We start from the raw sequence: 72,089 nt of genomic DNA on the forward strand, positions 1-72,089 counted from the left end.
ATTCCTTGCCATTTTGAGCAGCCCAGACCTAACAATAGTCTAATTCATGTTTCTGTACCTCTTGCAGAATCTGATACTGATGGAGGGCCTGCTAGGCAAACTTCAGAAAATAGTGCAGAGGACAGTCATACCATTTTGGAAAACGAAAGTGAAGTTATACAAGAGGAGATCTTAGAAGTAGACAATATGCCTTCTGAAGAACTGGACACTGAATGTGATATGAGTGACAAACCTTCCGAGCAAAATTCCTTAGCTGTCTCTTCTGAACCAAAACTGCAGATACTGATTCAGCCCTCACAGAGACTTACATATAACAGTTTGGGACATAGTACACAGGAACCTGTGATCACAACTCATCAGAGAGTCTGCACCCATAATCCCTATGCCTCCTACTCCAGGGGTGACACCCCATCCCAAATTAAGCATAAGGCTGATTACCCTTGGTGGAATGTACCCTTTGAATGCAAAAATATTGTTCAGTTCTTGGGGGGACCCAAGATTTTCAAGAGGGGGAGAGTAGCTCTTACTGTATTTCATTGTAGAAGTAATAGACTGTAGTTTTCCATTACACCACAAGGTGAAGCTCCTTTTCAGGGATATAAAAGACAATTTCAAAAGTGAAAGGGGACACTGAGATACTAGCTGAAGGAGGGAAGACTGAAACATGGTGCTGAAGGTAAAATGGGCCTTGCAGCATGACTGGATTTTCTTTCTAGTGCTTTGGGACAGGGAAGTGAAGTAGCAGATTGTGTCTGTCTTTTGCTGAAATCCTGGATGATGGTATTTTGTGGAATAGGAGAGAAGTCTGAAACCAGTAGTTCCACATCTGCACATGATTCAGCAAGAAAAGGAGTTCCTTTGGGCCTAGTACAGAGAAGTTTCAAAGACACACCCCTGCATGATAGGCTGATGCAAAGTCCCAAAATCTCTAAGCATTCCAAAAAAAAGCAAAGCCAGCACCAACAGAGCATATAAGTTTTCTTTTATTGTGGCCACACCATGAAAAATCATACCAGTTTCTGCAACCAAGCCTTCATCAGTGATAAAATACAAAGCATAAGTCCTCAATACTTATACCATGACTAATTATCATCAATTAGGCAAACATTCATATTTAAAGTAACAAACACCTTTACCTCAAAACCCTATCTATTACATATGGTCATTTAACCCTGGGGAGAATAAACCCCCAAATTTAACAATCCAACCTCTCTCCTTTTTATTTAATGAAGCATGCCATCCCAATTTGTTCATCCTGTCCCCCTAAACCTTATCAATAACCATAAAATAAAATCTGGCATTAGTATGCTTTAGTGTATGTTTATACAAAGCATTTGACATATGCTTAGTGTGAATGTCACTAAGATGTTCAGATATACGTACAACTCCTCAGAACTGACAAGGCAGCTTTGGCTTGAGGGTCATCTGTATCCAAAGAAGTCAGAGCTGGCGCACTCAGAGAAGTCTTTGGATCTAAAGCTAAAGGTATCTTCGGATCTGAGCTGGACAGACCCGGATGATTCAGATCCAGGGACTCTGAAACAACTGGTGGGATCAGAGAAGCAGCAGAGAATGGTGGTGTAACAGATTGATGGGCTCCCTGACCCAAGAGGTAGGACTCGTAAGAACACCCATCTGTATCTACACTGGGAATGAATCTCCTCATCATTCTGTCCACATCTCCTTCAGTTAGAGAATGAGATGAGGCAAGGGATGGTAACCTGAAATGACATCTCTCCAGAAAGGGAAATAGAACCCTAGAAGACACTGGAGCCAATGTTGGAGAATATTTTTTTCATGGTAGTGTCTTTGGATCTGAAGACTTTGGATTTGAAGATTTTTTCATCGGATGCAAAGGAGAGTGGATATGAGCATATTCTGGATCTGGTCTTGTTTTTTCTTTGGCAGTTCCAAGGAAGGAGATGAAGACACAGACAGCCTTGGAGACTTAGTCAAAGTCTCCTTAGTTTTAGTCTTGGGAGATTTTTCCCCAGCAATAGCCTCTCTGAATGAAGATGGAAGCAATCCCTTCAAAATTAGTTTATTTTTTTTAATCAGCTATGGCCCTAGGATAGAAATTTTTGCAGATAGAACAATCATCTTGAAGATGTTGAGGGCCTAAACAATAAACACATAAGGCATGGGCATTTGAGAGTAGTAATTTATGCCCACACTTTTGACATTTCTTGAAGTAGGCAGGCCCTTTGTCAGACATGACAACATACTAGGAAAAAAGGAGAAGAAAATAGAGAAAGATTAATTTTTTTAATGTAATAAAGGGAGAGGTGATGGGAAATATCAACAATGGTATGAAGAACTACACCACTGTGTACTATAGGAAAGAAATGAAACTATCAAGAAAAAGCACTAATCTCATGGCAAGCTCCAGAGCTCAGGCTGATCATGTCTTTTTTTGCAAAAAGTGCCAAATGAGATCTGGGGTACATTTGGGGTTGGTGCATTATGGGTAAGGGAGAAGCTCAAGATCTTTTTGGTAGCCATGAGCTTTAGTAACATCTGAGTCAAATCTGAGGGTCATATCTAAACACAACAGTTGAGGATAGAATGAAAACTGACATCAGATCTGATGTTTCTTGGTGCTGCAGTTTTCCTGCTTTAAATGTTGCTTTTGCCCATACCCAATAGTGACATGGAAAAATGCACTCTGCTCTGGGAGACTATCCTCATGACAAAGAAAACTATAACAAACTCATACAAAATGACAGGGGAATTCAAATTCCAGGAAGACCTCCTTTTCTCTAACTATTGGAGGAAAATACAACCATCTTTGGACGACCACCAGATACAAAATGCAATTAACCTAACACTGAAAAGCATACCCCTTAAAAACTGTTGTACACACAGCTTATGATAAATAACAATGCATATTTCACACCTGCAATACTACACAAATTCAATGCAACAAAATCACCATACTGTCCACACTGCAAGGATCAGATAGCAGATTTAATGCATATATTTTGGAGTTGCAAATGTGTCTATAAACTCTGGAATTCGCTGAAATTGCAATTACAAAAAGTGGGATATCAATCATCAACACTTACATGGGAATTTACCATATTACATATTCACCCATCTAACTTCTCAGTAAAACAAGCAAACTCACTTATAACCATATTCTCATTAATGAAACTATATATAGCCCTCAAATGGATAGACTCTATGAGCATCTCTTGGGAGGGTTTTAAGAAAGTGGCTATTAAACGCCTATTAGCTCACAAAATTGTAATGGATAAAAGAAACAAAAACAGCAGAACTCGAGCAACTTGGGAACAAACCTTTAATATCATACTAGCATAAAACATTATGTGTTATAAGGGAACCTAGCTATATACCCACAAACTCACAACAAAATATGGTATTGCAAACAGTAATGTATGTTGTCTTTATATTGTTTAAACTTGTTTGAGAAAGCATCTTATGTATATAGTGTAAATAGGTTTATTATATGACCTTCATGTTCCTATATTGACTACAATGTATAACTTTGTCTTATGGTCATGTTGTAAATATGAACATTTTTATATCTTTTATAAATGCAAAATGAAAATAAAAGTTATTGAAAAAAATGTTGCTTTTGCACATTTATTAAGACCAAATGACATTCTTATATTATGTGAAAAAGTTTTGACCACTTGTAGTTGTACTGTCAGTTCCTCATCTGATGAACTATACAATTTTAAATCATCTAAAAAAGATGAGAAGTCTTTACACTTTCCTGTTTTCTGGGAGCCAAAGTATAGCCACAATCTAATCTGTTAAGTAGACAGCTTAATGGGTAAGACACAAAAGCAGCGGTGACAGTCACCCTGGAATATCCTTCTTTGAATTTTTATCCCTGGAATAATAATTTGTTATCATGGCTTAACTGCAAAATGGTTTGCCACTGTTTCATGGTTGCTGTAATTTAATCGATCAGCATAGGGGGTATCTTATACATTTTTAAGCACTCTTTATCCAAGAATGTGGGACACTGTCAAAAGTTTTTTATAGTCTATTCATGCCATATTTAGACTCTCTCCCTTTATACAGTTCTCAATAATTACTTTATTTAACAACAAATGATCCTTTGTTCTGTATAACTTTCTTTTATTGCCCTTTTGTTTTAATGCCATGATTGTGTTTTCTTCTAAATGACTATAAACTCTGTCGGCATCAGTTCCCATGTATAGTTTATACACTGGCGGAAGACATGTTATCAGTTTATAGTTTTTAGGATAGTTTGCAGGTTCGCTCTTAAGTAGGAGTATTGTTTTTCCTTTTATTAACCAGGCTGGTGTCTGTTCGGGGTGCTCATATAAATAGTTCTTACTCATGCCTAAATCTTCATGTAAAGATGTTAATACTTTTAGTCAGAAAGCCTGTATATCGGCTATGATGATGCTGTATGCATTACAGAAATAACAAGACTTCTGAAATCTATTTTGTCTCTGATATCTTAAAGTCATATAAGAATGAGAACATTTAGTAACATCATGTATCCTTACAGATACATGCTCTAAGTACTACGTCATATTTGTTAAATAATATGTCATTTAGCTTTTAAAAAAAGAGGAATGAAATGTATGGAATATACTTAAGACTGTACAGAATATATAAAATGTGGGACGACTTAAGTGTACTACCAAGGCGAAAACAGCATAATTCATGTCCACACGTCCATGTCATCAGTGAGTATGCTGACTTTACAAAAATGTCACAGTGCAGTCATACATGCCATATCCTTACCCTACAAAAATGTCACAGTGCAGTCATACATGCCATATCCTTACCCTACAAAAATGTCACAGTGCAGTCATACATGCCATATCCTTACCCTACATATATGTGTGTGTGTGTGTGTGTATATATATATATATATATATATATATATATATATATATATATATATATATATATATATATATATACAGACACACATACACACACCAACTCCAATATCGCCATACCTTGGAGAAAAGGGAATATTCTGAGAAATGACATCTTGGATTTAGTATACTTAGTATATGTAAGACCATTCTTTCAGCCATTCAGTGTCCATAGTTCAGAACTCACTCTAGTGGGTCCCAACATTTCAAATGCTTACCCAAAAACCACACGTATATTGAATGATACACACCCAGAAACATACAATCTTACAAAGAGATACACATATGGACAAACCCACAAACAGACATATACATACATACATACATACAAATAGAAACACAAACACACATGTAAACACACACTCACACATATGCTCGCACAGACACACAGCGACACAGGCACCACATATACACTCACTCATAAACACTATAGTATTTTAAAGAAGACAGCACCTGTATGATTGCCAAACATTTCCTGTTTCTGCTCTGCTTAACCTACAACACTGAAAACATATGGGATTTTCATCCCATCAAAGTTCTGTGATATTACTGCCCCTATGCCTACCTGGGATAATCAGTATGACTTAGAAAAGGGCATGCTGAAATGTGGAGATGCTAAGAGGCTCTCAATACAATATTCCCTTCACATGCTTAAAACTACTATCTGCGTCTAGATTCTACTTTAAATCCAATTTTACTTTTGCCAGTTCTGAAGAAGTCATGCTTTTGATCCAACATGGGGGACACTCTGCTAACCCAAACTCACATTTTTTCTTTGCCGCCTGGAATAGGCAATTGTCTCACTGCATTTATGTTTTCCTGAAGCCTAACCATCCTCCTACCAATTGCATAACCTAAATATTTAATCTCTGTCATGCTTAACCTGCTCCTTGGGGCATTAGCAGTTAACCTGCCCTGTTTCAGGGAGTCTGCTATAGCCTGTACCTTAGCTATACAGGAAATCCTGCACTCTGGGTATATTATATCATTGTTTAAGTAAGGAGAAGCATATTTTACATGAGTTTTTAAGACTCTATCTGCTAATCATTGAAATGTCACAGCAGCACTATGCATCCCAAAACAATGGACTACTGAAACAAGAGTCTCGTGTGTTGAAAATGTTGTCTTTTCCTGGTTTCAGGTATTAGCAGGGTTTGGCAGAATGCCTGCATTATAGCCATAATGTGGTCAGGAATCACGCTGCCCTCAGCTGTTCAGTTCCTAATCCCCAGTTAATGGTAGCTGTCACATTTTGAAATACAGTTCAGTTTCACAAACTCATTAGAGAACCTAATTATTGAATCAGGCCTTGGGACTAACAATATGGAGCTGCTCGCATTTTGACTCCTCTGTAACACCATCTGTTCTATTTCATCTTGCATTGCCTTTGTCTAGGACCATAGTTTCCAGTAAGGTTATAACTTTTTTCTCCTTGGTTTCTCTAAGGATGGCATTGAGTCAGGTTTGTTCTCCCAACCAGTCCTTGAAGCAATTTCTTACAGAAAATCTCATGTCTTGTTTCTGTGCACAGCAGGCATAGAGGTCAGTTTCCTTCTTCATCGTAACTGTCACTTAAGTAAGGCTCTTTTTACACAGATACTTATAAGGGTGGCCATACTGACTGAATCAATGGGTCCCTGAAGCGTCCTCTCATCAGGTAAGACACTTCATTTAATTAACTTTGCTGGAGCAAAACATCAAAAGACTAGCTCTACAACTCTTCCAGACAGTTCATCATATTCCATAGCCATAACATCAATAGTAGCATGCATTTCACTGAATAGAGTTTTCACAGCTACAACAGTGTCTGCATGTTCTCCATGTGTTTGTGTGAGCTTTCTCTGGGTGGTCCATTTTCTTCCAATATCCAAAAGATACACAGCAGACAAAATGGTGAATCTAAGCAGTCCCTAGGAGTACATGCAGCGTAAGAGTAATACAGAAAGAAGTTGTGGAAATCTACTTTTATTCCATATTTGCCTGGTAAACTCTGTGGATAACAGTGACTGTTCATGGAGTCACAACAAGTCACTTATACAACTCAGAAGCATGGATTGATGAATGCCTGCTTTTTTGTTTATTACCAGAATTTGACAACATGTTTTACTATTTGTTGAGATTTCCCAGTTTTAAAGGCAACTTTATTGCATAAAAGTCTTTCTGCACCAGAACAAAATTTTCAAAGTCCTGAAGGTCAGTTTAAAACACCCACTTTCCTTAAAAAACAGGTAAACTAAAAAAGCAAGTAAATATATTTTACTTTTTTCAGTGGCCAACATGTGTTATTTTCCTTTCAGTATATTGACTCTCAGGCTACTTCCGCGGTGGTGCAGCAGTAGCATTGTTGCCTCACAGCAAGAGGTTCTCCCATTCGATTCTTGGCTGGAGTGCGGGGAGTGCCTTCTGTGTGGTGTCTGCATGTCCTCCCCGCCGTTGGGTGGGCATTCGAAAGACATGCGTAAATGGGCGTGCCTTCGTTGAAGGTTGAACGTCGAGCTGGCACCTTGGCGTTCGTGAAAATCTACTGCCAATCATTAGCGGACTGGAGTTCCACTGTGGCGACCCCTAACCGGGAAAAGCCGAAAGACAACAACATACTGATTCTCAGGCTCTCATCACCATTTAAGTAGAAGCTTGAAATCATATAAACAGGATATTCCTGTTTTGTTAGAAGAAATTCTCAGGTTCTAAAACTTCTCAGCTTGTGATTCAGAAAATAACACCAACTGTAACTAACAATGATTTTTTTACTTAAAAATGCATTTTTTACTTTGTCATAGCCATGAAATCAGCCCTGTTCATATTCATGAGAGGTTCTCCAGTAAGCTTAGCTGATAACCTTTCAACCTGTTAGTGCAAGAAATCTGGACAAAGACAGAAAACAAATGGGGGGATAAAGGCCAAAAAGTATGGACATATTTTAAATATTGCTCCTATAAACTTAGAAACTTGCTATAATAGCAGGTTTTGTATTATTATGTATTTTCTGAAGGCTATGAGGTCCGAAATTCAAATGCATGTCATTATTTATTATTATTTAGTGACTTCAATCCTCAGTGATTTGCCAGAAAACCATAAATGTGAGGAACAGGGCAAAAATCCGGATAATCTGCAAACATCTGGACAGTTGAGAGGTATGCCTGGAAGTATTCTAACCCTGCCATTCTGGTCTCATCTTTTCTTATGGATATAATGCTCAAAGGCAAAAAGTATTATTCATGCTCTTCCTCCCTGGTTCTGGCTGGCATCACTGAGGCAATGGACATCATATCTCAGAGGCAGTGGCTTTATTCTGCGGGAGTTGCTTAATGGTGGTCACCTTGGCATTTACACAGTTGTGATTTACATGTACTCCATTCATAAAGGTTTACAACACCCAGCCCAATCAGCAGCAGCGCAAGAGTCCTTTATTTTCAGGTGAGAAAAATTTGGTTCAGTTTGACTTCATGCAGGCAACAAAAGGTAGAAAGTCAGGACTTTTAGGCATGGAACTTGAACTAACAATATGTCCATAACATCCATCAATAGGTCAGATACAAATGCAGCACATTCCATTAGTACATAAAAGTATGAGGTTTTATTAACCACAACCAAAATGCTGAAGCAAACTACACTCAACGTGTAACCGAACTTAGTCACAAAAATACTTATCTTTTTTACAGTACCAGTCCATTTTGTTTTCCTTCAACTTGTTTCCTTGGAGGAAGATGGTGAGATTTCCTCGGAGTACTCCGGAATTCCTGGGACTTCTGCTTGAGGTAAGGGGGGGGGGCATGTACCTCAAAGACCTCCCCTCTAGCATATTTCTGATTAAAAAAACAATTATAATGTGTCTTTAATTGAATATTTTAACCTATAAAACAAGTTTGCTTAAAGTTGAAACATGTCATAACGGAAGAGAACACCAAATCTTCCTTAACCTTTTGCTTAAATTACTGCATCTCGACTGCATTTCGCTTAAAAACAGCTCTGCATATTGTTTTTACTGTACTTGTGTTGAATTTATACAGTTAGCACTTTAAAAAGTTATTTTTGTTTAATTTAATTGTTAGGCTAACACACTCAAGTGCGCTAGCCGTTTTATAGCATTTACTGTTTGTTACTGTATCTTTTTCTCCTTTCTCTGTAAAAAAAAGAAAAAAAAAAATATCCTTGTTTTCCCACTTTTCTGAACTAGAATAGTCCAGTCTTCAGATTTTGCTGATCTCTGGGCTTTGTCTTAGTTCTTGTGCTATCCATATCCTTATTTGGATAAGAGGAAGCTTCTTTGTTCACCAGTGGGAGTGGGGAGCACTGAGCAACCTATTTGTCCCTAGAGGATTGGTTCCAGCCCAGCAACTTGTAGTTTATTGGCCATTTTGGGTCAATTCCTGGTTCTTTTCAACCCCCTGCTATAAAGCCCGCTTTTGCATGCTTTAGCGCGAATTAGCGCAAAGTTGCTCATAGAGCAGCATAGGGCAGCGCCGGTTAATCACGTTTAAACTATTTCTGGCTCCGTAAAGTCTACTCTTCAATTTTTTCCTTAGAACTGCTCTACTTGCAATCTAAACAGCCTATTCTCTAACTGAAAAGCTCAGCACTTGCTCCTAAAGCATTTTTTATACAGGTAAAGCACTCTTAAACAAAAGAAAGTACTTCTTTCACCTAAATTCCCTTGAGTACCCATTTCCCTATAGATCCTTTTTGACTCAGTTACACAGCAATCTTTTTCACTATTCTAGCATGTCAAAGGGTCAGTTGCTGGCATCCTCTCCTGTTCAGCTGGTGAATCTGGGAATCTTGAGGCAATGTTACAATTGCCTCATGTACACAGACAGCCCTCTCCTCCTCCCAACAAACACAAATACATGTGAGAGATGCAACTATATAACCAAACTGGAGGCTGAGCTCTCTCAACTCAGTACTGGCAAGACCAGGCAGGAGGAGAAGGTAACCACGCACACCACAAACCCAGTCTCACATAGAACTATCACAACTGCAAACCAAACACATAAACACACAAAAACATACTCGGAGGTGCTGATTAAAAATCTACCAAAACAACAGAGGCCTCCAAAGCAGACACCCAAGCAACCGCCACCTCAAGACATAGCACATGCAACAAATAGTTCACAAAGTCAGTGTGCTAAACAGTCACAGCCCTTAAGGCCAAACAACATGCCAGACACACTTGTAATAGATGACTCCATAGTCAGACACACTGACATCCCGCTCACCAGACTGAACAAGGATAAGGTCACAGTAAGCTGCCTGTCGGGAGCTAGAATCCGCCACATAACACAAGCACTCAGGTCACTCCACAGCAAGTACAAATATGACTCAGTCATTGTACATGCCGGTGTGAATGACCTGAGACATACCTCCCTGGACTACATGAAAAGAGACATAGAGGAGCTCTCTGATTATGTAGCCCAGGCCGGTATGACCCTGAGCAGCATCTTACCCTCACCAAGAATGATGCCACAGCACAAAGACAAAATTATCAGTTTTAACAATTGGCTTAATTACTGGTGTCATTCAAAGGGGATCCAATGTCTGTCTGCTTGGGATGACATGCTCGACAAGCCACGCTGCTCATGAGGGATGGCTTGCACCTGTCACCCTGGGCTTCCGGATATTGGCCAAGGCTCTTGCCACCCCATAGTGCCTTTTTAGGCAAGGCTCAAATGACAAACCTACCTCCCTAGAAAACACAAGTGGAAAAAAAATAAGGGTAATGCTGCTCAATGCCAGAAGTCTAAACCTCAAGATGCATGCCCTCGAAGCCCTCCTCAGTATGGAGAACATCGATGTCTGTGCAGTGACTGAAACCTGGTTCAAGGCTCCTGAGAGCACCCCAGCACTATCAGGTTTTACCTCATATCATGCTTTCCGGCCCCAAAACTTGGACCGAACCACAAAACGCACGAAGCATCAGAGACCATCCAGGTGCAACTAACCATAGGCAAAACTGCCTTACAATTTGTAGCATGCTACAGACCATCCTCTCAAACTCAGGAAACTCACACAGCCTTCCTGAAGACACTGGAGAGTATGAATGTCTCTCCAAATACCATCATAGTGGGAGACTTCAACTACCCAAACATAGACTGGGAACATTACTCCAGCCCAAACACCCTAGCCCAAAGGTTCCTAGAATTCATAAACTCAAATGTGATGGAACAACTAGTCACCATTCCCACAAGAGGAGACAATATACTAGACCTGATCATCACAAACATGGGGACAAAATGCTCCATACCGGAAGTATATCCCTCATTGGTTAGATCAGACCATAAATTAATCTCACTGGAAATCCACATCCCGCCCCCACCCCCTGCACAAAAGACCACAGTGAAGAACTTTTCAAAAGCCAACTTCACACTTCTTAAGACTGAAGTGGTATCCTTCAAGGTCCCTGGGCCAGTGGAAACCACAACCCACACTGCTGAATCCTTTGCAAATGCCTTCTACGGGCACCTTCAAGAATGCATGGATCATGCAATCCCAAATAAAACCAAGACCCATTCCCCCAAAGGCAGGAGCCCAGTCTGGTGGACCCCAGCCATAAACAAACTTTACAACAGAAGGAGGAAGCTACTACATGACAGAGCAAAATCCCTAAATGGGAAGGCATCTCTGATCAGTACTAGCAAAAAACTATGATCACTCATAACATCATCCAAGGCCAACTTTGAGAGAAAAATCGCAAAAGACACAAAAGACAATCACAAGGCCTTCTTTAGCTATGTTAGAAACCTGGGTGGAAACTCCCAGATATGCTCAGAGTTAGTCCAAAATGACAATAAATACACTGAACCCACTGACATTGCCAACATTCTGGCAGATAGGTTCAGTGCAAATTTCTCCCCCCCCCAAAAGGAGAAATAACTATCCCAGCAGAGTGTAGCCTCCCTAACATCTCAGATGCCCAGGTGAGAGCCGCCCTCTCTAAAGCTAAAAACACAGCATCAATGGGACCGGACGGTGTCCTGGGCTGTGTGCTACATGAACTACAAGAGGAACTAAACCCAAACATAAGGCTGCTGTTTAATCTTAGCCTTACTACAGGATACGTATCCAAAGAGTGGCGTACGGCAACAGTGGTCCCACTTCACAAAGGTGGTGCTTCTACGGACCCTGGAAATTACCGCCCCATAAGCTTGACGAGCCTGGTCTGCAAAGCTATGGAGAGGATCATTATGGAACTCATAAACAAAGACATTGGGGACCGACAGACATTGGATCCTACCCAATTTGGCTTTGTCAAGGGCAGATCCTGCCTTTTGAACTTGGTCGACTTTTTTGAAACCGTCACTAAGACCATTGATGAAGGTAAGGCAGTTCACACAGCCTACCTTGATCTTGCAAAAGCCTTTGACACAATACCACACTCGGGCATCATAGACAAACTCACCAGCTTAAATGTAAACCCATATGTCACGAGATGGGTTGCAAACTGGCTCAAGGACAGAACCCACAGGGTCAGAGTTGCTGGAGCTATGTCAGACACTAAGCCAGTCACAAGCAGTGTCCCACAGGGCTCAGTCCTGGGACCCCTCTTGTTTGGCATTTATTTTTCCGAGGTACAGGCAAACATAGGAGGATTGTGGCTGACAAAGTTCACAGATGACTGCAAACTGGGCGCCATAATTGATACTCCAGCGGACATAAACATTCTTCAGAGAGGACTCATAGAAATGGATAATTGGTGCCAGAGCCATGGCCTTAAGCTTAACGCCAAAAAATGTATAGTCATACCCTTTGGGAAAAACAAGGTACCCACAAATTACCACATAGGTGGTAATCCATTAGTTACGGAAGAGGTAATCAGGGACCTAGGGACCCAGGTTGACAGTAACCTCTCTTTTGGCACTCACATTGCCAAAGTGGTTAGGAAGACCTTCTATATTGCCCACCTTATCATGAAGGGTTTCACATCTAGATCAAGAAAGGTCATTGTGCCCCTGTACTCATCTCTTATTAGGCCAATGATTGAGTACAATGCCCCATTTGAGATGTATCTTACCCGACACCTGCAGCAGTTGGAAAGACCCCAAAAGTTCCTCACCAAGAGTATAAAGGGTCTTAAACATATGTCATATGCTGCCCGACTGAAAAAACTCCAGCTCTATTCAGTCGCATACCACCTACTCAGAGGTGACCTGTGCCTAACGTACAAGGCCATGTCCAATCCGGAATTAATGGACATGCTCCACGTCAAAAAATCCAAATCCATCAGAGCTACGAGAGCAAGAGACTTAAACCTCAACACAGAAATAAATAGGACATGCTGGAGGGACAGATTCATAACCCAGAGGCTCCCTACACTCTGGAACAGAATCCCAATCCATGTTAGGCAGAGCCCCTCACTAACTCTATTCAAGAGAAGTCTTGACGAGTGGATGGGAGATCGTAGGTTTACCCCGGGGGTCATCTCTGTGTCACTACTAGACAGAGGCACAGTAAACTAAACCCTAAATGGGCGTAGTATTCTCATCCTAAGGGGTGGTGAAAGCCACACAAACTCTGGCTAGGCTTATAAATGCCCTAGGGCAGATAGCCTAGTACGAACCTATGAACCTATGAACCTAAATAATATGAATTAAGGGCAAAAAAGCCAAACAAAATCAACATTATTGGCCTGTGAGCTGGAACAGAAAAGGTTGCCAGACAAAACTGCCTCCAACTGATTCTACTACATATATGGAAAATACTGCAATCAGTTCTCAAATGTACTATGTAATGGAAAGAGTTGCAAATGTTTAATAGCATTATGATGTGCTATATTCAGAGCTGTGGTGGCCTGAGCAGCCAGTTTTACTTTTTGATAACTCTGCTATATTTTCACTGTATGCGATTACGTCTTGTGCATTTTACATTGTATTCATTTTACATGCTGCAACACATAATAAAAGCAGCAGGCATAGTTTTTATTAAAATGATTACATTTACCTCAGCTTAATAGAGCTTTTCTTTTTAAAATACTGTAACCTTATTCAGCCTGTTACAGTATTTTTTAGTACATTCATATATACATATAAATACACACACATACATACCCACACATATGATTTTCTGTGGGTAACTCTACTAGGGTACTTTATGTAGCCCAGTGCCAGTCTTGCCGTAGTTATTATATAGGTAAAACCGAGTGTAAATTGAGAGAGAGGGTATATGAATACCTTTACAACATCAGAAAGGGGAAGATCAAAAATGCCCTCACTAAGCATGTGAGGGATAACCCAGGGCATTACTTTTTGTTTAGAGCTATTGATCAAATTGAATATGACATGGGGGGGGGGTCCTTTAAGTGTAGAATTGGAAGTGCGAGAATTATATTGGCAAATAAGAACTAGGGCATACATAAAGCCAGGTTTGAATGATGGTGCTCTATAGCCAGTGTGTTAAAGATGAAAAGTTTACAAAGATGACTACTTGTTACTTTGCACTTACACCATTCTCCACCCCCCCTTCTTATCTTCCTCTTATTTCTTATCTTGTGGTGCTTTGTTTCCATTGACAATTTCCATGCCTCAATGTATAAATGATTTATGAATTTCTACTTAAGTAGTTTAGTGAATGTGTATTTAGGATGTATGTTTTAAGTGTTAAGTTTTTAAAGATATAAGTGGCATTTTATTTAATGCTAAATATATGTGTATGTTTTTAAGAATTAATGAATGAGTATGCCATGTGGCCTTTTAGGTGTGGCATTTAAACTAATTTGTCATGCTTCACCTTTGTTTGAAGAAGTTGAGTGGAATAAAACTTGACAAAAGCGCTAACCTTTTTATACTTGAAAATCCAGTGTCTGCCTTTTTTGTTTGTTTTTTTACCCTTTTAAAGGAACTAAACCCTTACCGAAAGATAAATAATTAACACTGGCATGATAGAGTCAAATTCCAACATATCCCTTATTTCTGGAACAAGATTCCACGACATGTCAAGCAGAGTAGCTCTATTGCCACTGTCAAGGTAAACCTAGATAGTCAGATGCACAGCCATAAATTCATACTCAGTCTATTCTGTTGCTTTCCTTGGGGGGTGGTTTGGCTATGCTTGTAATGGTCTAAAGAATGAGTGCACCTACCTATGAGTCTATTAACTTGATTGCCCAAGGACTACTAATAGTTTAAAATTTTAGTCATACCATCAAAAAGGAAATGCAGTGGCATTTTTATTCTTTGACAATTTACTTACCAACACACACTGGGATACTTTTAGTCACTGTGTAGAAAAAAAATGCAGATTTAATTAACCCTTTGTCAAATTGTCCAAATAGAACACCAAAATTGCTAACACTACAAAAATCTACCCCACAGCAAGCACATTCACAGATACATGGAACTGAGTGGTGTATGTGTATGAGTTTATATATAGTGTTTTATGGCTGAATGGTTGCTTTGTTATGGCAACAGGCATACATATATTACTTTAGTAAGGACATGGGAGATTGGTAACAGTGCTATTCATATAGTAGTTTACACTGTAATTTAAACAAACCAATGAAAGTGTGAATGTACTTTAAAGAAAGGGAAAAGTAAATGTGTTGCATTCCTACAGTACCTTTTCAGATATTTTTTCTTATTTAATATAAACTGGCAGCTTTAGTTGTGCTGTAGTAATAGAAGCATGTATGGGCTACACTAAAAATTGCACTTACAGGCATAGAATGAACTACTAAACCATTTAGTGCATAACATACTGATGGAATTTCTATATAAACAGGGAAAGGGAGTAAATAGAAAAACCAGAGCAAAAACTCCATGAAAGAAAAAGACCACCAGGCTAATGAATCAACACATTTAAAGCAAGTAAATATATTTTACTTTTTTCAGTGGCCAACATGTGTTATTTTCCTTTCAGTATATTGACTCTCAGTTTGGATAACTTTGACTCTAACTGCTTTCCAACTTCTTTCGGGTCCAATGTTTTTAGATCCAGAAGAGTCTCAGAGCCAAAGCTTCAGCATTGAGGGTCGAGGGAGGGTTTGATCCCAAAACTGTTGGAGCAGTCTCCTCCCCTTAGCAGTTCAGTGCTAGATGGTTTGGTGCCGAGATCAGCTTTGGGGTTGATACCCATTGGTTCCGAGGTTTCCCTTATGTCCAAGGACAGGAGGGAACCAAGAAAGATTGCTTCCTCGGCCTTTGAGGCTTTCCAATAGGTCCAGGTCTTGTCAGTGCAGAGGGAAAAGGTGCTTGCTTCAAGATCAGTACTATCCAAACCCCCGCTTGGATCAACTTCTGTTTCTTATCCTTCTGTCAGACAGGGACAGTCGGTCCCACAGGCTTCCCAGGCAACCTGTTATATTAGCTCCCAGACTGATTCTGAACCCCCTGACATTCCCCGTCATACAGTTCATTGGAAGCAGATGTACAAACAGAAGCACTCTTCACCAGAGTCTGTTATTGAAGATAATGACCTGGAGGAGGTGAAGGCTTCCCAAGATCCTCCTCTGAAGATGTCACATTTGACGAGATTCTGGAATTGATGAAACAGATAGGGGGATAGTCCACAGTTAGTCCAATGGGTATAGAAGGACCCTGACATGGCAGAGCTTATCCCCAAAAAGCCAGACAGAATTCTCTTCACCCCTAAAGGCAGGAAATATTGGAGCAAGGGTCCTTTGGTAGATGTCATGGTTGCAAGAACTGTCCAAAGAGAGTTCCTCATCTGTCTTTCTAATAATAGAGACTCTAGGGTGATGGACTAATTTGGGAAATGGATTTAAGCTTCAGTGAACATTGCACTTGGAGTACTGAATTATCAAGCGCATGTCACCAGATTTCAGAGAGAATTGAAGAAGGAAATTTCCAAGTTTCTCTCAGATGTGCTACCAGTGGATGCCAAGAAGACAGTGAATTTCCATCTGTTCACCCTACAGTCTACATCCAGTGCAGCCATACATCTGCTATCAAATGCAGCTGATGGCAGAGCTAGGGCAGCAGGCACTGGTATCTCCATTCATCAGTATGCATGGATGCACCTTTGCGACTGTACAGCAAGCTTCAAGACATCCTTCATCAATGCCCCCTTTGATGGGTCCACTTTGTTTAGATCTAAAGTTAGAGAAACACTCACCAGGAGTTAGCAGGATGATAAGACTGTCTCTGCAGTAGGTATCCACTTCTCTACAGCCCAGAGATCATATTTTAAAAATCAGCGGGCTGGAAAGAGGATGTGGTTCAGGAAAGTACAGAGCCCTTATCAAGAGACTCCTGGTGGTAGACCTACTCATGGCAGAGGAGGAAGTGACAATAATGGGCATTGCCCCAGAGGCAGGGGTATATTGCATAGTCAGGCCTTTTATGGACCATTCTCCAAAAAGCTTTTTCATCATCCCTGGAGATGAGGATGGTTGTCCTTAAATTATAGGCCTTTCAGGACACTCTCCTCACAGGTGTAATTCAGGTACAGACAGACAACATGTTTGCGGTCTGGCACATCAACAAACAGGGAGGAACCTGTTCTTACCCCCTACGCTGTGAAACTATGAGACCGTGGCAATAGGCAATGTCTTCAAACTGTTCTGTTGGACAGTCTGAGCAGATCTGTCCTAATACCTTATGCGAGGTGCTTCAATCAAACAGTGACAAATTTGATCTTCAGTTGCTGGGACCAGCCTTGCTACAGTCTTTTTGCTTCCCATCTAAATCTCAAGTGCAGCAGTTACTTTGCCCTGATTTCTCCACATGGACAATCACCAAAGGATGCTCAGGTCCACAAGTAGCCCCTGATCTCCTTTATGCTTTCCCCCCATTGCCTCTAATGAACACATTTATATAGAAAGCAAGGGTGTGCAAGGACAAGGTGATCCCCATTGCCCCTTTCTAGTCTTGGCAGATATGTTTTCCATTCCTGTGGCCTCTTCTTGTACATTCTCCTTGGAAACTAGATCAGTATCCAGATCTCTTGTCTTACCCATCTGGACTGACTCCCCCAGAAAAGAAAACCTTGAAATGAACTGCTTAGTTCTTCCAGTTCTAACATTAGCTAGAGATGCCAGGCTTTCCTCATTGGTTGTTCAGATCCTATCGGTCTCTTAAAAACATACCACTACTACTGTGTACTGCAGCAAATGGAAAAGGTTTTCTATATGGGCACCATTTGAAGGTCTGGACACCTTTCAGCTCGTGTTCTCTCCATTTTAGAGTTTTTATCAGAACTTTTCCACCATGGGTCTAGCTACTCAACCATCAAAGTGCAGTTGACAGCCATCTCTAGTTTTCACTAGGCCAGAACAATGGTTCTTTGGCCTTGGTGAAGATTTTCAAAGCCTTTTTAAAGGGAACTTTCCTACACCCCCCCCCCTGTCAGAGATCCAGCTCCTCCTTGAGACATTACTATCATGTTGCAAGCACTGACTCAACCGCCATGTGAACTAATAGCATCAGTGGATTTGAAATTCATATCTTGGAAAATAATTTTTCTGGTGGCTTTTACTTCAGCTAAGTGCACATCAGAGATGCCAGCACTTTACTGCAGACCTCCTTATTTGGTTTTTATTAAAGATAGGGTTTCACTGAGAACAAATGCTTCTTTCCTTCTTAAAATGGCATCTGAAGCTAATCTAAATCAGGCCATAAATCTACCAGTCTTTTTTCCACAATTTTTTAAATAAAAGTGAATACCTACGCAGTATGCTGGATGTCCATTGCCAACAGAAGCTTAGGCTTTTTAGGAAGTTTGATCGACATTTTGTAGTATTCTCCAGACAAAACTCGGGCAAGGTGGTGGCTAAGATTACTTTGTCTAGGTGGTTATCTGGTTGTATTACATTTGTGTATAATAAAAAGGGTTTATCCTTACAGTCAAAGCCTAAAGATCATTCCACATGGGCTGTGGCCACGTGTACATCCTTTGGCAGCAAACTTCCTTTTGATGATATCTGTGCAGCTGCTGCTTGGTCAACAATTCATACATTTGTGTTTCAGTATAAATTGGATGAACAATCCAGATCTCATTCATCCTTTGGCTGTGCCATTCTTAGGCATGTCCTTCCTTGATACCACCCAGGACTGTGTGCTTGGGAATCTGTCCCAAAGTTGAACTGGGTGAAAATAGACAACGTTGGATACAAAAGTTCTGTACTTACCATAACAATAGATCCATGTTGTGTGATTTTTGCCTTTTTCAGCATCCCACCTACCAGTCCCCTGCTAGAGTGTCACAAAGAGACTTCGAGAACTGGCTGACCTTGACATTGCCTGCCAGTAAGCATCAGTCTTCCCTCCTTCAACTAGTATCTCAGTCTCCTATTTCACTTTCGAAATTGTCTTTTATATCCCTTAAAAGGAGCTCCACCATGTGTAATGGAAAACTACAGTCTATTCTTCAACAATGAAATACAGTGGGAGCTACAAAAGTAAGACCATTCATCCTGAAAAAAATATACATAGGCTAGTGCACATACATTCGAAGTGCTTTAAATGCTGAAGCAATCCTACAAGAATGCAATTTTAGGCTTTCTTCTGTCACTGGCTTCATCACTGATAGTGTCTTTAAATTGTGTACTCACTTGAGAGCCTCAAGGATTCAAAGTTCCCTGTACTCTTGTTGTCTTCTTCTGTTTGAAAATTAGCTGGTGTAACAGAGTAGAATATGCCGGCTCCTCACCAGGAATTACCGCTACAGGCAGCTCTGTTTCATTAAGACAAACCATATGCTCCCTAAAGGAAGTCTCTCTGTCATCATTTTCTGTAGTGTTCTCATTTTGTGCCGGGAAATCATCTGGTCTGACAGAAACAGTTTACATACATGCATCTCCGTAAATTGCCCTTATACTCTGTTCTCTGCCATGTGAGAAAGAAGTATTTTCCTGTAAAGGAATTATTTTTGTATTATCCATTTCTGTTACATTCTTGTCTTGTTCAGTTTGAAAAAGAAATGGTGTAACAGGAATCGGTAAGTTGCACTCCTTTACAGGAACTAACACTTCAAGATATTTTCTATCATTAGAGAATACATACGTTCCACAACAGGAATTGCATCTATATTAACCATTTGTTTAGGATTCTTCTCCTGTTTTGTTTGAAAATCAGCTGGTGTGTCTGGAATAGGAGGAGTGCATGGCTGTACATAAAGTATTTTTATAGGCTGTTGGTTTTCTTGAGAAAAAGACGTACATTCCTCTTCAGAGATAGTCTCTGTATGTTCTTCTACTTTATAAGAGAATAGCTCCCCTGGAACTTTGGTGCATGCTCTCCTGCATCAGAATTTGTACAAAACATACTAGAACAGAAGCAGAAGCTTCATCCTCTGCTGAAAGTGACTGTATTTGAGCAGATGAGCACAACACTGCTCGGTGAAATTGGTGAAATGACTTTTTAATTCTATAAGTGCTTTAAATGCTTTAACAATCCTAAAAGAATATGATGTAAGTCCTTTTCTGTCGCTACCTTCATTAATAATACAGTCCCCTTAAATTGTGTATGTACTTGAGAATCTGGTGTTTCCAAAACTACTTCAGTCATTATTACATCACTGATAATGGTACGTTCCTGAACAATAGGTGATTGGATATGTGCAGAACGTTTCAAAGCCTTTTTATTTCTTTCTGTTGTGCACTTGCAGTGTTCATTCTTCTGAACAGTGTTTTTCACACACACTGTTTATTCAACACACCATTTAGTCCCTTTCCCTGTTTATAGAGATATCACATGAATATAGTGTGCACTATATGCTGTAGTTCATTTTACTCCTGTAGACAGAAGGTTTAGTTCAGCACATGCATGTATTACTACAGTACAGCTAAAGGTACCCCTTTGTATTAAATGAGAACAAATATCTGAAAAGGCACTGTAGGCATACAGCAGATTTACTTTTCCATTTCTGTAAAGTGCTTTCACACTTATAGAGATTTGTTTAAATTACAATGTAAACTACTATATAAGTAGTTCTGTTACTGATCTCCCATGTGCTTAATAAAGTAATATATGTCTGTAGTCACAACAAAGCAAGTCCACTCATCTTTAAAACAATATATACAGACTCGCACACATACATTCAAAGTGCTTTAAATGCTGAAGCAATCTTACCAGAATGAAATTTAGGCTTTCCATGGCAGTAGTCACAGCTCACCTGAGACATCTAGGATTCCAGGTGTTTTCATACCTAGATGATTGGCTCCTTATCGCCACCACCAGGCATCAGCTGATTCAGGCAAGGGAGTACACTCTGTCACTCTGCAATCATCTAGGCATTACAGTCAACTCAGAAAGTCTGCCTTGTCGCCATCACAGCATATCGTTTTTATCGGGGCAGAGCTAGATACCTCAACCACCACTCTAAGACTACCAGTGGAAAGAGTCTTTCTTTTTTGTCAGCAGGTCAGCACATTGGTATCAAAAGACAGAGCACCAGCTTCAGAAGTTCTGAAAGTATTGGGTATGATGGCAGCAGCAATCCTAGCCATACCATTAACAAATGCATATGCAGATTCTTCATTGGCTGTTGTTCACTCAATGGTCTTACCAGGAACTATCCATGGACCACACAATATTGATTACAAGCTCTTGCAAGAAAGACCTCCAGTGGTGGTTGATGTCTCTTCATGTCACCATAGGACGCCCCTTTGTTCTACCCCTTCCAGTAGCCGTTGTGACCATGGACACTTCCCTGATAGGGTGGGGTGGGGGGCATTTTCAGGGAAAGACTGCCCAAGGCACATGGACTGATCAGAAGTCACATTTGCATATCAATATCCTGGAGATAAGAGCAGTACTTTTGGCATTGCAGTACTTCCAGGACTCTCTTCCTCTAGGAACGATTGCGATTCAGACAGACAATATATCAGTAGTCTGGTATTTGAACAAACAAGGGGGAACCAGATCTTTCCCCCTTTGCTGAGAGACCCTCTGAGTTTGGCAGTGGGTGTTTCCTCCCTGCACTTTCTGTTGGCAACGCACATCCCAAGGAGATCCAATGTGATAGCAGACAAACTAAGCAGGGCAAACTTGTTGCCACACAAGTGGTTCCTCAAGAAAGAGATTGCGAACAAGATTTTCCGTAAATGGGGCCAGCCTTGCTGTGACCTTTTTGCCAGTCACATCAACACAAAATGCAGAAGCTACTTTGCCCTGATTCCTCCTCTGGGAGAAGCCCCAAGGGATGCACTCATACACGATTGGCTCCCTGGTCTCCTCTATGCATTTCCACCAATACCATTGATACCCAATGGTCTACAGAAAGCAAAATCCCTGGGAAGGACCATCATTCTTATAGCCCCTCATTTACCTTGGCAGATTTGGTTCCCATTCCTTCAGCCTCATCTTTTGGAGCATCCCTGGATTCTGGACCCAGTTCCAGACCTCCTGACATACCTGTCAGGGGACCTTCATCCCTCTCTGCAGTCATTGAAGCTGACAGCTTGGCTGCTCCAGTTCCCCTCATAGCCAGGCTTCATACCCTTTCCAATGAGACAAAACAGATCCTTTTGTCTTCTCATAAGCCCTCCACTAGAAAATTATATCTTAGTAAGTGGAGGAGATTTTCCATACGGGCCTCTAAAAATAATATTGATACTTACCAACCCCCCATGACATCCAAACTAGAATTCTTGACTATGATCTTTAACAAAGGAGCGGCAGCAGCAACAGTTCAGGTTCAGTTGGCTGCTATTTCTAATTTTCGTGTTGGGGTTGACAGTTTAAATATCATGTCCCACAAGTTATCCAAAGCTTTTCTCAAGGGGACATTCCATATGAGACCACCTGTGAAAACTCCCTATTCTCCATGGAATTTAAATTGTATGCTTTCACATATAATTCTCCCTCTGTTTGAACCAGCATCATCTTGTGACTTCAAATATTTGCCTTGGAAAACCATTTTTCTGGTTGCTATTACTTCTGCTCGCAGAGTGTCAGAGCTTCTGGCTTTATCTATCAACCCTCCTTATTTGATTTTTCATGCTGACAGAGTATCACTGAGGACAAATCCTTCACTTTTGCCCAAAGTTTGTTCAGAAACCAATATTAACCAAGTTATTGTGTTACCAATTTTCTTCCCTAATCATTCCAACAAGTTAGAGTATATGCTGCACCAACATGATGTTCACAGAAAACTCAGATTTTGTTTGGATAGAACAAAAGATTTCATGAAATCAGACCAGCTTTTTGTTTCATTCTCTGAATCCAGGAAGGGTAGACCAGTGGCTAAAACAACTCTGTCAAAATGGTTATTTGATTGTGTCACATTTGCCTGTTCAGCTGCTAATATGCCCTTGCAACACAAGATTAAAGTTCACTCAACCAGAGCAGTTTCTACATCCTCTGTGTTTTCAGTCAAATTTCCCCTCAATAACATTTGTGCAGCGGCCACTTGGTCAAAACCTCCCTTTATCACTCTTTACAAAGTAGATAAGGCCTCCAAGGATAGAGCCTCCTTTGGGTCCATGGTCCTGAGAAATGTACTCCCGTGAGCCATACGAGATTGATGGTGCTTGGGACGCTACCCATCAGTTAAGAATGAACGGCGAGATTGAACAACTTCACATTAGGAAGTTATGTACTCACCATAATGTTCCATGTGAGTTGTTCATCTCGCCTTCATTCTTGCTTCCCTCCCTCCTACCCCCCCCCGGCTGATAGTTGACCTACATGTTGGTTTTATCCTGGTTGCGCAAATTCTTCTTCCGTTCTATAAGGGAGTAACTATTATATATGGTTACAGTATATGCAGCAAACAAGATCTGAGGTAATTCACAGTGCATCATGGGATAGGGACTTGGCCTCGTGCTACTGGAAGACCTCGAGCTTTGCATGCGGCCATACCGGCTCCGAACCCCATCAGTTAAGAATGAAGGCGAGATGAACAACTCACATGGAACATTATGGTGAATACATAACTTCTTATTTTCTCCTAAAGGAATTATTTATGTATCATCCATTTCTGTTACATTCTTGTCTTTTTCTGTTTGAAAAGCAAATGGTGTAACAGGAATTGGTGGGTTGCACTCATTTAGAGGAATGATCACTGCAAGATGTTTTCTATTATTAGAGAAACACATACATTCCACAACAGGAGCTACATCTATATTATCCATTTGTGCAGCATTCTTCTACTGTTTTCCTTGAGAATAAGCTGGTGTATCTGTAATAGAAGGTGTGCATGGCTGTACATAAAGTATTTTTATAGGCTGTTGTTTTTCCTTGAGAAAAAGACGTACATTCCTCTTCAGATATAGTCGCTGCATGTTCTACTTTCGGGAGAATAGCTCCCCTGGAACTTTGGTGCATGTTCTTCTGCTTCAAAATTTGTTTGTACAGAACATGCTAGAACAGGAGCAGAAGCTAGATCCTCCTCTGAAAGTGACTGTGTTCGAGCAGATGAGCACGACACTGCTCAGTGAAATTACTTTTTAATTCTATAAGTGCTTTAAGTGCAGAAGCAATCCTAAAAGAATATGATGCAAGTTCTTTTCTGTCACTACCTTCATTAGTAATACAGTGCCCTTAAATTGTGTATGTACTTGTGAATCTGGTGTTTACAAAACTACTTCATTCATTATTATGTCACTGAGAGTGGTACGTTCCTGAACAATAGGTGATCGGATATGTGCAGAATGTTTCAAAGCCTTTTCATCACTTTACGTTGTGCTCTTGCAGTGTTCATTCTCCTGAACAGTGTTTTTCACACACTCTGTTTCTTCAACACACCATGTAGTCCCTTTCCCTGTTTATAGAGAGATCACATGAATATAGTGTGCACTACATGCTCTAGTTCATTTTACACCAGTAGACACAAGGTTTAGTTTAGCACAAACATGCATGTATTACTACAGTACAGCTAAAGGCACCGCTTTGTATTAAATGAGAACAAATATCTGAAAAGCTACTGTAGGCATACAACAGATTTACTTTTCCGTTTCTGTAAAGTGCTTTCACACTTATAGAGATTTGTTTAAATTACAATGTAAACTACTATATAAGTAGTTCTGTTACTGATCTCCCATGTGCTTAATAAAGTAATATATGTCTGTAGTCACAACAAAGCAAGACCATTCACCCTTAAAACAATATATATAGACTCCCACACATACATTTGAAGTGTTTTAAATGCTGAAGCAATCCTACAAGAATGCTGTTTTGTCTTTCTTCCGTCACTGGCTTCACCACTGATAGTGTCTTTAAATTGTGTACTCACTTGAGAACCTCAAGGATTCAAAGTTCTTTGTTCTTTTTCTGTACTCTTGTTGTCTTCTTCTGCTTTAAAATTAGCTGGTGTAACAGGGTAGCATATGCCTGCTCCTCACCAGGAATTATCACTACAGGCAGCTCTGTTTCATTAAGATAAACCAAACACTCCTCTAAAGAAAGTCTCTCTGTCATTATTTTCTGTAGTGTTCTCATTTTGTGCTTGGGAATCATCTTGTCTAACAGAAACAGTTTACGCCCATGCATCTCCGTAACTTGTCCTTATACTGTGTTCTCTGCCATGTGAGAAAGCATTTTCCCCTAAAGGAATTATTTCTCTGTCATCTATTTCTATTACATTCTTGTTTTGTTCGGTTTGAAAAGCAAATGGTGTAACAGGAATCAGTGGGTTGCACTCCTTTAGAGGAACTATCACTGCAAGATGTTTTTTTTTTTTTTCAAATACTTTTTTATTTTTCAAATAATATAATGTTTAACAATACAATCATCAATAAACAAGTATTATAAACCTTTATATACACTATGTACAATTGACCTGAACAAAGGAGGGAAAAAAATAAAATATATGAACTTAGTAACAAAAATTTATAATATTCAGTTAATAAAGTATAAAGTTATACATTAATTATTTAGGGTTCATTTTTATTGTCTCAGTAAGAGTTAACATTTTTCCCAAGGATTGTTTGTCCATGTTTTAGGTGAAATTCTCGAGTCTTTCACCTTGATTTCTAATGCCGCTGTTTCTTCCATCAATCTCAAAAATTCTTCCAGAGTAGATTCTTGTGAAGACTTCCACTTTCTAGTTATATATTTCCTTGCCACAGCTAGTATGGACCAAAGTAGGTATAGATCTTTTTTATTCATTCCAATAGTATCATTAACATTTAAGAGGACTAAAGATTTGGTTAAAATAAAGGTATGTGTGAATATAGCTTGGAGAAAAATAATAATTTCTTCCCAGAATTTTTTATATTAATACAGTCAAAAAATATATGAGACCAATCAGCTTTACAGTTTAAAGAACATCTCCAACAAATGGATTTATCAAGTAAACTGAATTTGGCTAGTTTATCAGGTGTAATAAATGCCCTGTGAATATATTTCCATGTAAATATTTTCCATACTTGTAAATTAAATGTTAAGTTAACAGAACATAAAAGATTTGTTTTACTCTCAATTGATAGATTAGTGTGACATCCTTTTGCTATGAAATTCCAATATCTTGCATTAGGGCTAGTTTTAATTGTTATCAATATTTTGTATAATTTTGAAATGAGATTCTTCTAATTATAATTGTCGTAAATAACTTCAGATATTAGACTTATCAAATTTGGACTAGTTTTATAAGGAGAATTAATAATTTTACTATTAATATCCTTAACATATGATAATATGCTTTGTAGTATCAACCAATCTGCTGGTGAAATGTCATATATTTATTCTGAATTTGTTGAATGTCTAATACTACTTGGTTCTCTATACAAGGTTGCCAACAAGTGAAGTTTTTCCCCTCCCATCTAGTTAAAATAACATTGTGAATTTTATTGAAGAAATTCTTTGTAGAGCTAAAGGGCATTCTCAAGTCTAGCCAAATCTTAATATCATGTTAGTATATATAAATCTTCTGAATACATTGTAAATATTATTTATATAAGTTAAGTTTGTTGGTTTTGTTATATTATATTGCATATTAACAGTCAATATGTACCACATCCTATTATTTTGTTCACTGAGTATACAATTTTTAATTATTTTATTTTAATTTAGAAAAATAATAGTATGCAATGTTTTCCATGTTGAAGAATAATTAGGATCTATCCAATTAATGATAGTTCTTAATATGGAAGCTTTTATGTATGGTTCTAGATCTGGAAGTTTAATTCTACCCATTTCCCAAGATCTAATATGATGTGTATAGGCTATTCTATTTCTTTTTGGATATCAAAAGAAAGTTTAATAGAATTTTATTTATTTCAGAATTTTCTTGTTAGGTACTATAGGAATAGCTTGTGCAATGTAATTAATTTTTGGAAGTATTGTCATTTTTATTATTTGTAATCTGTCTTCAAATCTCAAGAACATTTTATTCCAGCTTACTATTAACATTTTTGTTTTATTAATTATGTTGCAATACTTTGTGGCTAACGTAGATTCCAAATTATCACATAGTGTTATTCCTAAATATTTTATTATGGGAGCTTGTTTTCCTATCACACAATTTGTAGTTAAGGTAAAATCTCTCTTTTTATTCAAATGTATATAATTAGATTTTCCCTTGTTAAATCTAAGGCCATAAATCTGATAAAACCTTTCCACTATTTCATCTAGTTTTTGTACTGATTTCTCCGAGACAGATAACATGAGTAAAACATCATTAGCAAATAGCATAATTTTTTAAATGAGTTGACCATATACATCTATGCCTGATATATTAGGGTTGTGGTATACTAATGAGGCAAATAATTCAATTCCTAAGGCAAACAGTATGGGAGACATCGGACATCCCTGATTTGTACCTTTGGTTATTTCAATAGCCTTCGAGGTAAATGGTCCAAGTTTTACATAAGCCAAATTTTTTTTATAAATATTCTTTATTAGCGTAATAAAATTAGTAGGAAATTCAAACAATTCTAAAGCCTTAAAAAGAAAATCCCAGCTCAATGAATCAAAGGCTTTTTCTATATCCAAAGCTACTATTAGAGCTTCTTGGTTGTTTCTATTTAGAAAATCTATGAGCGTTAGAATTCTTTGTATATTGTCATGTGTGTGTCTTTTATAAATGAATCCTGTTTGATCCTCATTTATTATGTGTGTCAATGATTTTTTAATTCTACTAACTAATATTGACATGAAGATTTTATAATCATTTTTAAGTAAAGATATTGGCCTATAAGATTTACACTGTAAAGGGTCTTTGTTTTCTTTTATAATGGGTGTAATTAACGAGTAGCTCCATGAAATTGGAATTGTGCTTTGTGCTAGAATTTCATTTAAAGTTTTGTTAAACAATGATATTACTGAAGATGGAAATATCTTATACAGTTCACTAATTATTCCATCAATAATGAGTAATTTCTTTTAGAGATATTTGTTTTTGAATGTCTAACTTTAACTTTCCTGGTATCGCCTTTACCTTTACTAATTTCAGGTCTAAGTTTGATGTATTAGTTATATGTGAAGTATCATTATAATGATCAGAGAAATAATGTTTAAATGCTTCTGGTATATCATTTATATCCAAAATCTTTTTGTTTCTTTTCCTTCCTTCATGTATAATACTTGTAATATTATTTTCAGTCGAATGTTTTTTTAATCTTATTGCTAAATTATGCATATGTTTGGGTGATACTGGATAGGAACTATGTTTTAACTTTTTTACAGCTATATTAGTTTTGTGATTTAGGATTTCATTATATCTTTTGTTTAAGTCTTCCAATGCTTTTTTATGATTATTTTGTGTGTAAGTAGAAGAATTAATAGTGAGATCTGTAATTTGTTTTGGATGTTACATAATTCTGATTCCCACTCTTTTAGCTTGTTTTATACCATGAAAGAATTTTTCTATTTAGATAGGCTTTCAATGTATCCCAAAGATTAGTTGCATTTATTTCAGTAATGTAGTTTATATCTAAAAAGAATTGTACTTTTGAATCTAACCAAGGTTTACATTGTTTTAATTTTGTAATGTAAGCTGGAATTCTTGACATAAAAAAAAATAATTTCTTATAATCTGTATGTACTTTGAGAATTAATGAATTATGGTCTGAAAAGGGACAATGGATTATGGAAAATTTTATTATTTTTGAATTTAGCTCTTGAGATATAAAGATTTTATCAATTCTTGTTTGTGTCTCAAATCTGTGGTCTTGATGTGAAAAGAATAATGAATTGTTCTCCCAATAACTAAATGTATCAATTAGATTTAAACTTTTTTTTCATTTCAAGTAGCTTCCCTGTAGAACTTACATGTACATTTCTTTTGCTTGTGGTCTCTGATTTATCCAATATACAATTAAAGTCACCTCCTAAAATCACATTTCCTTTATATACTCTAGTTATTAGATCCATATGTTTTCTTATTGTCCTAACCCCAATACCTGGAAACCAATATATATTTGCTAATGTCCAGAGTTTATTGTTATAATTTACTATTACTATGGCTGGGAGTCCTTCTTTATCTTCATATTTGTAAATGATTTGAGGCATAGTGACATTTTTTTCCATTAAATTAAAGTTCCCCTAGTCTTTTTCTTATATGAAGAGTGAGATAAGATCATATATTCATTAGGATTACAGCTAAAGGTATCATTTGTTTTGAAGTGAGTCTCTTGAAGAAATACTACCTGTACTTTATTTAATTTCATATATCTTAATAAATTAGATCTTTTCCTTGGATTGTTTAAACCGTTAGTGTTTAAGGATAAAATGGTCAAGTCCATTCTCTGTATTTAACTTTACATCATATTTGTTTTGTATTATATTTTGTAATACCATACCAAATGTAAAATGTGTAACTACTGTGTTAATAATTCTTATTGTAGTCAATATTTTAATTTTGGTCAAATAACTTAAAACAGAGTTTAGTTCAGGCCAATAAAAAAAAGAAAAAAGAAAAATGCCAAAATTACTTGTATAACAACAAGTATATAAATATTTTTGTAAAACCTCTAATGTACATGAAGTGAAATACACTTTCAATCTGCTAGATGAGAAGAAATCTAACAGCTTGCCTACCATAACTTCCCTCATGAAAAAACAAAGAAAAAAAAAAATAACCCCTTTCGAACTCCAGTACACCTTTTCTCTTATCTTGGAGATTTAACAATATTAGTTATTATTTTCCCTATATAAGTATTAATAATGAATTAACATAATGTGGGGCAGCCACGGTGGTGCAGCGATTAGGGTTGCCGCTTCACAGCAAGAAGTTCTCTGGATCGATCCTCGGCTAGGGTGCCTTCTGTGCGGAGTCTGCATGTCGTCCCTGTGGTCGCGTGGGTTTCCTCTGGGTGCTCCGGTTTCCTCCCACATCCCAAAGACATGCTGTAGGTGGATTGGACACTCTAAATTGGCCCTAGGTGTGTGTGTGTATGTGTGTGCCTTCTGTGGAAGGTTGGGCGCTGGGCTGGCAACTCGACACTGTAAAACTCCATTGCCAATCATGAGCGGACAGGTGATCCGCTGTGGTGACCCCTAACCGGGAAAAGCCGAAAGAAGAAGAAGAAGATGAATTAATTCACATAATGTATGCAAACAAGTATTGATTTGGTAATACAATTTAATTTTAGATAAGATTAGACTTCTTTTTCAAAATATAATCATCCTATCATGCACTACTTAAACATTCATAAAGTAAAATCTCATTTATAACACAGTAAATGTTGCTTAACATTAGTTCTCTTTAGCCTGAGTGTAGCATATATGCATATTAATAGTCTGCAATATTCTGATATGACCAATATACTAATGATTATGTCAGATAAGCACTTTCCTACATACTAAAAATATATTATAACTGAGTGAAGTAGATTTAAAAGTGTATTAATAAGTAAAGATAAATATGGACAAGTCTATTCAGAACACTTGAATCATATTACAAAAACTATGTAGTCCATAGAATGAACCCTTAGAGTTGTGTTCACAAGAGATGATAATGTAAATATGTTTGAGTGAACAATACATGTCATAAATCTCTAACTATCACTCACATGCTTTCAATTAGAGCCAAATGAAAGCATAACCAGATTCAGTTTATTTTATGTCCACCCATGAATGTAGTTGTGACAAATTAAAATAAAAAATGAAGACAGACAATATTAGATCACAGTGATCACTCACTGATGATGAAACAGAAGCAATTTGCCCTAATAAGTGGCCTTGTGGGTGAGCAATTTATAAACTTTGGTACTTTTCCATTATCGGAGAAACAGGTAGAATGAGCAGTTATAATGTCACATGACAGTGTTCCCACCGAAATTACCTTTCATGAAATCATTTGCAGTGTGTATTCAGCAAAATAATTGAATAACTAGTACAACAAAATAAATGTATTCACATTATCCTTGCTACAGCTGTTGCAATGTTAATGCTTATGTAATGTATTACATTTCGCATATGCATTGTAGATTATGCGGGGAGCTTGAAAATCATTAATTTTAACTTTTATTCATATTTCTCTTGTTGGAAAACTTGCTATTTTTGTTTTATTAATTTTTATATGCTGGTTTTGAATAATAGATTTCTTACATTGTAAAAATTCCCATATAGCTATAGTTCGTAAATCGGCAGTTAGTATGCTGAGAATAATATTGGTTTGCAGTTATTAAAAAACAGTTTATTGTTAGTAGTACTGTACAACAATATGGGAGCAAATGTGAAGCCATAAATATAAATAAATGAAATAAGTTTGACAGGTAAAATGCCCGAAGCTGTAACTTATTTTTAAACAGTAATTTCTTGCTCTGTAAAGTTATTCTGTTAGTTTGGTTACAAGTCAGTTAACACCCACATTATTGTTGGAAAAAAGGCAACCATGATAAGCTGGGCAAAATGCATGTGTTGAGGGCTATGTATTACTGGCTAAGAATATCACACAGAGTTTTTCCGTACCAAGGCAACATTTTCTACTTCAGTTACTGGATTACAAGCGAACGATCGTGTTGAAAGCGTTGTGTCAGTATTGTAAAACAACAAAAAGCAAAGAAACAAATGAGTTGCAAAAAATCACATAACAACTTACTTTTTTTGCTGTGAAATGCACATTATATGTATCCATATAACATATTTATAGTATACAATGCATTGTATTTGTATAGAGTGTATAACGTTAAATTTCCTTACTGCAGTTACTATTTCAAAATATGATTGGCTATCACTCATCACACCTCTGACAAGCCTCTGATACTCCCGTCCCCTTTTAATTTGGTAACTTTATGTAACTAACGTAGGGAAAACAACTGAAACAGATGAACATATAAAATACTTAGTGTAATTTTATTTAGTATTGAATGACAGGAAAACACGAATCTGCAACATGCATAACATTAACTTAAAAATAGTATGTATATAAGTGTAATTAAATTATAATAAAATAATTTGGTAATAGTTATTCTGGAGAAATGAAAAAAGAAATGTCTGTCAACATTGTTGTAAACAGTGAATTCTTGGGGTTGCCACGTCTCCACATAAACTCAGACAAGTATGAGTCAAGGTGATGTCTGGCACTACCACGTTGTCTTTTATTGCGCCACTTAGCACTTCCCCATAGCCGCTCCACATGCTGAGTATGGCATCTACTGTCTGAATCAATAAAATTATAGGTATGATTAACAGTAAAGTGTTCATATCCTGCATCCCTCAGTTCATCCGATTTGTAAGCTTTCCAGCAATCTGAATAGATAGTACTGACGTCCTCTGCATTATTTTGGATGACATTTAATAATGTTTGGGCAGAACAGTCAGGGACAGCTACAAGGAAACATTGCTTAGTAGCACGACATAATCCTCCAAAAACCCATTATTGTGGTAAAACACGACCAACATTTGATTTTCTTCTTGTGAACAGACTTTCATCAACCTCCACAATTTTATTGACACCACCGATCTTAATTGAAGGCTTTGAAAGTAATGAAGTAGCATATACTTTTCTCATATAGTTATTCCAGTCCACAGTGGTGTTGTGATTCATCTGCAATTGAAGTTCACAAAACTCGATGTTAATTCCTGGCACGAGAAATATATAAACCTCAATGCAGTAAGGAATGGTATACGAGACCCCTCAAACCAGTTCTGTGATCTTAAACCCTTCTTTTCCAGACATCCACGTTGCGTACATCTCCATTTAGGTGTTTCCTTTATACAGAAACAAAGTTTCATATTATGATGATTACAACAAAATCTTTCTTTATGTAAAATACCTCTGTCTTGGAAAAATTGAATAGCAGACTCTTCATCCATGGGCAACTGCCATATAGTGAAATCCATCTTAAGCGGGAAATTACTCCTTCACTTTGATAGGATTTACAAGATTTTCAACTGCTTTTTCAGAAACATTCTAAGCTCCTAACTGTACATTCTAAGCTTGTGTTACCTATTACATTATTATAAAAACTGACACCTACATATTATGATTACATACTGTACTTATTTCTACAGAATCTGTGGTGGTGGTGCTGCGGTAGCATTGTCGCCTCACAGTAAGACGCTGTCCGGTTCGACTCTCAGCTAGAGCGTCTTCTGCGTGGAGACATGCGTGAATGGGCGTACCTTCATTGAAGGTTGTGCGTCAGGGCTGGTAACTCGGCACGTAAAAATCAACTACCAATTATTAGTGGACCGGAGTTCCGCTGTGGCAACCCCTAACCGGGAAAAGCCGAAAGACAAACAAACAAACTGTACTTTTTTCTACAGAATTGGGTACCCAAAACTGTATGCCATATATGTAAGGGATGCAATAGGAAAAAAACAAAATGAAAGTAATACATGCATTTCTTTATATTATTCAATGAAATGCATCGTAGAAACAAGTGAAATATGTCTTTTACATCCATTTAAAGGTACCTTTTCAAATGACATTTTCACTGGATAGTCAGGGAACATGTTCAGTCTTAGGTTGTTCATTATATGAAAAATATGTATGTCATTTCCTTCTGTATTGAAATAAACACTTGTGATAACATTTACTTAATTACTGCACGTAATGTAAGTCAGTCTGCGCTATGAAAAGAAAAGAAAATAACAGACGAAGACAGAGACATAATTTCTAGTTGTAAGACTCATTTCCTATGAAGAAGATACTATCACATTAATTTATCATTTCTTCTGACATTCTTTACAGGTGAAAAACTACACTGGAAAGTTTGAATGATGGGATGTCAGTCATGACATTAGGAATACAGTGTATACAGCATTTCTACCATTAAGAATTAATTTGTTCTTCTTCTTCTTCTTTTGGCTTTTCCCGGTTAGGGGTTGCCACAACAGATCACCTGTCCATTCATGATTAGCAGTGGAGTTTTATGGTGTTGAGTTGCCAGCCTGATGCCCAAACTTCCACAGAAGGCACACACACACACACACACACACACACACACACACACACACACACACACACACACACACACACACACACACACACACACACACAGGCACTCACACCTAGGGCCAATTTAGAGTGTCCAATCCACCTACAGTATGTCTTTGGGGTGTGGGAGGAAACCAGAGCACCTGGAGGAAACCCATGTGACCACAGGGAGGACACGCAGACTACGCACGGAAGACACCCCAGCCAAGGAACGAACCGGAGCACCGCTTGCTGTGAGGTGGCAACGCTAACCGCTGCATGACTGCGGCTGCCCTTAAGAATTAATTTCTACCAGTAAGAATTAATTCATAAGAACAAAACAGTTTTCAAATAAGATAAAATGTGGGTAGATAAATATATTTCAAAAATGTATGATGGTATGTTACTTACAACATTGCTAACAGCGTGTACTCATTCTTATTAACTATTAAAACCGCGTTTTCAGTGTTGCCCCGATAACGGAAAAGTACCTAAACTTCTTAATACTAATGCATAGTTATAATATCAATTCATATTATGAGAATATCCTCACAGAATATTGAACAAAATGCTAGTCAATACAGAGCATTACTGAAGCTGTTCTTCACAGCCACAGTTCCTTAGAACCTTTGTAATAGAGTGTTTATCAAAGACTGTTTCATGCAGAAAGATACAAGAGTAGGCAGACTCCCTTCTTTGTTATTAAATTGTTAAAAGTAATGACACTCTAAAAAATACAAAACCTATTAAGCTGAACAGTGCCTTAAGAGATCTCTCTGTCTCATATCTATTTAATTAGTGATCTACTTGAATTTCTCATCAAGAATTACAATTTACAAATCTGTCTTAGTTTACTACTTGAAGCAGTAGCAAATCATGAAAACATTTTCTCATGGGCCCTTTACTTTAAAGAAATAAAGATGAAATTCCAAGGTGAACTCATTTTACCAACCATCTCACTAAGAAACTGATAACCTTATTATTTAAACAGTTGTCAATATTCAGTAAAACTATCAGCTGCATAATAGTCAGCTATACAACTAATGTCTGAAGGATTAAAGGTAGTCTGTGTTATAAATCCCTGCCTTAACCAGATGTGTAGCATACAGAATATCATAAAGGATTTGCATTTCTTAGGAACCTATGTCTGTAAATGTGTAATTCAAACAGTTCTTGGTAGAATGAATGACATCTAAAACTACTTTATTATGCTAATTTATGTGCAATTTTACTATAGGTTTCCCAGTACTTCCCTGTCATAAAGGCAACTTCCACAATACATCAACAGGCACTCGCAAGACTGTCTGAGATGCCAATTTTATGAGTTATAGAACCATGGCTTTAAGTTTTGCTGGGAATAAATCATCTGTTCATCATTGAAAATAAGTACACATGCCCACACAATTTAGTAGTGCAGTTAAACAACTACTTGCATGTTGGTGTAAGAATTCTGGCTAATTACCAGCATCTTTGCCACTTTACTGAAAGTTGAACCCCCACTTACCAAAGATTAGAAAGCACTAAAGGGTGAGGAGAGTAATCAGTAATTTACTATCTACTGTATTCACTATTTATTTGGTTACTACTTAATCAGTTCAATTGAACATGTCTAGGAAGTGTGAGCAGAGGAAAATAACAACACTGCACAGTACAGGGTTTACTATGTTATCTAATAAAGCAATGTGCACATTATATTCAAATAAGCAGGAGTTATAAGTACAAGTTAATAAGTCCCTTTGTGGCTTCTGAAATTAGATGATTTATGTTACCAGGTTAATGAAGTATTCAGTATAATATGTCTAAAACCTGCCTTAATTTTACTTATTATGTGCACAGAAGTATGTCACAACTGCAACTGATGAGTGTATCTCACACACATATTTTTCTATTTACACTTGCAACGCTGTAACAGATGCTTACAAAACTGTCAGACATGTAATTTTACTGGATCACCATAGCATAGTGTATCTTATAGCCTAGGCATGAATAATTCAGAAGTAAGAAAGGACTGTGTTTACTTTAAGTGTAACAATGTAGTCTGCAATGCTTCTATTACTTTTTCAATTGGATGTTATTCAATGTTACTGTAAATTCTTCTTTTTTGTGTTGCCTACATGAAAAACAACTACTCTGTCACTGATTTCACACCTATTCTTTTTATTTATTTAAAAGAAGTCAGAATTTGTAGATTTAATAACCCAAAGACCATACTAAATGAGCTTAAAATATACTGCTTGGGCAACTGATATCACACTACAAGCGCTACCTTAACAACAGACAAGTAGAGGATTTTTAACTGACTATTTCCACCTTAAATCTTTCATAGCAGACAAGGAAAGCTCTAACTAGTGCAGGAGAATGTTTCAAATAACAGCATTGTCAGAACCCAATAATGGAACTCTGTTTATAGTGACTCTGTTTTTTCCACATTTAAAAATGTGGATATCTATGTTACGCTTAAAATGGAAATTTGAAGTGTAGTGAAGTCAGTAAGCCACAGAAACTATGATTAAAAATTTTCAATTCCTATTATGCAACAATGAGGTGAACTAAATATACTATTAATAAAAAGAGAGATAAAAAAAAAAACATTTGTGTATATGTTGTCTCTGTTCTTCCTTTACATATAACTAATTATACTAAAGTGAAAGATAACATTTGAATCTGGGCTACTTTTCCATTAAACCCCTACCATGCATCTCACCGTATTCGTCGAAGACAACGAAGACTCAAAGGTCCATGACAGACAGAGTTGTTGATTCGTTAAATGTTTTATCCAGCTTTTTAGGCAGAATCTGGTACTTCTGTCTTGCAGGCTGCGTTTAGAGCTGTATAGATACTGCATGCAGATCTTGGGGCATGGTTTAGTTTAGTTGGCTAAGCTAGGTTAGTCTTGGCATCATGCATCCCTCGTAGTTTTTCTTTTTCTGTTTGACTGCAGCATCAGTTACTTTAGCAGCAAGTAAAATGGATGGTGAACTGTCTGTTGCTTATGTGCATGTGGCGAGAAAAAAAAAAAAAGATTACCCTTGAAACTTGTTTTGCAGCTGGTAGTACTTGTTCAGGAAACAAATGCCTAATGTGCTTCCTCTATTCATTTTCAACACCAATCACATCCACGATGCATATTTCGTTTATTTGTTGACATTTCTTATCGGAAAAGTCCGACTGACCACACAAATGCTCTTTGGAGAGAGAAGCTCCAAGGTGTCATAACTAATGTAGTCATATTAACAATAACAAATTTTATAACACAGGTTAATTGATTTGGTGTTTTAAGGTATAAGACAGGTGATGAAGGGTGTTAGCTGTCCCAGATGAGGAGCAGGAAAGGACACAAAGCCAGGAGGGAGAGAGGAAGTATTTTTTTTTTTGGTAATAGTTTGAAAAGATGGTGCCTAATAGGGTACTTCTTTGCTAAAAAGCTGGATAAAACATTTAAGGAATCAACAACTCTGTCACGGACCTTTGAGTCTTCCTTGCCTTCGACGACATGGTAGGCGTTTAACGGAAAACTACTGAATCTGGTTTTCCTCACTACCTATGAATGAGATGTAACTATATTTTTAGAAGTCACTCTAAGTTATAAAACCATTTAACATTATCAGACACAACCATTAGACTTGTGATGAGTATGTTGCATAAAGTTTAAGTTTAAGAAAAAGTACAAATGTCTCAGAGTATAATAGGCAATATAATAGATAAAATACATACATTTTGAGGTAAAGTCCAGAAGTCTATATCTTTGTTGATTCTTTGAAAGATTTGGAAGACTGTGTAGTTTTAGAATCAGTTCTTTGTTTCTTTTTCCTTACATCAGACCAAGTATTTTTTTCTGGAGATCTTTTCAAGTTGATGGAAACAGTCCCGTCCATTTCTTCAGGAATTGTGATGATATTATTATTCTTGATGAAGGTAGAAGCTTATTCAATGTTGTTAAAGGTTCTCAAGTCATTTGAATAGGAAATTCTGATTCTAGCAGGATATACCATCTGCGCTTTTATTTTATTTTGTTTGAGAAGTTTCAGTAATGACCAAGTTTGTTTTCTTTTTTCTAACACCTTTGCAGAATAATCATTGTCAAATCTGATCTGACTCTATTTATTATTATTTATATTATTGGACTTTTTCTCCAGGCTGTTTTTAAAATGAGCTCTTTATCCAGGACAGGAACTTTACCACAATTGATCTTGGTGGTGTATTAGGTGAAGAGGGTATCGATTTTCCTATGGCTCTGTGAGCTCTTTCTATTCCATTTGATAATCCCTCTTTTAAATCAAGCACTTCAAGAAGCCAGAAATTCAAAAAGGTGATGATGTCTTCTCCCTCCGCTTTCTCTGGAAGGCCAAATATTCGTATATTAGTTCTTCTCTCCCTATTCTCTAAATCATCCACTTTATTAAGTAACCAGTTATTTTGGTGAAGTATGAATTCTGTCTGATTTTCCTCTTCTTTGAGTCTTCCATCTATGTCATTTAGTGATGTCTCCATATCAAGTAATTTACTTTGTTGTTGCTGCAGTATTTCTTTTAGTACATCTGTTTGCTTTTGACAGTTTTCCTTGAGACTTTCCAAATTATCAGTGAATCTATCCATTTTTAATGACAGTTCATGTAATGTGGAAGACATCAGTTGTATATCCTTCTTCAGAGTGGTTTCTGAATGATAATTCTTTAAACTGGCCATTACCCAAACAGCTGTGTTGTTCTCCAGAATATTTTGACAGTAAAAACTCAATAATATTTCTTGAAATTTGGTAGAGTTGTAGTTCTTAAGTTCCTTAATATTTTATTTTTCAATTTCTGGTTAATGAAAATAATGTTTCCCTGTTTTCTAGTACAGTTTTGTGGAGATCTAAAAAATGCTGCTTATCTGTTTGCCATCTAAGCTCCACCTCAATCACTGCAAGATGTTTTCTATTATTAGAGAAACACATACATTCCACAACAGGAACTCTACCTATATTATCCATTTGTGCAGCATTCTTCTACTGTTTTGTTTGAAAATCAACTGGTGTGTCTGGAATACAAGGTGTGCATGGCTACACATAAAGTATTTGTATAGGCTGTTGTTTTTCTTGAGAAAAAGACATACATTCCTCTTCAGAGATAGTCTCTGTAAGTTCTTCTACTTGACGAGAGAATAGCTTTCCTAGCACTTTGGTGCATGTTCTTTTGCTTCAAAATTTGATTTGATATTGTTAATCTTCGTTCATTCCTTACGTGTGGGTATCGGTTCCGACCTCGGAACTGAGCCGGCCATCTTCCAAGCTCAAGTCAGCTACAAACTGTCGAGCTAAAAACTCTTACCCAGAATTCCCCTCTCCCTGTTACCCCAGATTTCATTTTCCACGTCGCCATTTGGTCATTTCAAGCTACTTCTCTTGAGCTAAGTACAATATTTTTCTTCATACTTACCTATGAGCCTGCGAACCTATGAATTCTACCCTAGGATAGGATAGCTGGCCACAGGCCTTTTGAATTAGTTTCCTAACTTGTGCCCAGTGAGTTCTAGGACAAACATTAGACTGCATGATACCTTGAATTGAATAAAGTTGGAAACCTGAGACCTAAAGAAATGATAAATGAATGAATTAGGAATGGATGCATTTTGTGTCAGAACATGACACTTCACTCAAGCAGCCAGATTATATCTGTTATCAAATCCAGAACTACTATGCTATCTTAGAGCTAAATCGAATAAAGTAATTTCTGAATGATTCTTAATTTTTGTAAAACAGTTCTTTCTTTGGGGAAGAGCAAGCCAGAGGCATTTGGAAGGGATACTATGCAGGAGGCAAGGTAGCCGGTAGGAGGGGAAGCTTCAGCCAATTTCATGAGATCCTGTGCTGGAAGAAGGTCCGGAATAAACTATTTAAATAAAAATGAAATTCTGTTCCAAATATATTTGTCTTGTTATTAGTAAGCCTGTTGTAGAAGGTGTGTGTTCATCAGCAGGAATTATTGCTTCAGGCTGCTCTGTTTCATGAAGACAAACCCTACAGTCCTCTAAAGGAATTCTCTGGGTGCCATCATTTTCTGTATTGCTCTCATCTTGTGCTTTAATATCAACTGATCTGACAGAAACAGTCTGCATCCATGCATCTACATAAATTGTCTTCATACTCTCTTCTCTGTCATGTGAGAAAGAAGTAGTCTGATATTGTTAATCCTCGTTCATTCCTTACGTGTGGGTATCGGTTCCAACCTTGGAACTGAGCCGGCCATCTTCCAAGCTCAAGTCAGCTACAAACTCTCGAGCTAAAAACTCTTACCCAGAATTCCCCTCTCCCTGTTACCCCAGATTTCGTTTTCCACGTCGCCATTTGGTCATTTCAAGCTACTTCTCTTGAGCTAAGTACAATATTTTTCTTCATACTAAATTCTAAAACAGCCTATTCTCACAGAAAAGTAATTAGATAGTTTTCGCTTACCTTATTGCATTTAGTGACTATCCTTTCTTGAATCTTTTCAATTCCCTTCCTCCTCTTTACCGTGAGGTAATTTCTTTTTTACCATTGTTGGTAAACCCCCTTTTCCTCTTACGTTCGGGTAATTCTTGTACCATTGCTGGTATTTTTTCTGGGTTTCCTTAGTTATTTCTAACATGGCAGATAAAAAAGGTAGTCCAGGATTTAAAAGATGTTTAGATTGTGGCCATAAATTACCTACTTCAGATGCACATTCCCTGTGTGTCTATTGCTTGTGTGTGCCTCATTTAACAGTTGACCCACCCTGCGGGATTTGTAAGAATTTCTCTAACAGGATGTTGATTGAGAGAAAAAATAAATTAATATTGAAGGGGCTACTTAAATCTCCTTTTTCAGAGGCTATTTCTGGGTCGGAGGATTCAACCTCTTCAAGATCCCTTAAGAAAAAGAGTGATGAACATATAAAGGCCAAGTCTCTTCCTTCATCCCCTGTTTGGGACTCCCAGGAACCGTGACCCAAGAAAGCTAAGCTTTCCAGTTTGGATTTGACTTCTTCGGCTCCAGCAGTTTTGGTACCTTTACCTTCGGCACCAAGGCCATTGGTGCCATCTGTGACTTCGGCAACGACTAGTGTGCCCTTTACCGTATTAGTACCGGGGGGCTCCTTGATTCAGACTTCCTTACCGGCACCGACTGTCCAGTTGATGCAGACTGTTATGACGTCATGGATTTTTCGACACCTATTGCCCTTTCAGCTCCGACAACTTACCCGGCACTGACTACCCTCTCAGCACTGACCATTCAGTTATCGGCACCAATTTTTTCGGTTACAGCCGTAGCGCCGACAACCACTTTGGTACCGACCTTATCCTCAGTGCAGACCATGACTTCGGCACCAATAATTTCCTTGGTGCAGACACCTGTAATTCAGTCCTTTACAGCCCCGTTGTTTTCAGTGCAGACCTCCGAGGTGGGTACTGAGCTTGCTCTGTCTTTGGAAACACCTGACTCCCCCCTCAGCCGTGTCTGTGAAATCCACTAGAAGACTCTCTGAACCCAACGTGTTGCGTCTTGTGGATAAGTGCTTTTGGCCAGAGGTATCCTGCCCCCCCAGGACCTATCCTTCCTCGCAAGATGATCACCCTTTACCAAAGACCCCCTACTTATTCTCCTCCTTCATTGCCTTTGAAGCCCCTTGATATAGCACAGTCTTCCCCCTCTACGGTTCCCTTTATGGACCTCACTAAGGAGCCACAGTTTCCTTTGTGACAGGAGAGTTATGCTACTACCCAGGATGTTAGCTTTGGTGTACGTAATTTGGTATTTCACAGTCATCCAGGGACTCCGAGTCGGCAGGCTGAGCCACTTAGGGGAGGGGTGACCCCTGTCCTGGGCACTCACCCCTCTTCAGGTGGACCGGCGTTCCAGCTAATGGAGAAGGCTCTGGTGTCAGTTGGCGATCCTGTGCTATCACTCTCCCCGCCCTCCTCTGGACCGCAATGTACACAAGTTGCTCCTGGCAGACACCAGGCACAAGGGCCTCAGGATATACTCCCACAGGAGACCCCTTTTGCTCTGTCTTCCCCAGCTTCTCCCTCTGAGGAAGTTCATCAAAAGAGCTCATGCAAGAGGAAGCACATGGACTCCACAGAGGAGTCCCTTACTGAAGACATAGCCTTTGATAATGGGGAGGGGTCCCCTCACTCACCCTCTGAGGTATCCTTTGGTGATATTCTTGAAACTCTTAAACAGAGAGGTGACTGGCAGCCCTTGAACCTGACCTCTGAAGAGTCTGTGTTCCTGCAGGCCTTTCATGCCTGGCCCCCTACCTCCTGGGTTATTCCACCTGCCGACAAACTGGTCCAGCTCATCATGCAGCATGCGTGGATGGCTCCTGACACCATTGAGGCCATTCCCCGGAGGCCAGATAAAATTTTGTCCCCTCCTGCCACTGATTCCCATAGGTCCAAAGGTCTTCCTGTAGATGTTTTGGTGGTTGCGGCCACAACTAAAAAGGACCTGGTGGAAGAAGAAAGCTAGACTATCCATCCACCTAACGAAGAGTCCCGGGCTCTGGACAAAATAGGGAAGCGTACTTTTGCATCAGCGACCTTTGCAATCAGGTACCTGAACTATATGGCACACTATACCAGGCTTCAAAGAGATTTAATTTCTGAGCTCTCTGAAACTTTGGCTGGAGCTGTGTCTGATGAGGTCTGTGGCAAAGTGGCCTTTCAGCTAGCCACCATCGAGTGGATATCTAACTCCTCCATGCACCTGATATCTCATGCATCAGAAGGAGCAGCTAGAGTGGCGAGTTCAGGCATTGTTCTGAGACAACACACCTGGATGCACTTGTGTAATTTTGTGGAACCCTTCAAGGCTTCCTTTCGCAATGCTCCCATCAAAGCCTCTTCATTGTTCGGACCCAAGGTTAAAAGCACACTGGCCAGATGTGAACAGGACAGTAAGACCCTTTCTACTGTGGGTGTCCATTATTTTTCCCCTCAACTGGCTTTCTCCAGAAACCAGACGAATGGGAAGATGTGGTACAAAAGGTCTCAGGGTCCTTTCCGTGACACACAGGCTGAGTTCTCTAGAGGCAGAGGGGGAAACTCACAGGGACGATGCCCTTCTTGGGGCAGGGGGGTACACATAACCAGGGTTCCAGGGACTCTTTCCCTGGCCAATCCTACCAGCGCTCCTGAAGAGCAGCCCAACTGCTTTCCTCTGAAAGTGGTTGGGGGTCATTTCTCTTTGTACCCTTCTGCCTGGCTAACCATCACCACTGATTCTTGGGTACAAAGGATAATAACCAGAGGTTATCATATTCCCTTCGACCTTTGTCCCACTCCCCTAACAAACTTACCCGATGTTCCACCCAGTCAAAGGGAAGAAGCAGCTTTAGAGATTTCAAAACTGCTAAGAAAAAGAGTCATCCAAATAGTCCCACCAGACCAGATAGGATCCAGATTCTACTCAGGACTATTTTTGGTGCCAAAGAAAACTGGGGACTGGAGACCAATTTTGGATCTCAGTGTATTGAACAAGTTTGTAAAAGTACAAAAAATCTGGATGGTCACAATACAGTCTATCCTTCTGCTTTTGGAAAAAGATGATTGGATGTGCTCGATAGATCTTCAAGATGCGTACTACCACATAAAAGTGGACAGACCATCAAGAAGATTCCCTCACTTCTGTGTGGGAGCCAGTCACTACCAGTTCAGAGTACTGCCCTTCGGACTCTCTACAGCCCCCAGAGTGTTCACAAAGTGCATGGCAGTCATCACAGCTCACTTGCGACTACAAGGATTACAGGTGTTTCCATACCTAGATGACTGGCTCATCTCTGCCCCCACCAGACATCTATTGAAAGAAGCCCTGGCATACTCTCTCCTCTATGCAGAATGGCTAGGCATAACCATAAATTGGCAAAAATCCAATCTAACCCCATCTCAGTCCACAGAATTCATAGGGGGTTATCTTGAATACAAAGAATTGCAGAGCACCCATTCCAGAGCACAGAATTCTAAGGATAAAGCACAGCTGATCCCAATCCTTTCAAGGGAGAAATCCACAGCTCACTCTCTTCTACAGTTGTTGGGTTCCATGGCAGCCTCCATCACCATTGTTCCCCTGGCCATGTTTCACATGAGGCTTCTACAATGGCTACTGCTCACCCAATGGTATCCCTTTCAGTACCCTCTTTCAGCCAAGATTCAGGTAACTCACAGGTGCAAACAGGATTTAAATTGGTGGATGGCCAACAATCCATCACAATGGTCTTGCCTCTTCTCCCCCCAACAGCCCAAGGCTACAGTGACCATGGATGCCTCCCTGATGGGGTGGGGGGGCTATGTCAGGGACAGACAGTCCAAGGTACTTGGTCCAAAATGGAGGCCCATCTGCATATACATGTTCTAGAGCTGAGAGTGGTGCTTCTGGCATTGCAAGCATTCCATCTCCTGCTGCCGTCTGGGACTATTGCGATACAATCAGACAACATGGCGGTAGTCTGGTACATCAACAAACAGGGCGGAACCAAAGCTTACCCACTCTGTTGAGAGGCCATGAGGATATGGCATTGGGCGATGGCTACCAACTATTTTCTTCTAGCAATGCACATTCCTGGGAGTTCCAACGTGCGGACAGACTCAGCAGGTGTATACTACAACCTTATGAGTGGTCTCTGAATCCCTTGATAGCAGCGGAGATTTTCAACTGCTGGGGTCTTCCTTGCTTCAACCTCTTTGCGTCTCTGACCAATTACAAATGCAGCAACTATTTCACCCTGATTCTCCCTCTGGGACAGTCACCCTGGGATGCTCTAGTCCACAATTGGCCCTCGGGTCTACTTTATGCATTTCCACCTTTCCCCCTCATTCCCCAGTTTCTGAAGAAAGCCTGCCAGTTGAAGAGCAAAGTAATCCTCATAGCACCATATTGGCCTTGTCAGATTTGGTTTCCCTTCCTTTGGCCTCACCTGCTAGATCAACCATGGATTCTCTATCCAACCCCGAGGTTGATCTCCCATCTGTAGAATCTGATTCACCCCAACTTCAACAGCCTGAAGCTCACAGCTTGGCTCCTCCAATTCCCTTGATTGCCAGGCAGAGACTGATCTTTGTTTGCCAGTACTGGACATTCTTATTGCATCTCATAAGTCTTCCACCAGAATTACTTATCTCAGCAAGTGGAGAAGATTTACTTTTTGGTTGAAAGAAAAACAGGTAGATACTTTTTCAGCACCAGTGTCGATAGTACTGGAGTATATAGCCACCATATTTCAATCCGGTCTATCTGCCTCTACCATTAGAGTTCATTTGGCTGCAATATCTAATTTCCATGATGGTGTCCAAGGCTCCTCTCTTATGTCACACAAATTATGCAAGACTTTCATAAAAGGCATGGATCATCTAAAACCCCCTTTTAGAGAACTGACTCAAACATGGGACCTGTCATTAGTCCTACAAGTTTCGACAATGCCACCTTTTGAACCAGCTTCTTCTTGCGACCTCAAATATTTGTCATGGAAAAACTTGTTTTTGGTCACCATTACTTCTGACAGACATATCTCTGAGCTTCAAGCCTTATGCATCAAGAGTCCATATTTGATTTTTCATAGAGACAGAGTGTCATTGAGAACTAATCCTTCCTTTCTGCCAGAAGTGATCTCTGAAATGTCCATTAATCAAACCATTGAATTGCCAGTTTTCTTCCCCAATCATTCAAACAAAGGAGAGTATTGCCTACATACCCTAGATGTTCACAGGCAAATTTGTTTCTACTTAAACAGGATTAAGGCCTCTCGTAAATCAGACCAGTTATTTTTGGCCTATTCTGGACCAGGGGTGTAGCCAGGATTTTCAGATTTGTACTCACAGCTCCTAGACTGCTGCCCCAAACAAGCCACACACACAAGCCACACCCACATCTACACATTGCTGTCCGTACACTTCCTTAAACTGCTGACCAGGCCATGCCCCTTTCACAATGCTGCTCCCTGAATAAACATTTGTGAGTCATATGCCAGGATGGTAATTACTTGCATGATGAAGCAGCTTGAGGAGTTCATATCTTCATGGATCAAACAACAAAATACCTTCTCATTTAAATATTTGCAGACTTCATTCCAATGAAGTTGTACCCCCCCACACACCCAGCCACACATGAATACCAGTTAAATAGAAATACCAAGGCATTATCAAATAGTTCCAAGACAAATTGCCAGTAAGCACCACATGGCAGCATTGAAATAAGAAAAAACAATGCATAATCATAATAATCTTTTTTAATGGTTTTATAACTAGGAAGGCAGACAGTAGTTTAGTCTGTCATGCTCTGCTTATTAACATAAAAAAACTGCAAAAAACAGCTACTTCGACATACAGTAGTCAGGCATGTTTCTGTATAGTGGAACAGAAAATTGTAAAGCTTTTTAGTAATCTATGGAGTGCAGTACAGGTTTAAAAGAAAAAGTAGTTAGAAAATAATTACTGAAGAAAATATCTAAATGTAGCTGTAAATCAGTCTGGGGGGGGGGGGAGTTTCATACACCTGGGATGCAAGTACTGCTTTAAGCCGCTTGATTGATGCTCTGCTTTTGGTTAACTAACACCGTGAAAAACATAAAACATTTGCAAGCAGCAGGGAAACACAAGAGCCAGAAAATCTCTCAGCTACACACACAAGCAAAATCACTTTTGTGCATCTCAGTGTCATGCACTATTATGCTGGAAATAAGTTTATGTGCTGATCATTGCACGGATTGAAATCTCTTAGGACTTGCTCAATGTCAATGTCTATGTCATCATGTATATGCATGAGTGCCAATCCTGTTAAATGGTGTTCACTCATGCAGTTTCAGAGCCAGGTCTTTATCCTCCTCAAGGCACTAAATATCCTCTCTGCAGATGCAACACTGACTGGCATTGTTGCCAGAATACTTAATGCAATGTTGATATCTGGATAGAACTCAGGTTTTAAGTGCTGCAGTGTATCAATAATTATGGTAGGGAGTTTGTGGACCATCTTACCAGTTCCTCTCGTAGGTTATGTAGAAAGGACAAGTCAGTCTTGTAAGCCTCATACAGTTCAATAACTTTGGCATCATCCTGAAGCATGTACAATGACTTGGGTGCCAAATATTGTGCCAGGAAACGTGGGCGGCATTCAGTAAGCTGTTCAGTCAGTTCAGCGATCACATGGTCCAAGAATGGTATGAATGTGTTTCGTCTGTAGTATTCTTCTGAATTAGATGCAGTGATGTTGCTCCTTTTTGTTTGTCTGCCACATATTCTAGGTACACTTTCTTCGGTGAAGACTTGACTTGCAAGTTCCTTTACCTGTTCATAGAGCACTTTGAATTTGCTGTCAGCATCGCCTCTAATATTTTTAAAAGTTTCTACGATAACTGAAGTTTCTTCTGATGCCTGTATCAGATCAGTCTGTTCACGTTGAAAATAAAGATGAAGAGGCTTAACAATGCCCAGTATGGATTCCATTATTACCAACTCACCAATGAAATCAAATTTGGAAATAGAATATAGGTACCTTTCTGCCGCTTTGTCAAATTCTGCCATATTTTCCAAACAACTGGCAATAACAACATACTTCATCTTAAAGGCATGCAGGCAGTCGGCTTGACTCATCCACCTTGTTGCACCTGGTGCACGTAGAGACGTACTTCTGTCTGCAGACACATCATCGTACTCTGATGGCAAACTTGCAAATTCCTTCGGCTGACACAAATATACATTATGACATTTTGCAGAGGAATTTAAAGTGGCAATTACACTTTGACATGTGTCAAGTGCATTTGCCATTTCACGCATTGCACAGGAATGTACAATAGCAGTGTTTAGGTTGTGTGCTTTGCATGACGAGTATAGTGCTTCTGGAAAGGATGCCCAAATTCTTGCCTGAACTCTACTGAAGTGGCCACTCATGTTACTACCTCGGTCATAACCCTGTACACCCATACATCCTTTATCCAGACCCCATGCTGTCAGTCGCTGCAAGAAAAGATCTGCCAATGCTTTTCCAGTGGTGTCCGTAGCCTCTACAAACTCAATGAAGTCTTTTCGAATTTCTACCTTCCTGTGAGTGCAGTGAACATATCTTAGAGTTAGCGTAATCTGCTCCTTCCGGGAAATGTCTGTAGTGCCATCTGCAATTAAACTAAAGTAACGTGCGTCCTTCACGCGGTTAAGAATATTTCATTCAATCTGCAAAGAAATGAGCTGAATGAATTCATTTTGTATCTATGATGAAATATAGAGAGCATTTCTAGGTGCCTTTTGCAGATGTTCTGCAAACAAAGGGTCCAGTTCAGCAGTATATTGCAGCAGAGATTTAAGGTCCCACTGTAGGACAGTCGTCCTCGTAATGGCAAATTTTCTATTGCACACAAAATGATTATTCTCACTATATGTTTTAAGGCATGTAATATGCGTTCTTGCAGTCTTTTATCCATCTATGAAATGGAGTACAGTGCTGTTTTCATCCTGCCACAACACACTTCTAAAAATGCCTCTGACGTTGCAACTGCATTGCCATGCTCTTTAGAGTTACTGTGCTGCTCCAAGATCTTTTTTGCATTCGACCAGTCAGTCATTGGTGTGGAGACCAACAAAGTGTCCTTTGAATTATTAAAGACAAAGCAGGGGCCACAGAAAACTCCATCTAATTTCTTTGAGTACCGTGTAAATTTAAAGTCATGAAGCAGTTGTGGATTACACCTGTGAAAATGCCACCTTCCAGCATAATCCACAAGTCGTTTAGGGAATGTAAAATCCCTAGGAGGCAGCCACTGTACTGTTAATATAGTCTTCTTATCCATGTCACTGAGGATTATGCGAGTATATAGCCCTATATCTCCATCATCCTTCTGCAGAGCATCACTCATGCAGTGATAAAGCCTTTTATCTGTATCACGCGGCAGCAGATCTCTGTCATCATTCTTCCTCAGATAAACAGTGTCCAATGGGTGAGCATCCAAACTGCTGGAAGATAAACTAATTGGACCTTCACTGGTGATTGCTTCTTGTATGCCTCTTTCCACAGAAGGGAAGCTTGCTGCAGCTGGTTCAATAGGTACATCACTTTGAGGAACCGCGGTGATCTGTTCACCTTTGCTATCCACGTGCCTACAGTAAAAACAAAGAAATACACACATGAAGCACAAGCATCAAATGTGTTCACACAGCACTGCTTTGTGTAGTGTATCACCAGCAGTAAAACAAAGAAATACACACATGAAGCACAAGCATCAAATGTGTTCACACAGCACTGCTTTGTATAGTGTATCACCAGCAACTGATGATAAAAAAAATTTGAGTGTTAACGACTTACCAAACTGTCATTGGTCTTTCTGAAAATTTTTCTAGTACAACAGAAGTAGATCCATCGTTGGAACTGCAAAAATAAATCAGGTTACTATGCAATTAAGCACAACTGAGTTATAATGTAGTCTGATGCATTGTATCATAATCAGTACACAAGAAAAAGCACCTGTTTATGGATGGCTGCTTTTGTAGATCAAATGGTGCAACAGAAGTAGGCAGCATTTGTAAGTCTGTCACAGATGCACAACTTGAAGGTGTGCCTTTTCTAAAAAGCAGTTAAGCACAACTGAGTTATAATGTAGTCTGATGCATTGTATCATAATCAGTACACAAGAAAAAAGTACCTGTTTATGGATGGCTGCTTTTGTAGATCAAATGGCGCAACAGAAGTAGGCAGCATTTGTAAGTCTGTCACCGATGCAGAACCTGAAGGTGTTCCTTTTCTAAAAAGCAAAACAAAAGCTAATTATGCAAGAAGCAAGACTACACGTTGTACATGTTTGCGGGCATATACTTTTAATGTCCTACAATACACAAAAAAAATGTAATTTCTGAAAAGTACTCTTTGCTCAACACCGTTTCCAAGGCTAACATGTACAATTACATTCTAAAGCAATTTTTGGGCACAGCAGAGCTGCAGCCTTTATACCAGCACATAATGACTGCAAGGTAGATAAAGTAAGCCTAGATTAGCTTATTAATACATCTTATGGTGCATAGACATACAGACCCTCAAATGATGCACACCTAAAAATCCATCACACATTATAAGTGCCACCTGGCAATAGTGAACACAATGAATACATCAACATATGTTAATTCTTCATTGGACAAAGCTTTGTCCTCGACCTCTACAACATCAGAATTCAACAAATAGTACTAAGTAAATACAAGGAACCCCACAACAGTACACTGGACAGTTTTACATTTGCAGGTTTTTCTGTAATAAAGCCCTAGTATGTGTAAATAAATGTGCTTACCGAGTCAGGAAGGAGGCCAAACGTACTGAAAGCTGAGCAATCTCCTCTTTTCGTGTATGCTTCGCTTTCCTATGCTGGGCACCAGATGGTTGCCTTCTCTTCACTGTAGCTTCCATCCTATCAGATATACAAGCTGTTTTAGCAGTTTAGGATTACCAGGGAGATTGAGTCTACCTTTGCACCATCATTGGCATAAGACTCAGGAACATTTTGCAACCTGTCACAGAATTTTCAAAGATGCCCAGAAAATGTATACAGTTGAATGCACATAGTGTCTGCTGCCCTCTTGTTTAAAGTTATGAATCTGAAAGAAGTTGTGTAGATATGGGAAGTGCCATGTGTGTATCTTCATCGTTGCATTCTCTTTGTAGTCGGGAGGGTCTTTGAACTACAATCACTGCAAAAGGCAAAGTCTCCTGAGGCATCAGAGCAAATGATGCAGAGAGATCCCTGGAGTACTGAGTCATGATTTCTGCTCCATGATTAGAAACATAAATGGACCACTAAACTCCCAGAGTCTGGTTTTGCAAAAGCATGCAGCATTCATATGACTGTGCTTTAGCAGAACAAATGAATGTTTATCACAGTTCCAAACAGGTTAAAATTATATTTATTACTTCTATCCATAACATTATCTGAGCAGCTATAGGTAAAAGATGTGATAAGCTGAAGTGGTTGGGCATTAATTAGCAGTAGGACAAAAACTGTCTAATCTTGTAAATTTCTCTAAAGCTAATTACAAAGCTAAAATAGCATCCCTAGCTAATGATAATCATAAGGTATTCTCTAGCTATGTCTATGTCTGAAAACTAAAAGGGAATGCCCAGCTATGTGCCGAACTTAGAGTGGATGGTACCTCTCATACTGAACCTGAGGAAATTGCCAACTGGCTAGGTGATTTGGTGCAAACTTCAACCCCTCACCCCATCCCCACTAGCCATAACCCACAGCATACCTGACACCAGTCCTCTGCCTAGTATCTTTAGAGATCATGTCATATCTGAGCTCTCCAATGCCAAAAATGTAGCCTCAGTGGGAACAGATAACATCCCAGGTTGCTTAGTAATCAATCTAAAACAGGACCTGGTGGACCCAGTTGACATTCACTTTAACCATAGCCTGAGAACTGACTTTGTTCCAGCAGAATGGAGAAGAGCAACAGTAATCCCCTTGCACAAAGAGGGGCCATCAACCAACCCTGTGAAGTATAGACCCATAAGTCTAACCAGCCTCATCTGCAAGGCCATGGAAAGAATAATTGACTTTATCCAAAAGGACACAGACAACCTTCAAACATTAGATGCATCCCGCTTTGGCTTTGTTAAGGGTAGATCATGCTTATTAAACAAAGTAGACTTTTTTGAGATAGCACCAAAGCCCTGGATGAAGGTAAGACAGTGCATGCTGCCTAGCTTGACCTAGCCAAAGTTTTTGACACAATCCCAACTCAGGTATCATTGAGAAACTCTGCAAGCTGGGATTAATCCTTACATCACCAGATGGGTAACCAGTTGGCTCACTGACAGAACACATACTGTCAAAGTTGTTGACTCCACTTCCACCAGTAGACTCATCACTAGTAGTGTACCACAGGGATCTGTGCTGGGCCCTTTACTGTTTGGAATCTGTTTCTCTGAAGTCCAAGTAGATGGCCTTTGGCTTACCACATTCACGGAAAATTGCAAACTGGGTGCAATCATTGAGTCCCCCAATGATGTTAACATATTAAAACAGCAAAAACAGTCAAACTGATGAACAATTTCACTTAAACCAGAACAAAATGTATCAGCACAAAATAAAGTAAGCAATCACCATGACTGTACAGAGCTCTGCTTAAAAAATACTTTAATAAATTTCATAAAAAGATAAAAACTTAAAAGCTTGAAATTATGGTAAATTGGCTGCAATCATTAAGTCCCCCAATGATGTTAACATACTACAGGAGGGGCTAACACAGACAAATGATTAGTTTTAGACCATGGGTTTGGCACCAAATGCAAAAAAGTGCATTATTATCCCCTTTGGCAAAGTGGAATTCCGTCATAATTATAATATTGACAGCACCCCCTGAGTTCAAATCCAGTGGTATGAGATCTGGGAATACAAGTAGATAGCAATCTGAACTTCGACCACCAAGTTTCCACAGTGGTAAGGAAAACCTTCTACGGAGTGCATCTCTTAAATAAGGACATCATCACATCCAGGTCTAAGACTGTTGTAACTTCACTGTACTCGACCCTCATCAGAGGATTAATAGTGTACAAAGCTCCCTTTTGCATGTACCCCACCAGACAGTGGCAGCAGCTGGCGAGACCAGAAAGGTTTCCCACCAAGAAAATACAGGGCCTCTAAACCATGACTTATGTGGTTAGACTGAAAGCCATGTCACTCTGCTCTGTATTTTATAGGCTGCTGAAAGGCAACTTGTGCCTGGCCTATAGGGCAATTTCCAATCCTGCCCTAATGGAAATGCTGCATATCCGCAAGTCAAATGGCACAATAGTCACCCAATCTAGGGATCTTAACCAAGCCTGTGGCATTAACAGAACATGCTGGAGAGACAGATACATTTCCCAAAGATTGATGCTCCTCTGGAATAAACTTCCAATTCACATGAAGTAGAACTCATCACCCTATTCAAACTCAGCTTAGACAAATGGTTGGGAGAGTGCAAATTCACCCAGGGGGTGGCACCCATGTCCCTCATGGACATGGGTAGTCAGTGCTGGTCATAGACTTGCTCTGTAAATTACATCCATCTAAACAAAGAGAATTGGGGCAACTAGGAATTAACATTGCGAGGCTTGTAAGGGTTCTAGGGCCTCTAGTCTAGTAACCTCCTATGAACTTATGAACCTATAATCTAGGCAATCATCAGTTTTTGCTACTTTCATAAGGTTGTTTTAATTCAGACTTGTGTTCTTCAGGAAGAGCACCATTGCTGCTTAGTGGTTATCAGCTTGAGTGTGCACTGACAGCAGGTGGGAATAATTAGTTATTAAAATAAGATTTTTGTCTTCAATGAGTTCATCTCATGTCCCACTTTTCTGAAACAAAGTGGGGGATAAAATGTTATACTGACTGTTGCATTTTTATATGTTTTATCACACCTTGCTAGAGGTAACTTATCACTGTTGTTTTAAGGCAAGGGAAAACTTCTGCCACCAAGTCAAAAGTTGAGGCATTTCTGGTATGGCAGACTACAGTCAGAAAAGCAAGAACACAGTTATCTAGGAAACTGAGTGACAGCAGTTATTTTTACCTCATTAAACCTTTTTAAGCGCAACCTGGATAGCTGGATGGGGAAAAGAAAATACACCCCTGGGATTCCACCTGTGTCCCTGCTTGACAGTGGCATAGGGTGCTGTTTTGTTGGAACATGGGCTCATTCTTGACTAGGCTTGTAAGGGCCTCAGGGCCAATAGCCTAGTAACTTCCTATGATCCTATGGTAAAAACTACAAGAAAAACCTCAACCAAGGTAGTTTTCACTGTGTAATTCCTTAGACCTCCTGTAATGGAGGCACATAAATGACCCCTTAAGGACATCAAGTGTTTCAGCTACATGGCTTCTGAATGTCTATGACTTTTTTACTTTTAAAGTCTATCATTAGATTAAGAACAATAAAGCCAAATCCCAACATCTGTGGGCATGCATGTTTCTCCTTTTTTTTTTACCTCACTGCAAGTGACCAATTGCCTACTTTCCTCCTCTAACACCATAACAGGCCCAACAAAACAACTAGCTGCATTAGAGTTCACAACCTTATCTCTTTCTGCAAAGATATATTTAATGACATACTAAAACTGTGTGAATGGTCCCCCTCTCAAGAACTCTTCCTCTTACTGTTGCAGTCATATGTTGTACTCAGCTTTTCTAAATATACTAGATCAACAAGCTGCTATCCGAATTAAAACAATAAAAACTAACCCTGCTCCCTGGGCACAAAAAGAAACAAAACAACCCATGCTACAAAGAGGTACAGCATGGAAGCTATAGATCCATAATAAAATCCTATCATCTCACAAGGCAACTGAGAAATATTACCAAGTACAAAAAAAATAAGCAAACCTGTTACCTCACCCTTCAACATAGACAGTGCAAAACCCCAAAAGTCTTTTGGAAATCTTTAAACAAACTACTAAAACCAGGTCAAGCTAGCACTCCACAATGAAAAATAAGTAACACATCAGACTCAGTAACTGTCCAGTTTAATTCCCACTTTATCCAATCTGTATTTAATCTAGTGAAAAAAACACCTTCACCAGTCTCTCCACTCCTCAACTATCGTTGATAATCTACTTTTCAAATATCTACACCAACTCACTTCACACTGCCATCCAATATGCAGATGACTCAGCCCTCATTTACTCAGCCCCTACGCTTCCCCTACTTCAAAAAATCACACAAGACTCCTACTCTTCTATTGAATCTTGGCTATCCAGCTCCCAGCTTCTTCTTAACCTTTATAAAACTAACATTATACTTTTTATCACCAAAAGTTGTACACAGGGCAAACAATCCTTTTGCATTACCTCAAATGATAACACCTGGCTGTAACGTGTATCCATAACCAAACTTCAATGAGTCATTATAGATGGCAACTTGAAATTTAACCAGCATATCGCAATGTTATAAAAAAACACCAAAAACTAGGGACCTTGTATAGCTCCAACACTACCTCAATAGAGCAGAGAGTCAATTATCCAAATTTCGATTATCAAAAATGTCACTTATCCGAACCAGCCTTCCAAAGTATTCGGGTAGGAAAAATCATAAAAGTCGGAATATGTCAACAGTATATGTATTTGTATAGCATGTTTTTTGAGCTTGTACCCAGCATGTGTGTGAAATATATTCTTTATTGTTCACTGGAATCAATGAATGGTTGAAAAGTGTATTCTTGCCTGCAGAAAAAACAAGATTTTTAGAAGTTTATTTAGCCGCTTCAATTATATGTTTGATTATCCGAACTACCCTAGTTCCCAATTAATTTGGATAATTGAGTCTCTGCTGTAATAACATCATGAAAAACATAGCATCTACCTACTTATTTATGCATCCCCCATATTTACTAACCTCAACACCAGCCTACAATTCAAACTAAAAATATTATAATAAAATAGCAGATTTTTCTTGAAATCTTCCTTCATACTCCCGCCACTGCCATGCCCAAAAAGAAATGAAATAGCTAGAACATCCAAACCCACTCATTTACTCACAATTAAGCACAGCCTATACTATACTCTAACAACCTGACAACTGTCCTTACCTAAGAATGTTCTCCAGTACTGTCCCACTCCCACAACAAGAGCTTTAGCATCCAGCACTCAATCTCTGCTTACACATCACATACATAATAAGTAAAAAAAATAAATAAATTGAATTGTATCTGCTACTTATTTTCTCATGTCTCAGATTGTATGAGATCTTAAAGGCTGGTGGCCTTCTACTGTCATGCCCCCCCCCATCTTTGTACCATTTGCAAACAGATGGATTTTGCTCTAGTTCTTTATAATATCTTACATGGATATGAAAAATCAAGCAGTATTAACACCAAACACTATAGAACCCCTCCACCAATAATACATTTGCTAAACTGTCTTTACCTTTTACAACTTCTTTCATCGAGTTTCAGTCTTTCACCACACTCCTTAGAAACCTGATAGTCCCATCCCTTGTCTCATAAGTTGCTGCTTTTCAAAATGACGCCACAAATGTTACTAAACTCCAGACTCACCTCTTTACTAGATGCCCCTTCCTTACTTTAGGGAGACTAGGCTTTAGAACTAGATCAAGTGGGCAAGCAAGACCTAGGCTGGGATTCCAGACAGCCAGACTATACTAAATTCCTTCCATGCCATAGGCTGCCAGCAGTTCTCATGTCAGTGAGCACGAGATGAGCCCATGCCTGGTTTCAAAACTAGAGAAAGGACTCAAAAAGTTCTGGCCGGGCTATCACAATTGAGAATAACAGTGGCGGATTCAGGAATTTGCAATGGGGGGGGGGGGGCAGTCCTGTCAGTTAACTACCGGGTTGGAAGCGAGAAAGTGGGACACTAAGTTTGGTGGTCGTGAAAAGATCACCTTAAGAAGCTCTAACATGTTTGGAAAGACATCAGTTTACATTCAGTTGCACATGATTTTGCTGTGAATACAGGTAATTCTGGTGCAGCACACAGCACATGTACATATAGTACAAGTATTTTCAATGCATGCCTAGAAAAGATGATTGGTTGCCCATTTCCTGTTACAACCTATGAACTGTAGCATCCTTTGCAGGTGTCCTGTTAGTCTCATGGCATGCAACAGACTGCCTCAGTTTTTCAGCTTTCTGCAGGTCTGCACTTTTGAAAAATATTATTACAGTACACGAATCAATAGTAAAAACAAAAAAAAAGAGAGTGGATTTGTAGAACTAAACTCCTTTATTGGTAAGCGCTTTCAGTGGCAAAAGATAAGCCAACTTCTTCAGACCATCGAAAAACATACAAGATACAATCCCATGTGAAAAGGAATACCTTTTATACACAGTGTTAATCTAAAAACCTATGTAAAACAAATCTCTGGTTCAGCAAACAAATGGTCACTTGTGGTTTTTTACTGTTGGTTGTTTTTTACTTAATTAATTGATTGCTTGTTTAGATTAGCACTGTGTATAAAAGGCATTCCTTTTCACATGGGATTGTATCTTGTATGTTTTTCGATGGTCTGAAGAAGTTGGCTTATCTTTGCAACACAAAAAAGTTTTAACCAAATAAATTTCTCTTAATTTACACTCTTTTTTTTTTTTTTTGTTTTTTTTTTTTTTTTTTTCAGTGAATCAATAATCAATGCCAGGAGGATTTGTGACAGCAGAAGAGTACTGTAAGAGTGGTGATGACACTGACAAAAAGGCAGGAGTTTGAGCTGGATGTGGCAGAGTAAAGATGTTTGTTTTTGCTGGGGTGTGGTGACGAGGGTGAACAGGAGGGAATATAAGTATTATAGTCAGCCCAGATTGGAAGGTGGAGAGACAAGTCGAGAAGAGACAAGATTTGTTGGTTTGGACATTGGCTGAGGAGGATGGGATATATATAAAAAAAAAAAGAGGATGTAGATGTCAGGTCACAAAACAAGAAAAGGGGAAAGCCTAAGATAGGGGTTTTGGATGAGGAGAGAGAGAGAGGTGGGCATTGTGATGTGATAGAGAGAGCAATGCAGGAAGAAAAGAAATGGAAACAGATGATTGACAGATGATGCGGAACAGCCGAAGAAAGAGATGATGATGATGATAATAGTGTAAATGTCATTTTATTATTGTTTTCATATATGTAATAATAATCCGTGGATTGGTGGGTGGTGGTGCAGTAGTTTGTAGCTTTTGTACAGTAAAGGCGTTGTTCTGTTAGATTCTCAGCTAAAGCATCTTCTGTGTGTGGAGACATGTGTGTGAATGGGCATACCTTCATTGAAGGTTGTCCAGCAGCAGCTGCACGCACGAAAAATCTAAATCCTAAGACTTTAAAAAGTAGTTGGACAAAGGTTTTAAAGCTGTGGAAATATGGTTTATTAAAAAAAGGTTGAACAGTCAGGCATATGAATGAAAAGTAAATGAATTTTAGTTTAAGAGTTATACATTCACATTTATATCTTCTACTAGTAGGATAAATGAGATATTCCTGAGATGTGTCTTTCTTCTTTTTTTAAAAAAATTGAGTATAATATCACTTCAGCAAAGAGAAGCAAGCAAAACAATCAGTTGCAAACAAAACAGCTAGTGAGAACTGGGTCTACTTTTCATCTAATCAAAAAATCCTTTAAATCCCCTTATATTTTCCTTACAAAATAAAATAAAATGACTAGTCTCTATCTATTGGTAATATACATAATTGCAATCTACTTAACAAGCATTGAAGAAATAAACACAAGGTTTTTTCAGCTTTTACAGAAACTCACCGTTACCATCGTGGTAATGTTAAGTAGTAAGTAATAATAGCTAATTGCAGTCCAGATGGCTTTCAGTCCCCTGTGTTGTCCCACTACAGTGGGTGTATGTAAGCGGCTTCATCAGTGCCATAAGCAGGCTCATTAATGCATTCTTACCTGCGACTGCCCTACAGATGAACCAGCTTTGCAACATCAGTACTGTCCTGTCTGCCTGCAACTGCAGATTTGACATACAGATAGAGCTGCTGCATCAGAGAACTTCAGTTATATGCTGCTACTCTGACAAGTCCAGCGGAGTAAATTCAGGTAAATTCAGTAAATTCTTCTTTCATCTCTTTAACATCTTAGTTGGTATCTTAATTTTTTAATTTTTTTTTTTGTATTTTTTTTTTTTTTTTTTTTTTTTTTCAATTGTGATGTATTGTACTGTACTGTGGCTTTTCTTGTAATTTTAAACGCTTAGTTACTGAGAGCCAAAAAAGGGGTTTGAATGAAAAAATAAAATAAAAAAAAAGTTTTTAGTGACAAAAGGGACCATGTATTATTTTTACTGAAAACAGTTGCACAAATCAGGACAGCTAATTAACAGCACGCTTATTAGCCTGTCAACTGAACGGATCAGCTGATATTTACCTGGCTGTGAGGTAATGCAAAAGCTCTGCGTGTATGTGTATCAGACAGACAGTAGGGGTGCACAAACCAGTTTGAAACCTCGGCTAACCTGTGCAAGTCTCTCTGTTTGCGGTACTAGTAGGCCTTTCACCCTTACCGCCCTCCTGTGATGCCTTGCGTGCCATCTTCTAAAAGCTAATGTTAATACGTTACAGACTCAGACAGAGTCAGAATCTCAGAGAGTACACTATTTTTCACTCTGAATTTCTATATATTAGGTTAGTGTTCGCATAAATTTACTTGATCATCACAGATTCACAGGGACAGGGGGGTGAGGGTATATATGCCCAACTAACTAACTGTCAATGCTTTTTCTTTGTGCACGCGTTTGTTCTTTGGCGGGTTTTACTAACTATACACTCACTGCATTGCTCGTGAGTCGTGACTGCTCCGTCGGTAGTCGGTAATTATTTTCATGGAATTGGAAAACAAAACAACAACTACACATACTTATGATATTAGTACTAGTACTGATAATTACCGGGCAGTAGATTGGTGTGTGTGCCACAGCCTTAGTCTTCTCAATCTCATCTGCAACCGCCAGTACACTCAAAAATATTACTCTAGGGAGTCGGGACTAGGGCTAGGCGCACTTAAATGTGATAAAGAAACTAAGAAAGCTGTTTGGCCAAGGAAAATAATAAAAGCAGCAATACTAGCATAGCATCATGCATGTGGCGAGTAATCCAAAAAAAAAAACAAAAAACAAATGCTCTTCCTTGCGAAACTAAAGGAGGAAACCTGTTATGACCGTAATAAATGACACATTGTTAGAAAAATATGTATTTAAACATGTATGAAGTGCTAGTTTAAAAGCAAATAGTATATAATGCATGTTATTCTATTTACTATATGGCAATAAGAATGACTTTACATGTAATTGCTTGAAGCTTTGGAGCTGCAGTGTATTTGAACTCTGACCCTGGCAGTAGCCAGCTCAGCAAGCTTATGTTTTTCACTAATGATTATCTGCTGGGTCAGGAAAATTAAATGTATAAAGCATTGAAAATCCTTCTTCCTTCCTCTGAGATAATTGGCCTTGTGAATATTATCAGAGATAAAGCACAGCTGCTAAAGTAATGTTGCAAGAAGAACAAAGAAGTATATTACAAGACTGAACCGACTATTGTATTCGAGCAGGACTGAAACCTTGAAAGAATAACATTTTACAGAAAGACATTATAACTCACCAGGTGCTTTGCAAGGCTGTATTATTCCCATGGGAAAACTTTTAAAATATATAACATCAGCTTTTTCTTATGAATAGAATATTGTAGACCATAGTGATGTAGGTGCCCTGTGACTAACCACGTCAGTAAAGTGGGCACAGCTTGAATGTAAAGACTATATAAAATTGTGTATTTCCTGCATCATGTCAGACAAAACTCTGTACTTGTATGGTTTTTTGCCTCCTGGTGTACACTAGTAAACTTTTGCATCTGAGCCTCCTGTGTGTTATCATTTGTTTTTATTTAACACACATACCAAGGCTTTTTAAGCACTGGTCTGGCACTAACAGTGTAGCATCCATTAAGGCTAGCTTCTTCTATTTTTTTTTTTTTTGCTAAGAAGTCTCACGGTTACCATTATCTTTCACTTGCTCAGTAAAAGATTCTGAGTGATAGCAAGCTTTTTTTATAACAAAAAAAAAATCATCTGTGGAAATGGACTAGCTATCTATACAGCATTTACTACCATGATAGTTCATTCATTTCACTTCATTCATTGATTAGTAGGCTGCATCTTCGTTCTGCATCTCATATTTTATAAATAAAACTTAAATAACTTACATAAATGATTCAACCAGCCAGGTACAAATCTCTGCAGCAATAGCAAAGCAATAAAAAGTATAAAGATAAGCCGCCGAACCGAAGCAAGCAGGTCAAGTGGAACTGGGTCTGGAAGTTGACGTACTCTTATAAATATATTAATATTTGCTTTCTCACGCTCTCTCTTACAACTAAAGTGGGAGTCTCTGGACCAATTAGCACAGCCATTGGTTTGTAGCTAACAGGCTGCTGCTTCCTAGAGCCAGCCAGATTCTACCCCCCACTCCAGATAAACTGTACTGTAATGCGTACAGTCAGTATGCCTCCCAACGTCCCTGTTCTGGACCTAGATTAGGATGTGCTGTTGCTAAGGTCACATTGGCTAAATAGTTGAAAGACTGTGTGACTTTCATTTATAGACAATGTAATATTCCATTACCTACTACCATAAAGGCTCATTCTACAAGGTCAGTGGAAACTTCTGCTGCCTTCCATGCCAGAGCTTCTTTACATGACATTTGTGCAGCTGCAACTTGGGCTACCACTCATACCTTCATCAATCATTACAAATTGGATTTAACCTCCAGAGGAAGAGCATCTTTTGGTTCTATGGTGCTCAGGAATGTCCTTCCATGAGAGCCTCCCAGGAATAGAGGTAGCTGGGGACTCTGTCCCGTTCGTAAGGAACGAACGAGGATTAACAATATCAGATAAAGAAGTTATGTCTTACCATAATGTTCCATCTGTATTATTGATCCTTGTTCAGTCATTACGACCATCCCTCCTTCCCCCTCCTGTGGCTTCTAGCGGATCTCACCATCTGGTTCTATTAGGTCATTTGATCAGAGGTAGCCTCTACCTACTTTTGACTTGTAAACTCAATCTGAGGTAACAGGGAGAGGGGAATTCTGTGTAAGAGTTTTTAGCTCGAGAGTTTGTAGCTGACGCGAGCTTGGAAGATGACCGGCTCAGTTCCGAGTTCGGAACCGATACCCACATGTAATGACTGAACGAGGATCAAGAATACAGATGGAATGTTATGGTAAGACATAACTTCTTTTTTCTACAGAACATGCTAGAACAGGAGCAGAAACTAGATCCTCCTCTGAAAGTGACTGTGTTCGAGCAGATGAGCACAACAATGCTCGGTGAAATTACTTTTTATTCTATAAGGGGTTTAAGTGCAGAAGCAATCCTTAAAGAATATGATGTAAGTCCTTTTCTGTCGCTACCTTCATTAATAATACAGTGCCCTTAAATTGTGTATTGAGAATCTGGTGTTTCCAAAACTACTTCAGTCATTATTACGTCACTGATAATGGTACGTTCCTGAACAATAGGTGATCGGATATGTGCAGAACGTTTCAAAGCCTTTTTATTTCTTTCTGTTGTGCTCTTGCAGTGTTCATTCTCCTGAACAGTGCTTTTCACACACACTGTTTATTCAACACACCATTTAGTCCCTTTCCCTGTTTATAGAGATATCACATGAATATTGTGTGCACTATATGCTGTAGTTCATTTTACTCCTGTAGACACAAGGTTTAGTTCAGCACATGCATGTATTACTACAGTACAGATAAAGGTACCCCTTTGTATTAAATGAGAACAAATATCTGAAAAGGTACTGTAGGCATACAACAGATTTACGTTTCCTTTTCTGTAAAGTGCTTTCACACTTACAGAGATTTGTTTAAATTAACCGTAAACTACTAGATCAATAGATGTTAAGTTGTCCAATCTCGCCTTCGTTCTTGCTGGATGGGTCGGTTCTGACTCGGCCACTTACTCTAGCTCGAGAGCTCTTTACTGGCTTGGGGCTACCTCTTATCCCAGAATGGCCAACGCCAGCTACCCAGATCTTGTTTGCTCCTTTAGCTGCGAGGTTGTGATCAAGACTGGCTCAGGCTTAGTATAATTTTTTGTTTCTTTTAAACTCAAATATTGTGCTTAAAATTTGATATAATTCTTCTTTGGTAGTAGATTGTAAGTTTATTTTACAGTAAACCCCCTTATCTCATCCTTGTGCTTTACTTTTATGCTGTGTTGGCTGTCACCCCTTAGTCGCTAGGCCTTCTGTTATTCCTCAAACTCATTTAACATAGAGAATTCTCCCCCCCTTTAAGGACAGTCATTTAAGTTAGAGGCTCTTTTTTAAGGTAGTATTAATTTTTAGTTTTTCTATAGTAGTTTGACTTTTACTAAAATGTCTAAGGAAGTTAAAATCTCTAGTTTTAAAAAGTGTGACTCATGCTGTCAGAAGATGTCTCTGACAGATGGGCACACTAGTTGTGTTTATTGCTTGGGGGCTCTGCACCTGCAGGACTCTTGTGCTATTTCTCATGCCTTTAGTTCAGGGGTCCTGCAGGAGTGGAGAAACAAGCTTATCCTCCGTGGTTATTAAAACAGGATTCTCCTGCTAAAGAATCTCAGCCATTGAAAACTTTGAAACCAGTCAAGCCATCGGCTCCTTGTTTGGAACTGACCTGTGAGCTTGACAAACCAAGTGTGTCGGTGCCGGCTGGCACCGACAAGATTACCCCTCCTTCAGCTTCAACTGTCACTTTGAAGCCATCTCGGAGCCACAAAAGAGCTAGGTCTCCTTCTTTGGAGCCGATTCACTCAGTGCCACAATCACCATTACTCCAAAGCAAGTCCAGTCATTGCTCATCTTCCCACTCCTCTCGATCCTCGAGGTTATCGGATCAAGATGTGGAGAGAGTGGTCAGTAGTTTGCTTACATCACAGGCCCTTGCTAAAATGCTTTTGAGCCCACCTCAACAGGCTTCGGCTCCATCCACTTCAATTTCGATTCCTCCTCTGACTATACTTAGTTCGGAGCTGGAGTCCAAGGACCCTCTAATAATGGTTCCTTTGGCTCCAATGAAATCCTCACTGGCTCCAACTTTGGCTCCGATTACCTCAATTCTTCCTCCCTTCGAGGTATCTGGGTGCCAAAGCTCTCTCATCGGCTCTGAGAGGGGAAGTGGCATCAGACCCTTGTCCAAACCTGCTCTCCCCCTTGAAGTGTCGGCTCAGTTGAGCTCAGCTCCCACATCAGCCTCGGAGCCATCGTCCTTGCGCAGGGTGGTATCCCTGTTTCTTCAAAGCTGGAGCCCTCCTTGTGTCGAGACCTTGATGCTTTTAAGGTCATGAAGAGAGTGCTGTCCCCACAGATGGCTCCACTATCGGTTCCATTGGCTCTGTCCCCCTCAGTGCCTGTGACAACCTCTGCTCCTCCTTCAGCCCCAAAGCGTATGGAACTTATGCCCCAGGACACCCCATTGGGTGAACCCTCTTCTTCTGAAGCCTCTCCAGAGCATTCTGAGTAGGCTCACCAGAAGAAAAAGTTCAAGAGGAGGCACTTAGACGCCCCTGAGTTTGTCAACTCAGATACAGACCTGGATGAATCAGAGGGGTCCCCTAAGTCCCCCTCTGAAGATGTTTCCTTTTTGGACATCCTTGAGATTCTCAGGCAGAGGTGTAGCTGGACTTCCCTAGCCCCCTCCAAGAATGAGTCTGTATACCTGGACGCATTTGGTTCCCGACCTTCCACCTCCTGGGTGCCTCTGCCTTTTGATCCACTCATGTCTGTAGTGTCTCGAAAGGGTTGGTCAGCTCCAGATTCCATGGAACCTGTCCCGAAAAGACCCAATAAATTCATCACAGCTCCCCGAGACAAACAATTCTTAACTAAAGGTGTCCCAGTTGATGCCATGGTGGTAGCAGCAGCCACAAAGAGAGAGTTAGCTGAAACCTCCTTATCTGTCCATCCACCGAATAAAGACTCTTGTACGATGGACAGATATGGGAAGCAAATGTTTTCATCAGCGACCTTCTCCCTTAGGTCCCTGAACTATCTTTCCCATTTTACTAGGCTTCAGAGGGATCTCCTAAAAGAGCTTGGAGATACCCTACAAGATCCTACAGCTGAGGGAGCTTCAGCCAAGGTAGCTACCCAGCTTGCGACTTTTAATTCAGTAGTCATCTCCTCCATGAGGCTTATTTCATACGCAGCCGATGGAGCGACTAGAGCTGTGGGAACAGGAGTAGCTCTTAGGAGACATTCTTGGCTGCGGCTGTGTCAGTTTGCGGAACCTTTCAGAGCGTCCTTCACCAATACCCACTTTGATGGCTCCTCTCTCTTTGGGCCACAGGTGAAAGACACACGTACCAGGTGCCAGCAGGAAGGCAAGAAACTCTCTGATGTTGGAGTCCATTTTTCCACTCCTACCAGGCCATACCCAAAAGGTCAAAAGGGTGGAAAGATGTGGTTTCGGAAATCCCAGGGACCCTTGCCTGATGCACGTGGTGTATTTTCCCCCAGGGGCAGAGGGGGAAATAACAATGACAGACACCACCCTCATGGCAGAGGGGGTCTGCAAAATCAGGGAGATAGAGATACGTTCTCTTCCAAATCCTATCAACATCTCTGAAGGGATGCCAGACTGCTCAACTCTGGAGGCAGTTGGGGGAAGGCTTTCATTGTACCCAACCACCTGGCAAAATATTACAAAAGACAAATGGGTACTAGCCATTATATCCGGAAGTTACAAGATTCCCTTTCATTATCCCCCTTTTGTTTAAAAAAAAAATCCATCCCAGATGTTCCACCCAATCTAAGGGATCAGGCAGTCACAGAAGTTTCAAGACTGCTAGAAAAAAGAGCCATCTAGGAAGTCCCCACAGACCAAGTAGGATCCGGAACTTACTCAAGATTCTTTTTAATGCCCAAAAAGACAGGGGACTGGAGACCAGTTCTGGATCTCAGCAGGTTAAACAAATCTGTACAAATAGAAAAGTTTCGGATGGTAACACTGCAGTCCATTCTCCCCTTTCTGGGTCAGGACAATTAGATGTGCTCCATAGATCTTCAGGACATGTACTATCATATAAAAATGGACAGACAGTCCAGGAGATTTCTATGCTTCCAGCTAGGGGCCAGTCATACCAATTCAGAGCTCTGCCCTTTGGTCTCACCACAGCCCCCAGGGTGTTCATCAAATGCATGGTAGTAGTCACGGCTCACCTGAGATGTCAAGGATTCCAGGTGTTTCTTTATCTGGACGACTGGCTCCTCACTGCTACCCCCAGGCAACAACTTATAGAAGCACGAGATTATACCATCACATCCTGTGCTCAACTAGGCATCACAATAAACTTCGAAAAATCTGCCTTGTTGCCCTGTCAGTCTATTACATACATAGGAGCAGAGCTAAACACAAGAAAAATGATTGTAAAATTGCCTCAGGAAAGAGTTTCCATTATTCAAAAACAAGTGCCACTTCTCCTGAGGAGCAAAAGAATTCAAACCAAATATGTTCTTCAAGTTCTAGGGTCCATGGCAGCAGCCATTCTTCTAGTCCCCTTAGCACGCTTTCACATGAGAATCCTTCAGTGGCTTCTTTTCACACAATGGTCCTTCCAGGAATTACCCATGTCTCACATGATGCTAATTATGGAATCTTGCAAAAGACACCTTTCTTGGTGGATGGTCTCCCCACTAGTTTCGCAGGGCAGAACTTTCATGGAACTGCATCTGGTTGCCACAGTGACCACGGATGCTTCCCTGATAAAGTGGGGGGGCATTATCTATGGAAGACAGTCCAAGGCACTTGGCAACCTCATGAGTACCACTTGCACATCAACGTCCTGGAGATGAGAGCGGTGCTCCTAGCATTGCAAGCTCTTCAAGACTCTCTCCCTGCTGGCAATATTGCAATACAGATGGACAATATATCAGTGGTTTGGTACATCAACAAACAGGGTGGAACCAGGTCTTACCCCTTGTGTCGAGAGGCCGTCAGACTGTGGCAATGGGTGATTTCCTCCCAACGTTTTCTGATAGCAAAGCATATCCCTGGGACATCCAACGTAATAGCAGACAGTCTCAGCAGGGCTATCCTCATGCCTAATGAGTGGTCTCTGAAACAGGAAATTGTGGATCTTATTTTCCCCAAATGGGGCCAGCCTTGCTGCGATCTCTTTGCCTCTCCCCTCAACAACAAATGCAGCAGCTACTTCTCCCTTGTTCCTCCTCCAGGTCAGACACCCAAAGGTGCTCTAGTCCATGATTAGCCTCAGGGACTCCTTTATGCATTTCCCCCCTTCCCCATAATTACAAAAGTCATTCAGAAAGCAAAATCATTGGGTTGCAAAATGATCCTCATTGCCCCCTATGGCCTCGACAGATTTGGTTTCCGTTCCTTCATCCCCACCTTCTAGCTCAGCCTTGGATTCTGGATCCAGTACCGGACCTCTTGATTCATCAGTCAGGTGGGCTACACCAGTCCCTACAATCTCTCAAGCTCACAGCTTGGTTACTCCACTTCCAATCCTAGCCAGGCTCCCCAATATTTCCCCAGTAGTGCATGATATTATTGTTTCCTCCCATAAGGCAAATACAAAGAAAGTATATGCTAGCAAATGGAAAAAATTATCTTACTGGGCAGAATCCAGAAATTTAGATCCTTTTACAGCTCCTGTACACGTGATTTTGGATTTCCTAGCAGGACTGTTTCATTCTGGTGCAGCGGCTACTACCATCAGAGTACAACTTGCTGCCATTTCAAATTTTCATGTTGGAGTTTCTAACTCCAGCATAATGTCTCACAAACTCTCTAAGGCCTTCATGAGGGATACATCTCTACTTAGACCCCCAGTGAAAGAGCCACTTCCACCTTGGGATCTCAATTTGATTCTTGCCTCCTTGATACTGCCAACCTTTGCACCAGCAGCATCATGTTCCTTGAAGTTTCTCTCTTTGAAAACTCTTTTCTTAGTTGCTATTACTTCTGCCAGACATGTTTCAGAACTTCATGCACTATATGTTCGCCCGCCATACCTAGTTTTTCACAAAGACAGGGTTTCCCTGAGAACTAACCCATCTTTTCTACCTAAAGTTTGTTTGGACCACAATTTGAATCAAACCATTGAACTCCCTGTTTTTTTTCCCTAATCATTCCAACAAGGCAGAATACAGATTACACCAATTGGATGTACATAGGCAACTGCGTTGCTATCTCCATAGAACTAAAGAAATCAGAAAATCAGGTCAGTTGTTCCTTTTATTTGCTAACAACAAACAAGGCCTTCCAGTTTCTAAAGTAACATTGTCAAAATGGTTATCGGACACCATCGTCCATACCTACCACTTGCGACAAAAAGATCTTCCAACAAAACCCAAAGGTCATTCAACCAGGTCAGTAGCTACTTCGGTAGCATTTCAATCTAGATTGCCCATAGATTCAATTTGTGCAGCAGCTACTTGGGCAGATCCTCATACATTCATTTCTCATTACAAAGTAGATGTGATCTCCCGGGGCAGAGCTTCCTTTGGTTCCACGGTTCTAAAGAGTCTGTTCCAATGAGCCACCCAGGATTGAGGTGCCAGGGACACTGTCCCATCCAACAAGAATGAAGGTGAGATTGGACAACTTAACATAAAGAAGTTATGTACCTATCATAATGTTCCATGTTAGTTGTCTTTCATCTTGCCTTCCTTCTTGCGTCCCTCCTTCCTTCCCCCTTCCTCGAGGATTGAAAGGAGTTTCTCAATGGTTTCACTGGCTAATTTGTTTTGTTATTAGTTGCTTCTCAACCAAACCATGACATTTAACTGTATATCCAGGTTTATTAATGGATAATCTTCTATAATTATGTCTAGTGTGAGCTATCTCAAACGAGATCTGGGTAGCTGGCGCTGGGCATTCTGGGATAACGGGTAGCCTTGAGCCAGTAAAGAGCTCTCGAGCTATAGTAAGTAGCCAAGTCGGAGCCAAGGATCGGCTCTGAACCCATCCAGCAAGAAGGAAGGTGAGATGTAGGACAACTAACATGGAACGTTACGGTAGGTACATAACTTCTTTTTCTGTTACTGATCTCCCATCTGCTTAATAAAGTAACATATGTCTGTAGTCACAACAAAGCAAGAACCACTCATCCTTAAAATAATATATATAGACTCACACACATATATTTGAAGTGCTTTAAATGCAGAAGCAATCCTACAAGAATGCAGTTTAGGCTTTATTCTGTCACTGGCTTCATCACGGATAGTGTCTTTAAATTGTGTACTCACTTGAGAAACTCAAGGATTCAAAGCTCTTTGTTCTTTTTCTGTACTCTTGTTGTCTTCTTCTGCTTGAAAGTTAGCTGGTATAACGGGATCGAATATGCCTGCTCCTCACCATGAATTACCGCTACAGGCAGCTGTGTTTCATTAAGAAAAAACATACACTCCATAAAGGAAGTCTCTCTGTCATCATTTTCTGTAGTGTTCTCATTTTATGCTGGGAAATCATCTGGTCTGATAGAAACAGTTTACATACATGCATCTCCGTAAATTGTCCTTATACTCTGTTCTCTGCCATGTGAAAAAGAAGTATTTTCCCCATAAGGAATTATTTCTGTATCATCCATTTATGTTACATTCTTGTCTTGTTCGGCTTGAAAAGCAAATGGTGTAACAGGAATTGGTGGGTTGCACTTCTTTACAGGAACTATGACTACAAGATGTTTTCTATCATTAGAAAAATGCATGCATTCCTCAACAGGAATTGCATGTATATTAACCATTTGTGCAGTATTCTTTTTCTGTTTTCTTGAGAATCAGCTGGTGTATCTGTAATAGAAGGTGTGCATGGCTGTGCATAAAGTATTTTTATAGGCTGTTGTTTTTCTTCAGAAAAAGACGTACATTCCTCTTCAGAGGTAGTCTCTGTATGTTCTTCTACTTTACGACAGAAAAGCTCCCCTGGAACTTTGGTGCATGCTCTTCTTCTTCAAAATTTGTTTGTACAGAACATGCTAGAACAGGAGCAGAAGCTAGATCCTCCTCTGAAAGTGAATGTGTGCTAGCAGATGAGCACGACACTGCTCAGTGAAATCGGTGAAATGACTTTTTAATTCTATAAGTTCTTTAAATGCTGAAGCAATCCTACAAGAATGCAGTTTAGGCTTTCTTCTGTCACTGGCTTCACCACTGATAGTGTCTTTAAATTGTGTACTCACTTGAGAACCTCAAGGATTCACAAGTTCTTTGTTCTTTTTCTGTTCTTTTGTTGTCTTATTCTGCTTGAAAATTAGCTGGTGTAACAAGGTAGAATATGCCTGCTTCTCACCATGAATTACTAATACAGGCAGCTCTGTTTCATTAATACAAACCATACACTCCTCTAAAGGAAGTCTCTCTGTCATCATTTCCTGTAGTGTTCTCATTTTGTGCTTGGAAATCATCTGGTCTGACAGAAACAGTTTACACCCGTGCATCTCCATAAATTTTCCTTATACTCTGTTCTCTGCCATGTGAAAAAGAAGTATTTTCCCCTAAAGGAATTATTTCTGTATCATCCATTTCTGTTACATTCTTGTTTTGTTCGGTTTGAAAAGCAAATGGTGTAACTTGAATCGGTGGGTTGCACTTCTTTACAGGAACTATCACTACAAGATGTTTTCCATCATTAGAGAAATACATGCATTCCACAACAGGAATTGCATCTATATTATCCATTTGTGCAGCATTCTTCTCCTGTTTTGTTTGAAAATCAACTGGTGTGTCTGGAGTAGAAGGTGTGCTTGGCTGTACATAAAGTATTGTTATAGGCTGTTGTTTTTCTTGAGAAAAAGATGTGCATTCCTCTGCAGAGATAGTCTTTGTATGTTCTTCCACTTTACGAGAGAAAAGCTGCCTTGGAACTTTGGTGCATGTTCTTCTACTTCAAAATGTGTTTGTACAGAACATGCTAGAACAGGAGCAGAAGCTAGATCCTCCTCTGAAAGTGACTGTGTTCAAGCAGATGAGCACGATGCTGCACTGTGAAATGACTTTTTAATTCTATAAGTGCTTAAATGCAGAAGCAATCCTGAAAGAATATGATGTGAGTTCTTTCCTGTCACTACCTTCGTTAGTAATACTGTGCCTTAAATTGTGTATGTACTTGTGAATCTGGTGTTTACAAAACTACTTCATTCATTATTATGTCACTGAGAGTGGTACGTTCCTGAACAATAGGTGATCGGATATGTGCAGAATGTTTCAAAGCCTTTTCATCACTTTACGTTGTGCTCTTGCAGTGTTCATTCTTCTGAACAGTGTTTTTCACACACACTGTTTCTTCAACAGACCATTTAGTCCCTTTCCCTGTTTATAGAGAGATCACATGAATATTGTGTGCACTACATGCTGTAGTTCATTTTACACCAGTAGACACAAGGTTTAGTTTAGCACAAACATGCATGTATTACTACAGTACAGCTAAAGGCACCGCTTTGTATTAAATGAGAACAAATATCTGAAAAGGTACTGTAGGCATACAACAGATTTACTTTTCCATTTCTGTAAAGTGCTTTCACACTTATAGAGATTTGTTTAAATTACACCATAAACTACTACATCAATAGTTCTGTTACTGATCTCCCATGTGCTTAATAAAGTAATATATCTGTAGTCACAACAAAGCAAGACCATTCATCCTTAAAACAATATATATAGAGTCACACACACATGTATTCGAAGTGCTTTAAATGCTGAAGCAATCCTACAAGAATGCTGTTTTGTCTTTCTTCCATCACTGGCTTCACCACTGATAGTGTCTTTAAAATGTGTCCTCACTTGAGAACCTCAAGGATTCAAAGCTCTTTGTTCTGTTTCTGTACTCTTGTTGTCTTCTTCTGTTTGAAAATTAGCTGGTATAACGGGGTAGAATATGCCTGCTGCTCACCAGGAATTACCGCTACAGGCAGCTGAGTTTCTTTAAGACAAACCATACACTCCCTAAATGAAGTCTCTCTGTCATCATTTTCTGTAGTGTTCTCATTTTCTGCTTGGAAATCATCTAGTCTGACAGAAACAGTTTACATCCCTGCATCTCCATAAATTGTCCTTATACTCTGTTTTCTGCCATTTGAGAAAGAAGTATTTCACCCTAAAGGAATTATTTCTGTATCCTCCATTTCTGTTACATTCTTGTCTTGTTCAGTTTGAAAAGCAAATGGTTTAACAGGAATCGGTGGGTTGCACTTTTTTACACAAACTATCACTACAAGATGTTTTCTATCATTAGAAAAATGCATACATTCCACAACAGGAATTGCATGTATATTAACCATTTGTGCAGCATTCTTCTCCTGTTTTGTTTGAAAATCAGCTGGTGTATCTGTAATAGAAGGTGTGCATGGCTGTACATAAAGTATTTTTATAGGCTGTTGTTTTTCTTGAGAAAAAGACGTACATTCCTCTTCAGAGAAGGTCTCTGTATGTTCTTCTACTTTACGAGAGAAAAGCTCCCCTGGAACTTTGGTGCATGTTCTTATTCTTCAAAATTTATTTGTACAGAACATGCTAAGAACAGGAGCAGAAGCTAGATCCTCCTCTGAAA

This window comes from Protopterus annectens, chromosome 9.part0 (genome assembly GCF_019279795.1).
Source record: "Protopterus annectens isolate FY-2018-M chromosome 9.part0, PAN1.0, whole genome shotgun sequence".
NCBI lineage: Eukaryota > Metazoa > Chordata > Ceratodontiformes > Protopteridae > Protopterus > Protopterus annectens.